The sequence below is a fragment of the Schistocerca cancellata genome, chromosome 9, assembly GCF_023864275.1.
Source record: "Schistocerca cancellata isolate TAMUIC-IGC-003103 chromosome 9, iqSchCanc2.1, whole genome shotgun sequence".
Lineage (NCBI taxonomy): Eukaryota > Metazoa > Arthropoda > Insecta > Orthoptera > Acrididae > Schistocerca > Schistocerca cancellata.
The window spans coordinates 156,291,038-156,343,777 of record NC_064634.1 but is presented as its reverse complement, the minus strand read 5'-3'; the positions used below and the strand labels follow the sequence as shown (position 1 = coordinate 156,343,777).

The 52,740-nt window shown below is 44.1% G+C and overlaps 1 long non-coding RNA gene across 2 annotated transcripts; it reads left to right on the top strand.

Annotated features, from left to right (window-relative positions):
• The first annotated feature begins 10,093 nt into the window (after positions 1-10,093).
• Positions 10,094-42,519, top strand: LOC126100450 (uncharacterized). Of its 2 annotated transcripts, none has more exons than XR_007522175.1 (3): positions 10,094-10,231; positions 25,267-25,517; positions 42,154-42,519. It is a non-coding gene; the product is annotated as an uncharacterized LOC126100450 (long non-coding RNA). The 2 variants fall into 2 exon arrangements; XR_007522174.1 differs by lacking the exon at positions 42,154-42,519 and adding an exon at positions 38,174-38,686.
• The last annotated feature ends 10,221 nt before the right edge of the window (positions 42,520-52,740 follow it).

Here is a 52,740-nt window from a genome sequence, read left to right as displayed (position 1 = left end):
ACATAGAAAGACTTGTCACAATGCGCACCTTCCACTCACAGGTATCTCGATAGCCAGAACATGTCAATTCCACTTTTAGTAAGAATGTTATGAGCGTCACAAGCCGCACAGTTGTACGAGTGGATGAATCCGCCCGGCGAATACTGCAGGTAAGCGTCTTCGAATAGTTGTGACCGTTGGCTGAGCTGCAGCTTGGGGGAAAAATATGGAAACGCATATTTGAACATAAATGCAGATACTAGAGAAGCCTGCAGGTTGCGCTGTTGTATTTGACGACGTACGACAGTTGTGCAGTATCCTCAATTCGTTGCAAGTGTCAGTTGTGTCTAGAACAGTGCCCTGTGTAGTTGTGAGTACATTATGTCGGAACTGAGTGAATCCGAACGTGGGCGCGTTGTAGGTGCTCGTATTGTAAGGTTCTCATATGTTTTCTGCTGCTTTAAATAATTCACCTTTACTGCACTGGGACGAAGATGAATGAGCGCACTGCGTGAGTAGTGAATAAGATCCTTGAGTCTTAGTTTTATCTGTGGCTGACTTGCTACTCAGTAAGTTGTGTAGCGATGGTACATTGTTATTTGAGGCGTAGTAGCGAAGAACCGAGTTTTTCAGAGAATGAGGTCTGTTACTTGTGAATCTGAGAGAAACTACACTCCTGGAAATTGAAATAAGAACACCGTGAATTCATTGTCCCAGGAAGGGGAAACTTTATTGACATATTCCTGGGGTCAGATACATCACATGATCACACTGACAGAACCACAGGCACATAGACACAGGCAACAGAGCATGCACAATGTCGGCACTAGTACAGTGTATATCCACCTTTCGCAGCAATGCAGGCTGCTATTCTCCCATGGAGACGATCGTAGAGATGCTGGATGTAGTCCTGTGGAACGGCTTGCCATGCCATTTCCACCTGGCGCCTCAGTTGGACCAGCGTTCGTGCTGGACGTGCAGACCGCGTGAGACGACGCTTCGTCCAGTCCAAAACATGCTCAATGGGGGACAGGTCCGGAGATCTTGCTGGCCAGGGTAGTTGACTTACACCTTCTAGAGCACGTTGGGTGGCACGGGATACATGCGGACGTGCATTGTCCTGTTGGAACAGCAAGTTCCCTTGCCGGTCTAGGAATGGTAGAACGATGGGTTCGATGACGGTTTGGATGTACCGTGCACTATTCAGTGTCCCCTCGACAATCACCAGTGGTGTACGGCCAGTGTAGGAGATCGCTCCCCACACCATGATGCCGGGTGTTGGCCCTGTGTGCCTCGGTCGTATGCAGTCCTGATTGTGGCGCTCACCTGCACGGCGCCAAACACGCATACGACCATCATTGGCACCAAGGCAGAAGCGACTCTCATCGCTGAAGACGACACGTCTCCATTCGTCCCTCCATTCACGCCTGTCGAGACACCACTGGAGGCGGGCTGCACGATGTTGGGGCGTGAGCGGAAGACGGCCTAACGGTGTGCGGGACCGTAGCCCAGCTTCATGGAGACGGTTGCGAATGGTCCTCGCCGATACCCCAGGAGCAACAGTGTCCCAAATTTGCTGGGAAGTGGCGGTGCGGTCCCCTACGGCACTGCGTAGGATCCTACGGTCTTGGCGTGCATCCGTGCGTCGCTGCGGTCCGGTCCCAGGTCGACGGGCACGTGCACCTTCCGCCGACCACTGGCGACAACATCGATGTACTGTGGAGACCTCACGCCCCACGTGTTGAGCAATTCGGCGGTACGTCCACCCGGCCTCCCGCATGCCCACTATACGCCCTCGCTCAAAGTCCGTCAACTCCACATACGGTTCACGTCCACGCTGTCGCGGCATGCTACCAGTGTTAAAGACTGCGATGGAGCTCCGTATGCCACGGCAAACTGGCTGACACTGACGGCGGCGGTGCACAAATGCTGCGCAGCTAGCGCCATTCGACGGCCACACTGCACACTGTTGCTCCTGGGGTATCGGCGAGGACCATTCGCAACCGTCTCCATGAAGCTGGGCTACGGTCCCGCACACCGTTAGGCCGTCTTCCGCTCACGCCCCAACATCGTGCAGCCCGCCTCCAGTGGTGTCTCGACAGGCGTGAATGGAGGGACGAATGGAGACGTGTCGTCTTCAGCGATGAGAGTCGCTTCTGCCTTGGTGCCAATGATGGTCGTATGCGTGTTTGGCGCCGTGCAGGTGAGCGCCACAATCAGGACTGCATACGACCGAGGCACACAGGGCCAACACCCGGCATCATGGTGTGGGGAGCGATCTCCTACACTGGCCGTACACCACTGGTGATCGTCGAGGGGACACTGAATAGTGCATGGTACATCCAAACCGTCATCGAACCCATCGTTCTACCATTCCTAGACCGGCAAGGGAACTTGCTGTTCCAACAGGACAATGCACGTCCGCACGTATCCCGTGCCACCCAACGTGCTCTAGAAGGTGTAAGTCAACTACCCTGGCCAGCAAGATCTCCGGATCTGTCCCCCATTGAGCATGTTTGGGACTGGATGAAGCGTCGTCTCACGCGGTCTGCACGTCCAGCACGAACGCTGGTCCAACTGAGGCGCCAGGTGGAAATGGCATGGCAAGCCGTTCCACAGGACTACATCCAGCATCTCTACGATCGTCTCCATGGGAGAATAGCAGCCTGCATTGCTGCGAAAGGTGGATATACACTGTACTAGTGCCGACATTGTGCATGCTCTGTTGCCTGTGTCTATGTGCCTGTGGTTCTGTCAGTGTGATCATGTGATGTATCTGACCCCAGGAATGTGTCAATAAAGTTTCCCCCTTCCTGGGACAATGAATTCACGGTGTTCTTATTTCAATTTCCAGGAGTGTAGTTTTCACTGAGTACGTAATTATTCTCCTTTGACATTTAGTTAGATTCATTTTCTTTGTTTCAAACTTCACATTACAAAGTTTAAAGTTTTATTTCACGGCACAGTTCACATGCGCATCTCAAAGCCAACCAACAATCAGTTTTTGATCAGGTGTTGGGTGCGACACTTAAAGTACACGCTACATGAGGAGAACATTTTTGAAATCAATATATTCAGTTTTCTCATATACAGATATGATAGCTTCCAATAAGGTAGATGGTAGCCCACTCGGCTAGCTGTGCGGTCTGCCGTGCTGCTTCCCGAGAGGGAATGCGTGTCGGTCCCCGGCATGAATCCGCCCAGCGGATTGGTGTCGAGGTCCGGTGTGCTGGCCAGCCTGTGGATGGTTTTTAAGGCAGTTTACCATCTGCCACCGCGAATGCGGGCTGGTTCCCCTTATTCTGCCTCAGTTACACTGTGTCGGCGATTGCTGCGCAAACACTGTCTCCAAGTATGCGTACACTATAATTACTCTACCACGCAAACATTTGGGGCTACACTCGTCTGGTATGAGATGTTCCCAAGGGATCCACTGGGGGCCGTACTGCATAATAACATTGGGTTTGGTGTGGGGCGACGGTGGGGTGGGTGGACTGCTGTGGCCTGTTGTGGGGTTGTGAACCACTGAGGGCTACGGCGGGACGAAGCCTCTAGGTCCCCGGTTTAATACACAATACACGTGGTAGATGGTTCTGGAACCAAGGAGCATTTAAGTATATGGTGTTTCAAGAAGTACCACATGGAAGATTTATACCGCATACAGGGAAAGTGGGAAAATATCATCTGCTAAGTTCAAACGTTCAAAAGTGTGTGAAATCTTATGGGACTTAACTGCTACGGTCATCAGTCCCTAAGCTTACACACTACTTAACCTAAATTATCCTAAGGACAAATACACACACCCATGCCCGAGGGAGGGCTCGAACCTCCGCCGACACCACCCGCACAGTCCATGACTGCAGCGCCTAGTGTAGTGTAACGACGTAAGTTTTTTATAAACGATTTTCTTTCGACATATGACCATGTGTAGACTTCGTCACCTACGTCAGTTACAACCCACTTCAAAATTATTTATATTATTTTTAAATTGTCTCAGAATGGTTCTTGAACGAAACTGTAAAACATCATTTGAGTCGTTTGCACAGAATTACGTCACTCGGGCCAATTGGTTTGCGTGAACTTTTTCAATTTTTGACGTCGTTTGTTTCTCCTCAGAAATTATATTGATACACTTTATCTTGATTTAATATATTAGAACCACATTAAATAAACTTTGAGATTCAAAGTCGCGATGAACACTGTCAAAATTCAATAATCTCGTCAAATATATTATTAATTCATCCACATAATTCTTCATAGATAAATCCTCAGAACACGAATTTAAACTTTTGTAGCATCCACTAGTTTATTATCTTCCTACATATAGACGTGAACCTGAGCCTTGACAAGACAGGACTAACATTTTCAATAAGATTAAACTTCCTATGATATCATTATTGTACAAAAAAATTACATATTTTAATTTATCAATTTTTAGAAGCACGACGCAACAACTCGGTTCCAGGATCTTCTGTTGCTCTTTGGCTGTCGACCCGCGACGTGTAGTGGCCAGCAATTTTCTCTCTGGTCCCGGCAGCGAAGATGCTGTCTCCGTTCGTTGCGCCGCCCTCTCCGTACATGAAACATAAAAAATAAATACAAAAACTTTAGATAATTCACAGCTATTACAAAAATATTACAAAAAATACATAAACAAACTAAATTAAACTTATATTCACCTGCCAACTGGGCTGACACTGGTGGATGGGTGACGCTTCAATTTCGCGTCCCACTGCACTAGACCGCTCGGCTAATCCCGAGCGGCATCCGTTAAGTTACAACGTGGACGAAAATGTGATTGATCTTGATGGACAGTCACTGAAAAGGCTTGTGACGAAAACTAAGAGGATGATAGCTGCAAAAGTCACTGCAGGACTGAATGTCGCACTCGCGAACTCTTGTCAGCAACCAAAGAACACCAAAGGAGCTCCAGAAGTAGCCAATTGCAGGGCGAGCTCGAACTCCAAAACCACTTGTGACTGATGAAAATGACCGTAATAGGAAAACGTGGTGCCGAAGCCATAAAACGTGGACTATGGAGCAATGGAAGAATCTCATTGGTCGAGTGAATCTTCGTAACACTGTTCCCAACTTCTGGCCGAGTTTAAGTCCCAAGAATGAAACACTGTGGGGTACGATGTTAGTTTAGGCAGTCATATCGTAGTATTCAATGGTCCCCATGGTTATTCTGCAAGTCGCGTTAATGCCAAGCATTATGTGACAAATTAGTTGATGAAGTCTACCTTGTGGTACAACATTTTGTTCCCCAGGGGTGCAGGTATGTATCAAGACGACGGCGCCCTGGTCCACAGAGCTCTCTTCGTCCAGAACAGGTGTTGTGAGCACAGGGCTTAAGTGTTGCAACTCCCCTGGCCGCCAGTCACCAGTATTATTGAGCCTTCCTGGTCTACTCTGGAAAGAAGGTTGCAAAATCTGTATCCACATCCATGATCGTTACCTATTCTTGCCACTGCTTTACCGAAAGAAGTTATAAGATTCCCTTGAAAACCACACTGAACCAGTATTTATCCATTACGAGACGACTGGGAGCTGCTTTGAATGCTAACAGTTTTCCCACGCTACATTAAGCATGGCAATGTGTTGTGTTTTTCGTGTTTCTATATTTTTGTCCGCCCCCTGCATGTGCAGCGCGGCTCTCTTTGATAGACAAACAGACACACACACACACACACACACACACACACACACACACACACACACACATTCACAGGCGCACGCGGGCTCCGCGAGATCAGTGTGGGCGGGAACAAGTGCCGCAGTATGATGCGCTGACCCATGGTGAGAAACGCCCCCGTCCTTGTGAGGCAAATTGAGGAGCTACTTCCCGCCCTTGCGAGGAAAACTGAGGAGCTACTTGACTGAGAAGTAGCGGCTCCGGTCATGAAAACTGTCAACGGCCGGGAGAGGGGTGTATTGAGCACTATCTCCTCATCTAGTGACGCCTCAAGGGCTGAGGATGACACGGCGGTCGGTCAGTACCGTTTGTGTCTTCCGAGACCTGTTAGGATGCAGTTTTGGTTTTAGTTTAGACATCCACTTGAAATTAATTTCTGTAATCAAGTTGTGTTGTTGTTGTTGTGTTGTTGTCTTCAGTCCTGAGACTGGTTTGATGCAGCTCTCCATGCTACTCTATCCTGTGCAAGCTTCTTCATCTCCCAGTACCTACTGCAACCTACATCCTTCTGAATCTGCTTAGTGTATTCATCTCTTGGTCTCCCCCTACGATTTTTACCCTCCACGCTGCCTTCCAATACTAAATTGGTGATCCCTTGATGCCTCAGAACATGTCCTACCAACCGATCCCTTCTTCTGGTCAAGTTGTGCCACAAACTTCTCTTCTCCCCAATCCTATTCAATACTTCCTCATTAGTTATGTGATCTACCCATCTAATCTTCAGCATTCTTCTGTAGCACCACATTTCGAAAGCTTCTATTCTCTTCTTGTCCAGACTATTTACCGTCCATGTTTCACTTCCATACATGGCTACACTCCATACAAATACTTTCAGAAATGACTTCCTGACATTTAAATCTATACTCGATGTTAACAAATTTCTCTTCTTCAGAAACGCTTTCCTTGCCATTGCCAGTCTACATTTCCACTTCGACCATCATCAGTTATTTTGCTCCCCAAATAGCAAAACTCCTTTACTACTTTAAGTGTCTCATTTCCTAATCTAACACCCTCAGCATCACCCGACTTAACTTGACTACATTCCATTATCGTAATCAAGTTATGGTCTCAAAAATGTGTGTGAAATCTTATGGGAGTTGACTGCTAAGGTCATCACTCCCTAAGCTTACACACTACTTAACCTAAATTATCCTAAGGACAAACACACACACCCATGCCCGAGGGAGGACTCGAACCTCCGCCGGGACCAGCCGCACAGTCCATGACTGCAGCGCCTAAGCCGGCCGCGGTGGTCTAGCGGTTCTAGGCGCTCAGTCCGGAACCGCGCGACTGCTACGGTCGCAGGTTCGAATCCTGCCTCGGGCATGGATGCGTGTGCTGTCCTTAGGTTAGTTAGGTTTAAGTAGTTCTAAGTTCTAGGGGACTGATGACCACAGATGCTAAGTCCCATAGTGCTCAGAGCCATTTGAATCATTTTTTTTTGCAGCGCCTAAGACCGCTCGGCGAATCCCGCGCGGCGAGTTATGGTCTCCCTCTACAATTTTTACCACTTGCATTTGCATCGAAACTGACAAATCGTCGATGCCTCATGGTGTATCCTAACAACTATTATATCTTTTAATCAAAATGTGCCACAAATTTCTTTTCAGCTCGATTCGATTCAGTACGTCTTCATTAATTACCCGACGTAAACATTTCTTCTGCAAAATACCACATTTGGAAAGCTTCTATTATCTTCTTGTTGGACTGCTTATCCCCTGCATCTCACATCTGTACGAGGATGCACGACAGACTAATACCTTGACAAAAGATTACCTAATAATTTATATTCCATATTATTTCTCTATTTCAGAAATACTTTTCTGGCTATTGGCAGTCTCTAATTCGGCCATGATTGCTTTCCGACTAGCACAACTTCATCAGCTCATATTTCTGTTTCAGAATCTAATCTAATTCCTTCGGCGTTACCTGACTTAATTCTACGTCACAATAAAGTACCTGGCAGAGGGTTCACTGAACCACCTTCAAGCTCTCTCTCTACCGTTCCACTCTCGAACGGCACGCGGGAAAAACGAGCACTTAAATTTTTCTGTGCGAGCCCTGATTTCTCTTATTTTATCGTGATGATAATTTCTCCCAATGTAGGTGGGTGCCAACAGAATGTTTTCGCAATCGGAGGAGAAAACTGGTGATTGAAATTTCATGAGAAGATCCCGTCGCAACGAAAAACGCCTTTGTTTTAATGATTGCCACTCCAATTCATGTATCATGTCTGCGACACTATCTCCCCTAATTCGCGATAATACAAAACGAGCTCTCCTTCTTTGTACTTTTACGTTGTCATCCGGCAGTCGCACCTGATGCGGATCCCACACCGCATAGTAATACTCCAGAATAGGGCGGACAAGCGTGGTGTAAGCAGTCTCTTTAGTAGACCTGTTGCACCTTCTAAGTGACCTGCCAATGATTCGCAGTCTTTGGTTTGCTCTACCCACAATATTATCTATGTGATCGAACCAATTTAGGTTATTTGTTACTGTAATCCTGAAGTATTTAGTTGAATTTACAGCCTTCAGATTTGTGTGACTTATCGCGTAGTCGAAATTTAGCTGATTTCTTTTAGTACTCATGTGAGTAACTTCACACTGTTCCTTATTCAGAGTCAACTGCCACTTTTCGCACGATAGAGATATCTTATCTAAATCATTTTGCAATTCGTTTTGATCATCTGGTGACTTTACACGACGGTAAACGACAGCATCATCTGCAAACAATCTAAGACGGCTACTCAGATTGTCTCCTATGTCGTTAATTAATTTCTGTAATCAAGTTATGGCCTCCCACTTGCATTTCCACCCAAACTGACAAATCGTCGATCCCTCAGGGTGTGTCCTAACAACTATTATTTCTTTTAATCAAAATTTGCCACAAATTTCTTTTCACGTCGATTCGATTCAGCACGTCTTCATTAATTACCCGACGTAAACATTTATTCTGCAAAATACCACATTTCGAAAACTTCTATTCTATTCTTGTTTGGACTGTTTATCCACTGCGTCTCACATCTGCACAAGGACGCACAGCAGACTAATACCTTGACAAAAGAGTACCTAACACTTTAATTTATATTCCATATTAATAAATTTCTCTTTTTCAGAAATACATCTGCATGTCATTTCCTTTCTACTTCGGCCATGATTGCCTATCGAGTAGCATAACTTCATCAACTCATATTTCTGTTTCGAAATCTAATCTAATACTTTCGGCGTTACCTGACTTAATTAGAGTACATTCCGTTAGTCCGTATTTTACTTTTGCTAATAATCATCTTATAATGTCTTCTCGAGAGAATTTGTGTTCCGTTCAACTCATCTTCCAAGTCCTTTGCTCTCTCAGAGAGAGTTAATGTCGTCGACAAACCTCAACGTTTCTACTTGATCGCCCTGAAATTTGATTCTCTTTCCTAATTTGAAACTAAAAAGCGGTAAATTGACGTCAATGTACTTTCCAAGCGCACTGTTTCTCGTTCTTAACACACATCTGTACAAAACGTAAGGATGGAGGTGGCCTTCGCATGATTTGAGACACCCAAGTAATATAGCTCGATGAAACTTGGAGGACGCAGACATGAAGAACTACTACAGTATAATGCAGAAGACAGCTGTAAGTAATACGCAATGAGGCGAACTGAAATGGCACTTTTATTCAAAGACATTGATTACACTCAAGTAACCGCGATTTGTGATGGTCCCCTTCACTTAACAAAAGCATGGAACACGGTTCTTAATAGGGTGTTTGATCACCACGGACGGCAACGTGCTCCCGTGCTGGCCACTAGGTTGCCAAAGAGTTCCTGTGACAGGATGTTCTACTCCTCCACAAGCGCCATTAACAACTGACTGCTGGATGGTCGTTGGTGCATGTGGACAGGCTGCAATACTTTTCTCCAACAGTTGCCATACATGATGGATGCTATTTCACTCGGGGGGAAACAGACAGGCCAGTCCATACGCCGAACATCCTCTCATTTCAAGATAACCTCCACCTGCGTAGTTCGATGCGGTCACGCATTGGTTCAAATGGTTCAAATGGCTCTGAGCACTATGGGACTTACCAGATGTGGTCATCAGTCCCCTAGAACTTAGAACTACTTAAACCTACCTAACCTAAGGACATCACACACATCCATGCCCGAGGCAGGATTCGAACCTGCGACCGTAGCAGTCGCGCGGTTCCGGACTGCGCGCCTAGAACCGCGAGACCATCGCGACCGGCGGTCACGCATTGGCATCAATAAAAATGAAGTCAGAGGCAGACTATTTTTCCTTCTTACTTAGACTGTGGACCACAAGAGATTTCTCGTGATAGATGATGCAACGCTACAAAAGAAACGCAGGAAGCCACAGTTTCCTGTAAGAATGATATGAACGCCTCGGCGCTCGCAGCTTAGCTGGCCATTGCCGTCGCAGTTTGAGGCTGCGTTCCTTCGCACAGTGTAACGCCTTGAGCCATGAAGACAGAGTGTACTGTTGCAATACTGTTGGTGTGTGCGTTGGCGATGGCCCAGACCTTTCAGGGTGGTGCCAGGCTGCGCAGGTTAGTCAGTCACCTCCAAGCTTCTTACGCAGCTAACTCCTACACACACACACACACATGTGCTCACGTGCTTACAAGGGAACCTCCCCATCGCACCCCCTCAGATTTAGTTGGTACAGTGGATAGGCCTTGAAAAACTGAACACAGATCAATCGAGAAAACAGGAAGAAGTTGTGTGGAACTATGGAAAAAATAAGCAAAATATACAAACTGAATAGTCCATGCGCAAGACAGGCAACGTCAATGATAGTGTGAGCTCATGATCGCCGTGGTCGCGTGGTTAGCGTGAGCAGCTGCGGAACCAGAGGGTTTTGGTTCAAGTCTCCCGTCGAGTGAAAAGTTTTTTTTATTTTCAGACAATTATCAAAGTTCAGGCACTCACACATAATCAACTTCGCTCTCCAAAATTCCAGGACATGTTCAGACTTGCTTGGACATACGCAGGATTTGACGGTCTACACACGGAAAAATTTGAAAACGTTAAAAACATATGTTTCGACAGAGCGACTGTGAAACTGCTGCATTCATTTGTTGCAGTTTATGTGACAAACTCTTACGTTTTCATCACTTTTTTGGGAGTGATTATCACATCTACAAGAAAACCTAAATCGGGCAAGGTAGAAGAATCTTTTTACCCATTCGGCAAGTGTACAAGTTAGGTGGGTCGACAACATATTTCTGTCATGTGACTCACATGCCGTCACCAGTGTCGTATAGAATATATCAGATGTGTTTTCCTGTGGAGGACTCTGTTGACCTGTGACCTTGCGATCAAATGTTTTCGGTTCCCATTGGAGAGGCACGTCCTTTCGTCTACTAATCGCACGGTAGTGCGGTGCGGTCGCAAAACACAGACACTAAACTTATTACAATGAACAGAGACGTCAATGAACGAACGGACAGATCATAACTTTGCGAAAATAAAGAAAGTAAACTTTTCACTCGAGGGAAGACTTGAACCAAGGACTTTTTGTTATGAGCTGCTCACGCTAACCACGGAACCACGGCGCTCCTGAGCTCACCCTAACCTTGATGTTGCTTATCTTGCGCATGGACTACTCAGTTTGTATATTTTGCTTATTTTTTTCACAGTTCCACACAACTTATTCCTGTTTTCTCGATTGATCTGTGTTCAGTTTTTCGAGGCCTATCCACTGAGCCAACTTATAACTAGATCTGAGGGGGGTGCGATGGGGAGGTTCCCTTGTTAGGCATTTGACAACACCACACACGTACACATACATGGGTATACGACCGATACAGGCAACAACCGCTTGTATCTTATGAGGATATCAACCAACATGTCTTAGAGCAGTGGTCGTCAAACTGCGGCTCTCGGGCCGCATGCGGCCCGAATCAAGTATTATGGCCCGCGTTCTCAGCCGTATTTTATAACAATATGCATCTGACAACTGACAGCCGAATCCAAAACGTCAACTAACGTTAATAGCTGTACTTTTCCTGCTTAATAACAAAAAAATACAAATTGGTTCAAATGGTTCTGAGCACTATGGAACTTAACTTCTGAGGTCATCAGTCCCTATAACTTAGAACTACTTAAACCTAACTAACTTAAGGACATCACACACATCCATGGCTGTGGCAGGATTCGAACCTGCCACCGTAGCGGTCGCGCGGTTCCAGACTGTAGCGCCTAAAACCGCTCGGCCACAGCGGTCAGCCAAATACTTACACAGCCAGTACGATTTTAAGATGTGCTTAATTTTAATCGATGTTGATGAATTCGTCCATGGGCTAAGTAAAGTTGGTCGCTTACCTCAGGGGTGTAGCGGTCAAGTAGCGCGGCCACTACTGTGTTACAGCGGGAAACTTATTGTTTTGTCTTCCAGTACCGACAACTCAAGTGTGCGAGCGTCTCGTAGCGCGTGTACGGTATGAATTTTGAGACGAAAGTAACACGGATTTGTGAATGCACGTTACAGAGACAGTCATCTTCAAATGCGATACTTGCTTGCAGCAAGGAACATTACATTAAAGATCTTATCATACAGTGCAATGAGTAGAAGTTCAAAATGTTCAAATGCATGTGAAATCTTATGGGACTTAACTGATAAGGTCATCAGTCCCTAAGCCTACACATTACTTAACCTAAATTATCCTAAGACAAACACAAACACCCATTCCCGAGGGAGGACTCGAACCTCCGCCGGGACCAGCCGCACTGCCCATGACTGCAGCGCCTTCGCTAATGAGTAGAAGAAAACTGACATTCATATCATATGTCACAGTGTCTCATACTGAATAATGCTTTAAAACACGAGTACAGTTACTTTTATTAACCAGTTAACCATCCGCTCACACAGATAACACAAAACTTAGTTACGCAAAGCTATGCTACGACTTTGTGGTCGCTGAGGGTGCAACAATCTGAAATAGAAAACAGCTGACACGAAGTGGTCTGAATGGTGCCGATTTTTAACGATCACTACATGGGGGACAGCTGCCGCCAACCTATCGCGCCCTTACCACAACTAATCTACTGGACGCTTGCAACTTACCAATTTGTTTGTCTTACCAAGTAATAATAAGTTTGGTATATATGCGGCCCGAGGTGTCTTCCCTATCTTAATACTGGCTCTTGAGCAAAAAGCTTTGACGACCACTGTCTTAGAGGAAGGGCTGGGGAAAACTGCTGAACATTATTTGATGCCAAGTACCCATTAAGACACTTTATTTACCAATAATAATGTATTTTACTCAACAGCAACGTTGATACCATGCTCAACTTACGAGACACAATATAGATAAAAACTTGAGGTTTGACCCTTAAGGGAAGGCATTAAACGTGAAATACAAGGAGCGAAACAGTTTAGATATTCTTTAAATTTTTTAAAAATTAAATTTCATCAAAAGATTAAATATTAACCATTTACAATGAAAAACATGCCGAGTGACACTATAACCTGGAGTAATAGAGCGGTCCCACATGAGGTCAGGACACAGACCCAGAAGACGACACAACAGACTCCAGACGTAGACTTCGGGACCCACCCGCCTCCTTGACAACAAGCCGAGGGAGGATAAGTACTGCACTACAACGTATAGAATACAGCTCTCTTCAGTAGTGAACAGGTAAAGTAAAACCAAAGCCTTTGCCCCGGCTCTAGAAGAAATCCAGTAACTAATATTAAGATTAAAACACAACTGAATGTTAACTCGCCTCGCAATGCTAGTTAAAGTTAACAGGTTTGAGCGAGGTACACACCTACCTGTCAAGGGTCAAAGTTATTATCATCTTAAGTGTAGAACAAACATCAATATATTCTTAATAAATGCAGAAGCAGTCTTCAAACTAGTATCTACAAGCCAAGGTGTACCAAATGCTTTTATTGGCTTAATGATCATATCAGAGGTTCTCAAGAACTTCAGTTGTCCTCAGGGAATTGCTTTCAGAGTTTTACAAGTAATTTAACAGAGGCAAGCATCATTTAAGAAGCACCATATAAAATATTCTGTTTATTTCTCCTAAAGGCTGTTGTGGTGTCTAATACGAAAAAAAACCTTACTGGCTGCAAGAAACAAGTCACTGCCACTAGAAGGAAGCGGTTTTCTTAACATCAACATTGCCACAAAATATGACTTAGAATTGGGCACAGGCTTCTAGCCTTTAAAATTAAATCACCAAAACAACAGTGTGCATCTTACTTGAGATGGGGTGCTCAAAAGTGTCTTAAAAACATTTACTCCAGACATAAGACAATTAAGCAAATTTTCCAATTTGAGCACGTGCCACAAGCCCTTTCAGAATCGAATTAAATCGAAAATCGGGAAGCGCAGCCCAAAAAGTTTCAAATGGTTCAAATGGCTCTGAGCACTATGGGACTTAACGTCTGAGGTCATCAGTCCCCTAGAACTTAGAACTACTTAAACCTAACTAACCTAAGGACATCACACACATCCATACCCGAGGCAGGATTCGAACCTGCGACCGTAGCAGCAGCGCGGTTCCGGACTGAAGCGACTAGAACCGCTCGGTCACAGCGGCCGGCCAAAAAGTTTGAAAACCCAAACGGAAGTCCAGCGCCAAGCTGCTTCAAGCAAAACGAACAGCAGTCAATGGAAATAAGTTTCTGGAAAACATACAAGTGACACACATCATAAATATAAGTGGAACCGGGCTCTTTCCTCGACCAAGGAACCAGAAGAAGGCTTTGAGTCGGTGCCCACAGAGCGAGATGGCGCGGTGGTCAGCACACTGAACTCGTTTCTGCACAACGACGCTTCAAACCCGCCTCTGGCCATCCAAACTTAGGTTTTCCGCTATTTCCTTAATTCTCAGCATGGAAAGCCTGGCGTGGTCCTTTTAAAAAGGACACGGGCGATTTCCTTCCCCATCGTTGACACAATCTGAACTTGTGCTCCGTCTGTAATGACCTTGATGCCGACGGGACGTTAAACCCAATTATCCTTCCTTTCTTGAATCGGTGCCCGGCAAAATCGTGTGGTGGAGGTGTTCCGGTCTCTTAGTGCAGAAGGGGGTAAAGACTGGTGGGCTTCTCCGAATCGCGCCCTGCGCGGAAAGACGCTGACCGTCAACGCTCACATCAGACCAATGGCGCGCCGCCAGTACTGCCCAATTACTCTCCAGGAAGCCCCTACGTTTCACCGGACACACCATTCACCAAAACTGCACGGTCCCAACCGCTCCCCTGCCTTCCTGCACAACACACTTCCTCCCTTCAATAAGAGAGAAGACCAAAGACTCTCTCTAACTGGCAAAGAACGTACTCAACTCGCCGTGTGCGAGCTATCGAACTTGGCGCACGGCTCAGCGACTTTGACACAAAAGACGCGAGATTGCTAGCCTTACTGAATCCATCCTGATCCAGCTCACGGAGGATATCGTGCGATCTCCACGTCCTGCCATTTGCAGTCGCGGCTGCAGCCTCTCTCACCAAGAGAGCCCTCTCCTGCAGAGCGTTTTCTACTCCGCCAGTAACCCATCAATCGCAATTATTTAAAGGAACACCCATTGTACAAAACAACTTCGAACGTCTAAGTACTCTACAAATGAGTTAATTTTTCACGCATACCAATGTTTATGACGTCGTATCTTCCGAACTGTGTTTCGTTCAATGACATAATCTGCCAGGTACATGCAGTGGTATGTACGAGTGTACATACTATTGGCAAAATTTGTTTGCAAATATGTTAGCAAAGATGTAATAAATTCCAATGTCGTAGTTGGTGCCGGAGCTATACTGCCTGAACAGCGAAAATGTAGTAAGCCATAAACATTTTTCCTTTTATTATTTGATGGTGGGCGTAAAAAAGAAAAAGTTTGAAATTAATTGTATAGTTTGTTGGAAGCCGAAATGCGCTCTGTGCTCTGATCGTAAAACAAAGGGTGAATACAGTCTGGGTAATTTGCGTGCAGCAGCACTCCGTCTTCAGGCCAAAGTGGCCCATCGGGACCATGCGACTGCCGTGTCATCCTCATTTGAGGATGCGGATAGGAGGGGTTTGTGGTCAGCACACCGCTCTCCCGGTCGTTATGATGGTTTTCTGTGACCGGAGCCGCTACTATTCGGCCGAGTAGCTCCTCAACTGGCATCACGCGGCTGAGAGCACCCTGAAAAATGGCAACAGCGCATGGTCACCCATCCAACTGGCGGCCACGCCCGACAGCGCTTAACTTTGGTGATCTCACGCGAACCGGTGTATCCACTGTAGCAAGGCCGTTGCCAACTTGTGTGCCGTGAACTTTAGTACTTGACTTATAGTGTTAAACCTTTAATGTAAGATTATGACAGAAATTTAAGTTTTTAAATTCTGTCAATAATTATATGAAATTTTTGTCGACTCTGGAAGTCGTTTCACAGGCAACCTTCAATTTGGAGCAGATGGCAGTTTTAGCTATTTATTAATGTATGCGGTGAATCAGGATTCCACCGAAAAACTTTCAGAGATGGTGATACCAAACAAAATGAGGGAAATAAGTCTGGTAAGCAGGCTGTCAAATGCATTTCTTAAGTGCTACGAGCACTAGTTCACCTTTAGCTCTGTGAAAGACGTCTCTTGTTGACTTAAATAATGAAAACTGAACCAGTTACTTATTTTCCCATGTTTAGCACAGCGCGTTTCGAGAATTTATGTTCATTTTTAAGTGCATATTTGTTTACATGAATATTTTGGCGACGGTGGTGTTCCTCTTTTGTGTCTTTTTGAGATTGCAAGGTCTAGTGCCTCCTCTGACACACAGAACATCATGCGCACGCAAACCATTACTTACACTATTTTTGAATATTCAAATGATCGCTACACTAAAAGTACACAATGCATCCAGCAAACGTGTATGGAAAAAAATTAAAAAATTACTTGATCGAGCCCTCTTACAAATGAAAAAAAAAGTGTGTGAATTCCTAACGGACCAAACTGTTGGGGTCATCGGCCCCTACACTTACACACTACATAAACTAACTTATGCTAAGAACAACACACACATCCATGCCCGAGGGAGGACTCGAACCCACGGCGGGAGGGGCCAGGCAATCCGTAAAATGGCGCCCTAGGCAGCGCGGCCACTCCGCGCGTCTACAAAAGAAAGGTGATGCTTTTACACTTTAGACTATTACTGGACAGATTAGTACACTTGTAAATGTCAGAAGCTGGAATTTTTGAACGAAACACTTGCATCAGAAGCTAATGCTTAGGGCAACTAACATGGCAGATGTCGGCTTCACGTTTGTGACGTCATCATAACTCCGCTTATTGGAGTCCCATTCTTGGGACTTAAGTTGCTAAGGATTTCTTAATCGGTTGTCATATTTCATCTCGGCGTGGAGCTCAACCGAGTGCGAACGAAGTAAAGACATTGATCAGCTAGTACAACGAAGTCCAATTAGAACAGAATATCGCAACGTATCAGTGTTCAACTTAAAGGGTCCTTATTTAAGCAAATCCCATTAAAAAATGCATACATAAACAAGACCCTCGCAGGTTCTATGCCGAATTGACACTGCAAGACGTCTTATAACGTTTTGTATAACAAAGCCGTCGTGAAAGATTCATTCTCATGTTCATCGCAACTTCCCATTTCAAGTATGGAAAATGAGGTTTGGCACATGGTCTCCTCTACTGCGCTGGCATGCCAGAAATCTATTTGAGAAATTCGCTATAGCTGTATGACAAGGCTCCTCTTACATTACGCCCTACAACTCGTCGAGTTTCCACATTTCACTCGCTGGTGTTTCGGAGTTTATTGACACGCGCCAGTGTTTTAAGAGTACACGAAAGAAAAAAATCGCAAGGAGTAAAGTCATATGATGTTGGTGCTCACTGTTGGCCGCCATTACGCGAAGTGAAGCGATCCGGAAACTGCTCATGGAGCAACTCAATTGTTTCGCGTGAAGTGTAATAAGTGGCACCATCTTGATGAAACCATAACTCCTGAAAGTCCCTCCCACTCAAACGAGGCCACGAAAACTCTCTTATTATCTCCTGGTACAAGTTTCCACTAACTGTCATAACTTTTCCTGTATTATCTTCAAAAAATAAGTGTCGGTGATACAGCCACACCAAACCGTCACTTGCTGTGAATGCATTTCCTCCTTCGCTTGAATCATGCACTGAACCCCCCCCCCCCCCCCCCCCCCGAAACAATTCTGTTTATTCAAAAATACCTTTTAGTGGATGTCACTAAAGATGATGTTCCTCGCAAAACCTGACCGCAGCTCGTGGTCTAGTGGCTAGGGTTGCTGTCTCTGGATCACGGGGTCCCGGGTTTCATTCCCGGTAGGGTTGGGGATTTTCTCTACTCTGGGACTGTGTCGTCGTAATCGTTTCATCACCGTTCGTGAAAGTGGCAAGATTGGACTGTGTAGAGATTGGGACTTTGTACGGGCGCTGATGACCGCGTAGTTGAGCGCCCCACAATCCAAACATCATCATCCTTGCAAAACCGTCGTCTTCGTGTCGTCGTCTCTGAAACCAGGCAACAAAACGTCACCTTCTTTCGGCTTCTCTCAGCTATTATGTTAATAAATCTTTGTAAGGGTGGCATTGGAGATCATACTAGAGAATTCGCCATACTGAAGAATATTCTACGCACAATTCTTGGAAACGGTAAAGAAATGGAAAAAAAAGAACGTGGCACCGCTCCTGTGTTCAGTCTTTTTGTGGAGTGTACCTTGGTCGGCGACTCTCTCTCTGTAAGGGAAAGAACAACAATGTTCGCAGTGCTAACAATCCATGATGCTCTGGCCGTCGTCGGCCTGTCCTTGCTGACACGTGTGTAACTGCAAACAAGCCCATTTCCTACAGAGGGTACGTGCAGTGAATGTTCGATTCTGCACGACCTAACGATTAATAAATGATCTGATCAAAAGTATCATGACACCCCTATGTAGTGCGCATTTGACCACTAGATGTCATGAGAGGCAGATCATTCAGTACAACAGTATGGGCGGAATATTTTGCTGTCAGCAGAGGAAGATTAACCGTAGAATGATTTGATCAGGAGAGGTCAGTGGGTTCGAGCGTGGACTAATCATTGGATGTCGTCAGAATAACAGTTCCATTAGGGACATTTGAACCCGTCTGTAGCCGCTGTTGGTGATATGACTGTGAAGTTGGAAGATGAAGGAACAACTACTGGTAAACCACGAACAGACAGACCTCATGTACTGACGAAAAGGGACCGTCGAGCATCACAGAATGCGATTTTAAAAAATCGAATGAAATTAGTGGAAGGAATCACTCGTGAATTCCAAATTGCTACCAGCAGTTCAGCTATCTAAATGACTGTGTTCGGGGAGTTCTTACAATGTCTAGCAGCTCTTCGTGAGTCATATATTTTTGTGGCCAACACTAAGCGAGGGTTGAGGTGGCCAGAGGATGACTGGACACTTGTGATTTAGAGTGATAAATCATGCTGGACCTTATGGTAATCCGATGGAAGGGTAAGGGTTTGGCGAATCCCTTGAGAACGTTACCTTCCAACAGTGAAGAAAAGATGAGGTGGCATTATGGTATTATGATGTTTCTTGTGGTTAGGGCGTGGTCCCCTTACTGCGCTTAAGTAATGTTATTAGAAGAGACAGGAAAAGTAGCCACTGGGGTAGGTAGCATTACTATTAAAGGAGTGAGACCATCTTAACCAACAGTGCACAAGTAGCTAATGTATTTAAGAACCATTTCTTAAGTTTAGGTGAAAAAATTGGTGAGAAGAGTTCAAAAGAAAAAGCCAAGCAGTACATGGAAGAGTCAGTTTTGAGAAATCCTAGTCAGATTAATTAATTAATTTTCATCTAACAACCTCTTGTGAAATAAAGAAAATCATTAAATCTTTGAAAAATAAGTATTCTGTTGGAGTAGAAGACAAGATATTAAAACAATGTGGAGCAGTTACAACTGATGTTCTGAGTCACATCTGTAATGCACAACTAACTCAAGGTATTTTCTCAAACAGGTTAAAATATGCCATTGTCAAGCCTCTGTACAAAAAAGGTGACACCACAGATGTCAATAATTACCGATCAATATCCTTGCTCATAGCATTTTCAAAACCTAATGTACTCAAGAGTGATTAGCCATCTCAGCAGTAATGGGGTTCTTAGTAAATCACAGTTTGGATTTCAAAAATGCTGTTCCACGGAGACAGCAATATACGAGTACAATTTCACTGCCCATACAATAGAGTCTTTAAATAGTAAAATGTCACCAAAGGAATTTTCTGTGACTTATCCAAAGCGTTTGATTGTGTGAACCTTGACATTATGTTACAGAAATTACAGTTCTATCGTATAAATAGAGCAGCATATGTGTGGTTCAAGTCGTACCTACAGAACAGGAACCAAAAAGTTTCTTTATATGGTTTAAGTGATTTAAGGAAGTTTCCCACTTCATGTAACTGGGGTGAAATTACATTAGGTGTTCCACAGGGTTCGATCATGGGTCCTCTTCTGTTCTTGATAAATGTGAATGACCTCCCTTTCTATCTGGAACAAGAAGCTAAACTGACACTGTTTGCTAATGGTACAAGCATAATTATTAATCCAGTAAAAGAAACTCCGATAGAAAATGACACAAATAATGTCTTTGGAAAAGTAATTGATTGGTTCTCTGCGAAAGGGCTTGCTCTCAACTTTGAAAGAACAGAGTACATTCAATTTTCTACTGCAAGGAGTATAGCTCCTTCAATAAATATAAGACTTTAACAGAAGTCAGTAGCCAGGGTAGAGTATACTAAGTTCTTGGGCGTACATTTAGATGAGAATCTTAATTAGAAAGTTCATATTTTGGATCTCCTAAAGCGACCATGTTTAGTAACTTTTGCCATCAAAATAATTGCTAATTTTGAGGATACAGAAATCAGCAAGCTAACATACTTTGCATACGTTCACTCTCTGATGTCACACGGAATAATATTTTGGGGTAACTCAACACTTAGGCAAAAAGTATTCGCTACTCAAAAGAAAAATGGTTAGAATAATGTGTGGGGCTCACATTGGCACATCTTGTAGACATCTCTTTAAAACGTTAGGAATTCCTACAACAGCCTCACAGTACATTTTCTCAGTAATAAAATTTGTTCTCGACAACATGGGCCAGTTTAAAAACAATAGTGACATTTATGTTTATAATACCAGAAGAAAGAAAGACTTACATTATCCTCTACGTAACCTATCTTTGGCACAGATAGGGGTAAATATACTGCTGTAAAACTTTCCTATAAACCAGATGAAATAAAATGTCTGACACACAGCAGTGACAATTTTAAAAATAAATTGAAATTAAATCTGCTTGACAACTCCTTCTCTAACATAGATGAATTCTTGGACAGGAATAAATAAAACTATGGGTATAATAATACATGCATTTTGTGCTGTTTAAGAGAATGGGGCAGGTAATAAAAATTTAAAAAAACCTCCATAGATGCTTGCATTTATTATGCACTTGACACGTTCCACATCATAACCATTACCATGAGATTGATCATTGGAACACTTAACTAACTAACTAACTAACTAACTAAGGGCTAAATGCGTAAGAATATGAACACGTTTCACCGCGTTGTGTTCTTGATCAATGGAACACTTAAGTAACTAATTAATCGCTAAATGCGTCAGAATATGAACACATTATACCTCATTGTGTTCTGTGTACATTTCGGAGACGATAAGTGTTTGCCTCAGTGTGGCAATACACCGTGTCGTAGTGCAGCAACGGTGTGGCAATGGCTTTTGGTCAATAAAATTTCTGAAAAATGATTCAAATGGCTCTGAGCACTATGGGACTTAACATCTGAGGTCATCAGTCCCCTAGAACTTAGAACTACATAAACTTAACTAACCTAAAGACATCACACACATCCAAGCCCGAGGCAGGATTCGAACCTGTGACAGGAGCAGTCGCACGGTTCCGGACTGAAGCGCCTAGAACCGCTCGGCCACCGCGCCCGGTAACATTTCTGAAATGAAGTGGCCTACTCAGTGTCCCGACCTGAGCCCAATGGCAAGACAGATGAAAGTCGTCTTCGCTACAGGCCCAGTGTCCAACATTCTCTGGTTTCGTCACTTGAGAAAGAATGGTCTGCTTTTCCTTCTCGTTGGATGTCTCACCAACAGAGCTGAACCGCCATAAAGGGTCGACACCCTTCACATAAATGTCCAAGAACAGGTGTGTGGATACTTTTGATTAGACAGTGTATGTCTGTCCTTTAGGGGATTTGTCGAGTGGAGCCGCTGAGATGCTGTATGGACCTGCTGAACGATCGACTCCACATTGACTTGGTCGTCATGGGGTCCCGACCATAGCGAGCAGCTATGTCGCAGAATGATAAACCGGAGTCTCCGAGGGTCACGATCCTGCCCTCTCGATTTTCGGCACACTGTGGTAACACGTTTATCCTTTCTATACCAGGCATAACGCGATTTTCTTACAAGAGACCAATATTCAAATACGATTTCTGAATGAAAGACTCACCACGTAATCATTCCTTATACACGCAATTTAGATGGCGTTACTGATTCGTATGGCATGCGTTTGCACTGGAGTGCTAATCTTGACGTTCATTGAAAGTCTTCTTCGCGATTTTGCAGTTTTAACGGCCACTGTTATACAGGATATGTTCAACGTATAACAATTTGATATATGACATCTGTGATCCATCGAGTGGGGAAACCAACACAAATTGATCTATAAAAAACACCTGAGTTACAGCGCATGCACGGTGCGCAAGGTTTTCAGTATTTTCTCGTTCTCAGCGCCCAAGCTATTGGTCGCAGAGGGAAAAAAAATAGCACCTCTTTTGTAGGAAATTCTGGGATACATTTGCGCTAGAAGTCGCGGTTTTTGAGTTATTCAAGAAACACGTGCCAAAGTGGCTTTCAAACGCACCGCCAGATTCACACTCGCCCCCACCGGTCAGGATTTTTAGTAAGTTGTTCATGACGCTCACTCCTACCATTGTATAAACATTTGCGTTCACACGAATTATTTCTCATATTCGACATTTATTGCTGTATATTTTCTGTGCTGCTAATACAGCCGTGTCTGTTCGTCCATTTATAAACTGTAAAACTGACGTATGTGTAAATTTTACTTCACGAAATAGCCGGTGGCCTGATAGCCCAGTCAGTGAAGACCAACACTTTGAATACGTAAAATAATTTGTGTAGTAGCATGTTTTAGTACAGTGGTAGAAGGGAGTACCACGAACAACATACTAGGAATCCTGCTCGGGTGAGGTGGTGCTGCATAGGGGGGGGGGGGGGGCGAAAAGGGTGTGTGAGGACATGGTTGCTTTGAAGGCCACGGGCCACGTTATCACGTTTTCTTGAGTAGATCGAAAACCGGGGCATCTAGCGAAACGTGTCCAAGTACGAAATTAAACTGCATTAAATTTCCTACAAAAAAAGTCCATTTCGTTTTTTCTCTAGGGCCAATGGTTTCCCCGCAGACAGCGAGGGCATACTGAAAATCACGTATGCCGCTTATGCACCGTTGCTTAGGTCGTCTCTGTTAGCCCTTTTGTGGTAGTTCCCCGAATTAATGGACCACAAGCGTCCTTTATTAACTGGTTCGTTTCCACTTCCTCTATACCACTGTAGCCGGCCACTGTGGCCGAGCGGTTCTAGGCGTTTCAGTCTGGAACCCCGCGACGCTACGTCGCTGGTTCGAATCGTGCCTCTGCCATAGTGTCCTTAGGTTAGTTAGGTTTAAGTAGTTCTACGTTCTAGGGGACTGATGACCTCAGCTGTTAAGTCCCATAGTGCTCAGAGCCATTTTAACCATATACCACTGTAGTACATTGTAAACAATTATTGCTTACGCTTTGAATAAAGATGGAAGCGGCCACTGTTATACAAACGAGTAAGCCACTGCCATAGTGTCTGTCGACGTATAAATGGACATTTCTGGCTAATATTTTCGAACATTAATACTAACCAGTATAACATCACGTACACAGCATTTTGCGAAGTGAAAAGGCGTTTTGAAAACCGAAAGTACACGAAGTACATTTAATACTAGTGCACAGTGACCTCAGTACGCGAAATAAGAAGGATCAGTCACAACAAAACACGACACGCTATGAGTGCAGGACACCATACAGATGCTCCTGCAAAACCGTATAATGTAAAATCCGCAGATGATGGCACAGGGGTGCATAAACATGTTTGAGTAACAAGAAAAAACAGTGCTCTGCATAAAAGTCGGAACCTATATTCAGTAACAGACCTACGTTAAATGAAAGTTGCACTAGAGGAGTACTGCGAAACATCCATTCATGTTTTCAGTTTTGGAAGACGGTTGTTGTTGTTGTTGTTGTTGTTGTTGTTGCGGTCTTCAGTCCTGAGACTGGTTTGATGCAGCTCTCCATGCTACTCTATCCTGTGCAAGCTTCTTCATCCCCCAGTACCAACTGCAGCCTACATCCTTCTGAATCTGCTTAGTGTATTCATCTCTTGGTCTCCCGCTACGATTTTTACCTTCCACGCTGCCCTCCAGTACTAAATCGGTGATCCCTCGATGTCTCAGAACATGTCCTACCAACCGATCCCTTCGTCTAGTCAAGTTGTGCCACAAGGAAGACGGTATCAGAAACGAATTTGTTCTTAGTTACTGGTACACATTATACAGGGTGTTTATAAATGAATATCAGGGTTTTAACGCTTTATAATACTTATTATATTAAGCTTACAGTTATAAATGATATGTCAAACGAAAGAGCAACTCAAACAGTTTTACCAAGAACCTTATAAATCTTCAGTGTGAGCACCATTTGTCACACGGCACACATCAAGTCTATAGTCGAGTTCTTCCCAAACGTTGATAAGTGTGTCTTCAGTTATTGTAGCAACAGCTGCTGGTAGCGGAGGCACGTACACACGATCCTTGATGAAGCCTCAAAGGAAAATATCGCATGGCGTTAGGTCGGGTGAACGTAGAGCTCATGCAAAGCAAGCCCTGTCATTGGGCCGCTTGCGGCCTATCCAGTGCTCGGATACAGTGAAGTAATTGAAGTAAGCGCGGAAACATTGCGCGCTCCACATGCGCACTGGTGCCAAACACAACTGTTTGATTAACTTCTCATGGTTGGAATCCACAGTCATATAATATTTCTTAAAAGACATCATAGTCTCCGTTGACTGTATAAAATATTCATTATTACTATTGCAATTTCAGCCTTATGGCAATTTTCAAGTAACACTGCAAAAGTCACGTTCTGTCAGAATATAAAACTATCTGACATGAGTACACGTCATCGTCAAAAGGCTGCATTTTGATGACGACATGTACTCATGTCAGATAGTTTTATATTCTGACAGAATGTAACTTTTGCATAAGGGCGAAATTGCAATAGTAACAATGAGTATTTTATACAGTCAACGGCGACTATGATGTCTTTTAAGAAACAACTGTTTGAGTTGCTCTTTCATTTGACATATCATTTATGACTGATAGTTTAATGTAATAAATATTATAAAGCGTTAAAACCCTGATATTCATTTATGAACACCCTGTGCGGTATTGCTATTAATATCTTTTTTTCTGTTCTGCTTGTCTGTTAGAGAACAGGTTGCTGCAGAAGTCCCAGCTGAGGAGGTGATCCTCGTGGATGATACAGACACAGTGCTGAACGCGCCCGTAGTGGCGCAGGACGTGGCTGCCAGCGAAGTCTCCCTCAGTGCGACAGCCGACCAGAGCAAGGGACGTAGACAGCGTGCCGGCCGGCCCTTTAACAGGCCGTGTACGGCCGGCTACAAGAGGTCACGCCGCGGTTGTGTACTTGCCCACTAGAACATTCGGTGCTGTTCCTCAGGTCTGTATCCTTAGTTCAGTTTGTATTGTACAGGGTGTTTCAAAAATGACCGGTATATTTGAAACGGCAATAAAAACTAAACGAGCAGCGATAGAAATACACCGTTTGTTGCAATATGCTTGGGACAACAGTACATTTTCAGGCGGACAAACTTTCGAAATTACAGTAGTTACAATTTTCAACAACAGATGGCGCTGCAAGTGATGTGAAAGAGACAGAAGACAACGCAGTCTGTGGGTGCGCCATTCTGTACGTCGTCTTTCTGCTGTAAGCGTGTGCTGTTCACAACGTGCAAGTGTTCTGTAGACAACATGGTTTATTCCTTAGAACAGAGGATTTTTCTGGTGTTGGAATTCCACCGCCTAGAACACAGTGTTGTTGCAACAAGACGAAGTTTTCAACGGAGGTTTAATGTAACCAAAGGACCGAAAAGCGATACAATAAAGGATCTGTTTGAAAAATTTCAACGGACTGGGAACGTGACGGATGAACGTGCTTGAAAGGTAGGGCGACCGCGTACGGCAACCACAGAGGGCAACGCGCAGCTAGTGCAGCAGGTGATCCAACAGCGGCCTCGGGTTTCCGTTCGCCGTGTTGCAGCTGCGCTCCATATGACGCCAACGTCCACGTATCGTCTCATGCGCCAGAGTTTACACCTCTATCCATACAAAATTCAAACGCGGCAACCCCTCAGCGCCGCTACCATTGCTGCACGAGAGACATTCGCTAACGATATAGTGCACAGGATTGATGACGGCGATATGCATGTGGGCAGCATTTGGTTTACTGACGAAGCTTATTTTTACCTGGACGGCTTCGTCAATAAGCAGAACTGGCGCATATGGGGAACCGAAAAGCCCCATGTTGCAGTCCCATCGTCCCTGCATCCTCAAAAAGTACTGGTCTGGGCCGCCATTTCTTCCAAAGGAATCGTTGGCCCATTTTTCAGATCCGAAACGATTACTGCATCACGCTATCTGGACATTCTTCGTGAATTTGTGGCGGTACAAACTGCCTTAGACGACACTGCGAACACCTCGTGGTTTATGCAAGATGGTGCCCGGCCACATCGCACGGCCGACGTCTTTCATTTCCTGAATGAATATTTCGATGATCGTGTGATTGCTTTGGGCTATCCGAAACATACAGGAGGCGGCGTGGATTGGCCTCCCTATTCGCCAGACATGAACCCCTGTGACTTCTTTCAGTGGGGACACTTGAATGACCAGGTGTACCGCCAGAATCCAGAAACAATTGAACAGCTGAAGCAGTACATCTCATCTGCATGTGAAGCCATTCTGCCACACACGTTGTCAAAGGTTTCGGGTAATTTCATTCAGAGACTACGCCATATTATTGCTACGCATGGTGGATATGTGGAAAATATCGTGCTATAGAGTTTCCCAGACCGCAGCGCCATCTGTTGTTGAAAATTGTAACTACTGTAATTTCGAAAGTTTGTCTGCCTGAAAATGTACTGTTGTCCCAAGCATATTGCAACAAACGGTGTATTTCTATCGCTGCTCGTTTAGTTTTTATTGCCGTTTCAAATATACCGGTCATTTTTGAAACACCCTGTATTTACTACTTATTTCTCGAAGTAAGAAAGAACTGCTAAGTAGTACGGTAGTACGGTAGAGCTGCTTTCAACAAAAGGCTGTTTGCAGTACACCGCAGTGCTGTACTAGGCTTGTTGTTGTTGGAGATGGTGTGGTGTGCGTACTGTAAGACCTTCGGTACACACATCATCAGATTATTTGACTTGTCGCTCTAACGAAATAGGCGAGTGTCAGCAATATGTCTCGTGGTCTTATCGTAGCGTGTTTATCTTCTGCCATTAGGTCAGACGATAGAAATGCCACTTGCACGCTTAGAGCAGCAGATTGACGGTGACCAACTTTAAACAGAACTTGATTAATTTTCACACACATTTATTAAAATAATAACAACATAAAATTACTTAACTTGGTTCTGGATGCTATTTACAATTGACAATCTGAAGTTCCTTTGGTCTTGGTACGTTAATCTTATTCTCACATATCTCTGATACTTGACAAAGTGTCTATACATTTTTCTTCATGGCTATGTACAGGAATATGACAATCTTATTAGGCGCAGACTGAAACTTGACTATAGACTAATGCAGACTGACTAATCGGAGGTCTGTACACTCGTTATAATACCTCGCGCGTTCATGTATCACTGCGCGAGCGTGATCCGCGAGGAGAAAAGGTTCTACGTTAGCAGCAATCTCATTGGCTGCGTTACATATTAATACGCGGATCGGCGGAAGCAGAATTCGGTCCGTCTCTAACACAGCGCCATCTCGTAGTGCGGAGATGGACGAGCGCTGCGCCTGCGCTCTTGTGCTTAGCGGGGCGCGCTCTAGTGCGAAAGTTGTGTACGCGCTGACTACGCGGAACTATGTACACAAGAGATGGTTTGTCCATTCTTTCATCTGACCTCTGAACTCAGTTTCCCAGATGGTAAAAAGGTGGACCTGTAGTTCAGCTTGGACTCTGAACAAATTTTGCTAAATAGTAAAGAAATTGTATCTAAAGAGAAACTTGCGTCTTTATCCTAGCGCTACAGCGCTATGAAAGCTGTCCAGCTAGACGCAGCAAATACCCGTCCCTGGAAAACGACAGTGACAGGGCGGAACACTTGCACGTGATTGAGTGTGAACTGAGTTATAGTAGAAAAGTTTTTTGTCGCTATCAGACGCACTTGACAACCAGATATGAAATTCTGATCCTTATGTTTCTGTGGAATTTCTTTTAGCGGATGCAGGATCACTACTGCAAGCCATGAGTTTTTAATGGCATTCTCCAATGGCTACAAAATGCGCAACTGACGAATCAATGAGAATATGCTATGGGAAAAGAAGAAAATGGATGGAGAAAATCGACACAGATCTCAGTCCGGATAGAGCAGGGGTATTCGTCCTTTTAGTTTACCTGAGACACACTGGGAGAAGACGAATATTTTTGGGCAGTACATAATATACCGGGTGATCAGAAAGTTAGTATCAATTTGAAAACTGAATAAATCACGGAATAATGTAGATAGAGAGGTACAAATTAACACACATGCTTGGAATGACATGGGGGTTTATTAGAACCAAAAAAATACAAAAGTTCAAAAAATGTCCGACACATGGCGCTTCATCTGATCAGAATAGCAATAATTAGCATAACAAAGTAAGACAAAGTGAAGATGATGATGTAACTCTTCAGACTTTCCTGGCGAGATCTTGACATATGGAATAATCGGGTCTGCTGCCGGATGTTTGTGTCCCACTGGCACAATATTTCGGCCACGTAACTCGTTGCCTTCTTCATGTGCTACCTGAGACTGCCGTATTGGAGGATCTTGTCCAGTGTTATGCCCAGAGGGCGCTGGGTGCTCTCTCTGCCGTCCGCGCCCGCCTGGCGCTGCCTGTAATGTGTTGTCTCTTCCCCGGTGCACCACACGCACGCGACGCGACGCGGTTCACGCGCACGCGGAAGCAACTTGTCGTGTTCCTGTAGCTGTTGGTTGTGCAGTGCTTTCTTCAGGAATAAAACACTGCACACCTAGGGACCGTTAGTGAGGGATTTTGCGAGTCAGGGCCCCCTTCGCATGGGACAAGCCCGCGCTCGCAGAGGCCAAGGCTAGCTTTCCTTCCTCTATGTGCAAATCTCTTCGCCAATGCCCCGCTCGTCCGAGGCTTCGAAGAAGAAGCAAGAACTCTACGCCAAGAGAGACACTAACTTGCATCACACTGGCAATGCAACGTCCAACCAAGCAGAGCAAGATCCAAATGAAAGCTTGAAGCTACTTACCGACTTGATGCCAACGACTATTATGTGTTCTACGCCAACAGAAGAACTTCCTGGACCTGCCAAGAGGAAAAAGACGGACGAGGCAACCCCGAACTCGTCAGCTAGCGAAAACCGACACAAGAAGTCCCGCCCCATCGCCGATGAGGAGGGATTCATTCCAGCCCCTCGGACGGCTCCTGCCCGCAAGATTACGAGTGCTGCTCCTATATCAACAAACAACTCTTTCGCGGCTATGGATGCCGAACCGATCGACCAAAGTGACACCTTGGCTGCCACGACCCAGACTTCTACAAAAGCACAGAAACCTCCTCCCATCATCATTGAATTGAAGGAGGCGTATAAGATACTATTGAAAACTATTAAGGTCCTTCTTTGCAACCCTTTTCAATTCAGAACAGCTGGTAAAGACCTCTATAAGCTTCAAACCGCAAATACTACGGATTTTATGAACGCCACAGAAGAAATCTCAAAAAGGCAATGGGGATTTTATATCTATTCGCCTGACAAGCCCATCAAAAAAGTCATTCCAGGGTTTCCCTTCAGTTTCTCGTGTGATGATCTGAGGGAAGAACTGGAAGCCATCGGAATTGTTCCTAGATCAATTTCCAGAGTGCAATCGCCTAGAACTCATAAAGACACCCCCCTCTTTATGGTAGTGCTCACCAACACACCAGATAACCGAAAATTACTGGCAATGAAGATCATAGCTAACACATATGTCACAATTGAGGAGCCTCGGGGCAAACGTGGCCCCACCATCTGCTATCGATGCCAAGGAATTGGCCATGTAGCCAGACTCTGTGCAATGCCCTTCAAGTGTGTGAAGTGCGGCAAAGAACACACTTCCAAAGATTGCCCTAAGGACAAAGACACTCCTGCCACATGTGTCCGTTGCAACAAAGCTCATTCTGCTTGCTACCTTGGCTGTGAAGTCATTAAAGCTTAAAAGACTAGACAAAAGGCAACCGCTCACCAGGGACTCACTTATGCTGCTATTGCAGCTGCTAGGAGAAATACAAATGTAGCAACAACCAACACCAATAATGCTTCATCCTCTAAGGCCAATGCCTCCACTGCAGGCATACAGAGAATCAACCTACACCACCATAGGCGTACTCAGTTTACTCCCCATCGCCCAGCTGCACCTCCTCCGACCATTGCTGCACCTCAGCAGCACATAATCAGTGCCGGACCGCCAACAACTCAGGCACAGCACAACACCTCTTACCAAGAGTTTAATCTGACCTCAGTCATGCAAGTCATGACGAAAGCTATCACTGATGCCCTTCAGGCTATCATGGCTACTATCCCGCAACAGATTTCTGCTGCAGTTCAAGTTGCCCTACAGGCCATTCCACAGCCAACCTCCATCACCCGATATGGCAGCTAGATTTGGGCTAACTGTGTGCACATGGAACGCCAATGGAATTCGCAATCAAGTAGGAGAGTTTCGTCAATTCCTCCAAGATGAAAGAATCGACGTGTGCCTGGTCACCGAGACACACTTGAAACCCGACATCCAAGTACGAGTCGCCAACTACAGCTGTTTCCGGACGGACCGGCCGACTGCTGGTGGAGGAACAGCAGTATATGTAAGAAACTCCTTGATGCATCACCAACTGCCATTTCCAGAATTAGCCACAGTAGAAGCCACATCAGTTGCAGTCCAGACATCAAGAGGCCGCATACAAGTCATTGCAGTGTACAGGCCACCCCGTGGCCATCTAGAAGAAGCAGACTTTGAGGTGCTACTGTCACAACAAGGAAATCTTTTTCTTGCTGGTGACCTTAATGCCAAAAACACCAACTGGAATAGCCGCATCACTAACAACAGCGGACGTCGTCTCCTGCGAGTTGCTGAAAGAAACCACGCCATCATCGTGGGACCATACGACCCCACTTGCTTTCCGAATAGAGGCCAGAGTGACGTGTTGGATATAGCCATCATTAAGGGATTTCCCAATGGTGCTACTGCCACTACCATAAGGGCCCTTACATCTGACCACGAACCTGTCATTTTTTATGTCGATCTCATCGGCATCAATAAACCGCCTAGACACTATCTTGATATTCGAGGAATCAGCTGGGAAATGTATCGTCAACTGCTTGAAAGAGACCTCCTGGATGCACCAGACCCGGGGACAGCAGGAGCAGAAGCCACTCTATTATACCTAACATCTAAAGCACTAGACGCTGCAACAGAAGCCACACCTCCGAGACGGCCTATACCACCAAAAACTCACCAACTGCCCCCACCTATCATAGCAGCCATCAGGGAAAAAAGCCGAGCATTCAGAGAATGGCAGGCAACGCGCAATCCAGCCACAAAGCGCCTAGTAAATGGACTACAACGAGAAATTAAGGCAGAAGTAGAAAAACACAGGAATCAAGTCTGGGCAGATAAGGTTGCACTGCTACAATTACAAGACCAATCGCCCTGGAAGATGACGAAGTCTCTACTAAGAAGCGCCCACTACATGTGGGCAACCATATAATCAGCGAACCAGATGCCAAAGCAAATGCTTTTGCAGATGTATTCGCAAAAAACTTCACACCGATGAATGACCATGCCGACGCTGACCACATTGGCCTAGTCAGTGAGAGACTTCCAAGATTCCTCACCAGTCGAGCCGAAGATGACCACATTCAACCGATCACGACAGCAGAAGTTACAAAACAGCTCGAAGAATTAAACGGAAAGAAGGCTGTAGGACCAGACCTCCTAACTAATGGGCTGTTGAAGCAATCACCACCTACTACAGTACTAATAATAACGGCCGCGTTCAATGAGATCCTGGCAACTGGCGACTTCCCCCTCACATGGAAACATGCAGAGGTCGTCGCCATACCGAAGGCAGGAAAGGACCCTCGATCACCTGCTAGCTACAGACCAATCAGTCTTTTACCTTGTAAGTAGGCTGTTTAGGTTTTCTTATTGGTAACGCCACGTAGCGCTCTGTATGAAAATCACTGGCTGTGCTGTGTGCAGTCTGTGGCTAGTTTGCATTGTTGTCTGCCATTGTAGTGTTGATCAGCGGCAGCTGGATGTGAACAGCGCGTAGCGTTGCTCAGTTGGAGGTGAGCCGCCAGCAGTGGTGGATGTGGGGAGAGAAATGGCGGAGTTTTGAAATTTGTAAAAAAGGATGTCATGAACTGCTATATATATTATGATTATTAAGGTAAATACATTGTTTGTTCTCTATTAAAATCTTTCATTTGCTAACTATGCCTATCAGTAGTTAGTGCCTTCCGTAGTTTGAATCTTTTATTTAGCTGGCAGTAGCCCGCTGTATTGCAGTAGTTCGAGTAACGAAGATTTTTGGTGAAGTAAGTGATTTGTGAAAGGTATAGGTTAATGTTAGTCAGGGCCATTCTTTTTTAGGGATTTCTGAAAGTCAGATTGCGTTGCGCTAAAAATATTGTGTGTCAGTTTAAGCACAGTCGTGTATAATTGTTCTAAGGGGACGTTTCAACCTGCCATATCGAAACTTTTTGAACGTTTATACATAAAGAGACTTCAACAGCATGTGGAAGCAGAACATCTGATACCAGACGTCCAGTTCGGCTTTCGCCAAGGCCTTTCCACCACCCAGCAGCTACTACGCCTAGTTGAGGAAGCATTCAGCGCCATGGAAAGGAAAGAATTCTTCGGGGCTGTATTTCTGGATGTTTCTCGTGCCTTTGATTGCGTGTGGCACGAGGGACTCCTCTATAAACTCCTAGATATAGGGGTCCCCGTGTCACACGCAACGCTCCTGAAGAGTTATCTAGAAAACCGAACTTTTCATGTCCGCACTCAAGATGGTATATCGTCCACCAGACCAATCAAAGCAGGAGTACCTCAGGGCAGTGTTCTGGGACCACTGTTATACATCTTGTATACATCCGACCTACCATCGACGGCCAGAACACACCTATCCTTATACGTCGATGATACAGCCATTTACTCCCGAAGTATGAATGCTGCACACCTCCAGGCAAGACGGCAACAATCATGTAATAAGCTGAGTGAATGGGCAACGAAATGGCGACTGTCTTTCAACGCCACAAAGACGCAGGCAATAGCAATCTGTAGAAGACCGCTTCCACCTAACATCCAGCCCATTGAGATAAGGGGCACCCCAGTTACGTGGTCAAAAACAGCAAAATACTTGGGCGTGACCCTTGATAGGCGATTGACATGGCAGCCTCATATAGAAAATATTCGAGAGAAAGCCAGGAGAAGAATGGTACAGCTCTATCCATTATTAAATCCAGCGTCAACACTACCATCAAGACTGGGGGTGATATTGTACCTCACACTGGTGCGACCAATCTTAGACTACGCTGCTGTCGTGTGGGGCAATGCTGCTCCAACCCACATACAACGGCTACAAAGAATTCAGAATCGTGCTCTGAAAAGAGCACGCCATCTTCCATACCGGTTCCCAACGAATGAGCTTCACCAACTCGCAGGGGTACCCTATTTGAAAGACCGATTTAGAACCAGTGCAAAAACCTTCTATGAAAACACGCAACAGTCAGATAACGAACTTGTACAACAACTTGGACACAGGGTGCACTACCTGGCTTCCACTAGATGGCCAGATGACCTACGTGAATAACGAGATTACACATCTTGTGTATATATTTTTTATACACTTTTAATAATTTTAATTTTTTAACAATTAATATTTTAGTTTAATTTAAATTTTTATTTTCTTATTTTATTTATTTTAACTCAATTTTATTTTATTTTAATTATTTTTTAACCTTATTTTATCGTATTTATCATCTATTTATTTATTATTATTATTTTATCAAAGGAGAATGAATGAGTGTGAGAATGTGTTAACTGTGTATGTATGTGTGAGTAGAATGTATATATTGTGTGAATGTGTGAGCGAATGGAAAAAAATAAAAAAATAAAATAAAATAAAAAATAAAAATAAAAAACAAAGAAAACAAAAATATAAAAAAACAAAAAATACAAAAAATTACCACACAGCTAACGTATTTTAAATCATTTAAAAGCAGAAAAAAATATGACAACCACATAGCTATTGTTTTAATGACAATTTTTATTATTGAAGGCGTAGCCGCATGGCCTGAACTTCCATTTTCAGACTGGGCAATCCTTGATGCCCCAATATATCCTGCAGCGCGGTGCTCCCTCTGGACAAGATCCTCCAATACGGCAGTCTCAGGTAGCACCTGAAGAAGGCAACGAGTTACGTGGTCGAAATATTGTGCCAGAGCGACACAAACATCCGGCAGCAGACCCAGTTATTCCACATGTAAAGATGATGTTCTTTACGGGAAATGCCCAATATGTCCACCATAACTCCTCAACAACAGCTGTAGTCGAGGAATAATGTTGTGAACAGCACTGTAAAGCATGTCCGGAGTTATGGTGAGGCATTGGCGTCGGATGTTGTCTTTCAGCATCCCTAGAGATGTCTGTCGATCACGATACACTTGCGACTTCAGGTAACCCCAAAGCCAATAATCGCACGGACTGAGGTATGCGGACCTGGGAGGCCAAGCATGACTAAAGTGGCGGCTGAGCATACCATCATCACTAAACGACGCGCGCAAGAGATCTTTCACGCGTCTAGCAGTATGGGGTGGAGCACCATCCTGCATTTTGATTCATATAAAACCCCATGTCATTCCAAGCATGTGTGTCAATTTTTACCTCTCTACCTACATTATTCCGTGGTTTATTAAGTTTTCAAATTTATACTGACTTTTTGATCACCCGGTACTTAAGGCAACAGTAACCGCTGGGGGAAAAAAGAGAGGGGGGAGGGCAAAGGGCGACGGTCGGAAGTATAGAGTTAACCCATTGAAGTAATTTGAATTTCATTAATGTATAATTCTTTATTCTAAAAAAAGATAAGATTGAATTAATTTGACATTTTATATATGGTATTTCGTTAATAATTCTGTATAAAACTATTTACAAATCACAAAATTAATTTGACATTAGACTTCGAATTTGGGAAACTAATGTTTCAATATCATGTTTGATGGAAGTGATTGCAAATTCTCAGGGTGTTTTGAAGGTGTACATCTAAGATTTTGGCTCCATTTTTACTCTTTGTGTGGTTTACTCTTGAAAATAATTGTTCATAAACGTACGTGTTTCCGAACAAATAAGGTACATATAAGAAATATTTGTCTCTGGGCAGGTATAATTTGTAAAGTCCAACAAAAGTAAATTATAAGCATATCGCATTGCAACTTTATGCATTCTACCTGAAAATATTCTGACAATGTATCTATATAGTTTGTAAAAGGTATCGTATAAATACAAATATTTTTATTATTTTTTCGAAAATCCATCAAATTCTTGCATCGAGTCGGAAAGTATGGCTGTGTACTTGATACCGGCTTTAGATTTGTGTTACAATTTATTATAACTTGATATAAACGGAATTTTATGAATTTTTTTCTTGATTATGTGACGGATGCTCACTTCTTGGGCTGCACTGTTATTTGCTTTGGGCCGCATGTGGCCCGCGGGTTGCAGATTGGACGCCCTTCAATTAGAGCATTGGAGGAGCAAGATGTCTCAGTAACTGCTGCTGCTTTGAGACGGGAGCCTCGGTGTATTGTGAATGCTTTGTTGTTTACGACACTGCACGTCTCCACGCCGAATAACAATGATTCGCAATCCGCTGCGCCTCGTCGTGGTGCTTGGGGCTGTGACGTGCATCGACCATCACAAGAATTGCTGTTACAGCTTGCGCAAAGTTAACTTGGCACCGGCACAAAAACACTTTCTCGACCTGAGCGCTGGACGAGTCCATCCAATTGTTCTGAAGGGACGACCGCTTCATTTGACTGTCGCTTGCCGACCTGCACACACTTTGAGCGTTATGGTTGCTTTCTCTTTAGTAAACAACAGCAGCATCGCACCACAACCTTCACACACCGTAGGGGCAGGGGCTGTTCTTCATAATAAGGCACGAGTAATCATTTGCAAGTCCATTAATTTTTTGTCTGAAGAGGCAAAAGAGGAAGCAAAGAATCTCGTTAACAGCTGCACTTGAGGAACAGGAACCGCCACCTATTCCAAGTAGCACAATAAAGAGAATAAAAAGGAGAGGAAAAAGATAACTACAGGTACAAGTGCTTTTAAAGGATTCACTATTTCGGAAAGGCGTGGAAGAAGAAGAAAACTTTATTTTTGGATCTTTGGGGACTGAAACATGATACCCACATGATACATGTTCTTTATTTCACATTATCAGTATTGTAGTAAGTGAATTTTTCCAAAGCAATATATTTTCATCCAGTTTTTGTTTTATGACATTTCCTTCTGTCACACACAGTGTGGTCATACTTGTTTGTCTCATGTTGATCCCTTTTTTTTTGGGAGTATTTCTTTTTCGGTATCCTAGTGAGAAACTACTCACTTTGTATGACCATATTTGTCGAATTACTGATCATATTGACATAGCTCGTTAGTACAATCATTTACAGACTTGCCAGTCGTAGCTTACAAGCTATGTGAGATCTGTACGAGGACTGTCCATTTATTGAAGTGGGATCTCCGCGAAATTGAAACCACAGTGGAAATAATATTTGCTGTATGTGCAACAGTTGGCTACACCTTCCAGCTACTTCCCTACATACCCACCGCTCCGACCTAGACATTTGTGGTAACGTTGTACCAACTTTCCAATACCATCGTCATAGAAGGCAGCCACTGGTGCTTTCTGCCAATTCTCTTCTCTGGTCTGTAGCTCGTTGTCTGTGCCGAAATGTTGTCTTCATAGCCAGCGGTTTATGTGAGCAGAGATGAAACTCAGAGGTGGCTAAGTCCAGGTGGGACATCAAACACTTCCCTTAAAAAACTTTGGAGGAGTGTCTTCATTGCCCCTGCTGTGAGCGGCCGAGAATTGTTATGAAGAAGGAAATGCATGACACTTACGTTATACAGGCTGCATCAAATTAGGCGAATTCCCTCAGCGTGCACTCATACCTGGCAGGAGACACTATTTTCAACGCATTTTTAAGTGCTCAGTGTGCCTTCAGAACTGATAAGACTGATGTGACATTGCCCAACACGTATCTACAAAACTTTTCAAGGGATTTTCACTGCGGTTTCCGCTTCGCGACCGATCGGATCTTAATAAACGAATAACTATCGATTTCGCGCATAGGCTTCAATTGTCGAACTGCACATCCCCTTCTGCGTGATGGTCGTTTTGAAGGGAGCCCTCGCCACTACTGTTGTATCTCCAAGAGCAAGTATGGGCACACATTACTTGGTTCTGGCGGATGGTATTGTCTGATTTTGGAGATGGTAGTTCTGTGCATTTCTTAAACCTCGTCATATCGTAGACAAGAACTTTCGTTTCACATAACACATGTCTCTATTGTAATTTTGGCAAAGCAGCTGAGCAGCCCACTGAATATTTTTGATCTCAGTCAACCACTGGAATGTAAAGACTTTTTCGCGATGTTTGCGATTATTTGCAATAGATGCGCTTACCAACGGTAAGGTTTCAATGCGTGATAACCGATATTTCTGTATTACATTACTGTCATCTCTCTTTCAGGACTGTATCCACACTGTAGCATCTTTTAATTAGCATGCAGTAAATAGTCTTGAATCCACCTCAATTAATTAATAGAACACTTTAGGCATTAAATAATTCCATAAAAACTGAACATCCTTAAATTACAGTGAGAATGTATATGTTATTAAATCGGACTTAACTCTGAAGTCCTAAACATGGGCTGCGACATCACAGTCTGTGCAGAGGGACAGCACTAAAGAACAAAACTCCTTTCGTCATTCCCTCTCGAATATTAATATTTATTTCTTTTTGCTTTCAGGAACTGAACAGAATCTGTGGACAAACTTGGTGAAGAAGTGTAATAACTGCGGTAATATTTTTGCTGCGATAAACATACTGACAAGTCGTCGTTCTATTTAAATGATGTAACGTCCTGGCAAACTAATACTTTGTGTTGGATCAGAATATGAACGCACACACTTCCTATTACTGTTCATAGTTGCGTCATCCATGCTCAAAGCTTCTGCTTATGATTAATCGTGTTGAGTATGCAAAGCATGTTCGCAAACAAAGGGTATGTTTCGTCGCTGACTAATCTTCATCAGGGTTCTGGCAGCAATAACAAAACAGACTCTTTCCTGATTTTCGTTTACTCTTGTAGCTGGATGGGTAAATCCAAGTAGCTTCCCTCCAGCCTGGGAATGTGGCATTAATTGTTTACATTTTGTTACGACATGTGTCTCCCTTTTAATCTCTCTGGAGCAACTGTTTTCCCTAAACACATGTTAAAGTCTGAAATAAAATGTTAGAAATTATTACGCATTAGGTCATGTTATTTCATCCCTTTCTACCAGTTTACAACTGCAATGAGCAGCAATAGTGCATAAGTGCTGCTTTTTCTTACGTATCCTTGGCGTCCTGTATATCACAAGCTAGTGTTAAGATCTAAAACCTGAGTGAAATTAATGTTGTTTGAGTGATGGAAGCTACACCAACATAACTACAGATTTACTAATATGTGACAACATATCAACACAAAGTTTCTCAGGTTGTTCAGAATATATACGACTGTTACCCGACGAAACGATTTATAGAGCTAACTGCAGAAGAAATTAACATTATCATGTGACAATATATTATCAGTACGATAGCAGGGTGAGTTCAAGCTAAGATAACGACCATATCTCAGTGTCACTTCTACTCTCAGGTTACACACTTGGGTGACTGATGTTCATGGTCAATCCCATTAATCTCCTTCCCCTCCTCCAGAGAATCACGGCACTTCTATGTGCTACATACACTACTGGCCATTAAAATTGCTACACCAAGAAGAAATGCAGATGATAAACGGGTATTCATTCGACAAATATATTATACTGGAACTGACATGTGATTACATTTTCACGCAATTTGGGTGCATAGATCCTCAGAAATCGGTACCCAGAACAACCACCTCTGGCCGTAATAACTGCCTTGATACGCCTGGGCATTGAGCCAAACAGAGCTTGGATGGCGTGTACAGGTACAGCTGCCCATGCAGCTTCAACCCTATACCACAGTTCATCAAGAGTAGTGACTGGCGTATTGTTACGAGCCAGTTGCTCGGCCACCATTGCCCAGACGTTTTCAATTGGTGAGAGATCTGGAGAATGTGCTGGCCAGGGCAGCAGTCGAACATTTTCTGTATCCAGAAAGGCCCGTACAGGACCTGAAACATGCGGTCGTGCATTATCCTGCTGAAATGTAGGGTTTCGCAGGGATCGAATGAAGGGTAGAGCCACGGGTCGTAACACATCTGAAATGTAACGTCCACTGTTCAAAGTGCCGTCAATGCGAACAAGAGGTGACCGAGTCGTGTAACCAATGGCACCCCATACCATCACGGCGGGTGATACGCCAGTATGGCGATGACGAATACACGCTTCCAATGTGCGTTCACCGCGATTTCGCCAAACACGGATGCGATAATCATGATGCTGTAAACAGAAACTGGATTCATCCGAAAAAATGACATTTTGCCATTCGTGCACCCGGTTCGTTGTTGAGTACACCAACGCAGGACCTCCTGTCTGTGATGCGGCGTCAAGGGTAACCGCAGCCATGGTCTCCGAGCTGATAGTCCATGCTGCTGCAAACGTCGTCGAACTGTTCGTGCAGGTGGTTGTTGTCTTGCAAAAGTCGCCATCTGTTGACTCAGGGATCGAGACGTGGCTGCACGATCCGTTACAGCCATGCGGATAAGATGCCTGTCATCTCCACTGCTGGTGATACGAGGCCGTTGAGATCCAATACAGCGTTCCGTATTACCCTCCTGAACACCCCGATTCCATATTCTGCTAACAGTCATTGGTTCTCGACCAACGCGAGCAGCAATGTCGCGATACGATAAACCGCAACCGCGATAGGCTACAATCCGACCTTTATCAAAGTCGGAAACGTGATGGTACACATTTCTTCTCCTTACACGAGGCATCACAACAACGTTTCACCAGGCAACGCCGGTCAACTGCTGTTTGCGTATGAGAAATCGGTTGAAAACTTTCCTTAAGTCAGCACGTTGTAGGTGTCGCCACCGGCGCCAACCTTGTGTGAATGCTTTGAAAAGCTAATCATTTGCATATCGCAACATCTTCTTCCTGTCGGTTAAATTTCGTGTCTGTAGCACTTCATCTTCGTGGTGTAGCAATTTTAATGACCAGTAGTATACAAAGTAAATCAGGGGAATCCCTATGCGTCTTAATTAGGCAATTGTGCGATATTATATTCATGTAGGTTGAAATGAGGTTTTTAATATTTTCTGTTACATAGTTTCGGCTACTTTTCAAGACTACAGAACTATACACTACCCCCATATGAAAGACATACACGTAGATCATCTTAAATAGGAAAATTCTTAGGAATCCTTGGTAGGATAGCGAATGTGACAAGTGAATTTTCTTCCTTGCACAAAATCTTTATTAATTTCTACATACACATTCACATTCAGAAAATAACCCTTTATTTATGTTTATTTGGTGTATTTTTAATAACACCCAACCTAATTTTAACTTATTATTTAAATCCACATTGGAATCTTCTTTCTCCATAAGAAATTCGACAGGTACAAAGAAAGTACATTCTTGAATTCCAATATGATTTTTATTTTTTTTTCCTGTGTGATATCTATTTTACGTCTCTAACAGTTAGTTCCGTTCCTTCCTGTCAATCTTCTAGCCGAGAGCATTCAGAGAGTTCAATTTTACTTTCTATTTCCAGCGTAAAGCCGTTGTTATAACACTCCACATGTTCCTGGGTGTACACAACCAACGCTTCTGCTGCTCGTCCTTGTGGAATTTCCGTATAGAACTACCATTAAATGTTATTATTTTGTTGCTTTTAAGCTCTGCAAATAGTTGTTCTGTTACTAGGTGCACTGCATCCAGCCCAGCACATTTAGATACAATGTGACAATCCTTTTTAAGCAGATCCAGGTAGAAATGGGTTTTATAAACAGATTTTTCGTGTGTCCCTTAATGTCGTTAACGTACTCCATTCCATCAATTTTGGCCAGGACCAACAAACGTCCACTTACCATTACCATTAACAGCAAATGCAGGTATTTTGTACTTCCCAATTGTTGTCAAATTTTGCAACAGACTGTGTATTTCGGTGGTTTTTGCACTGTGTGACGGCGAGCTGTCTCTCGTACTCTCCAGTGTTGGCTTCATTTCTGAGTCGCTCTCCATAACGTTCCTGGCGGGCGAAATTGTGCAGTAGCAGAGCTCGCGTGTTTGTTTCAAACTGAGACAAACTCAAGAAGCCGCACTTTTTACACGTATCCATGCAACGGTTGGACCGTGAAGTCATCAGACTGCTGCCTACACGGCCCCACTCGGGAACGACGGAGCACAGAGATCTGTCGCATGTGACATTGCTGCAATTGGCCGCTTGCCTCATCCCGCCGCACACGAGCGATTTGCCAAGCAATATCAACCAGTATTACGAGTGCCGCTGGGTCAAGAAGCTCTGCTATTAACAATGAACTGCTATATGCATCACCACTCGCAGTTGACCTCCGTATCCCCGGCGATACGTGCTAAAGGTAAAGTAAAAAAAAAAAATTGGGAATTATGATTTATTAAACTTGTTTTGACGTGCTTTCCTTGAGAAATGTAGATTACTTTACAAAACGTATTACATTCTTCACTGATGCTGAGTGGGCTGTGCCAATATGATTAGTTTTTCGTTTATTAGTCCTCTGTTCCTTTTTCATTCATTAGTCTTACGGTATTTACACAATTTGTTTTGTAATCTCGCCAGTGTTACGGCGTAAAGTCAAGCGCCGGAGCGCCAGTCGGGAACGATAGAGAAGAGATGGCTGTGAGAAGGCGTCAGCCAATTGCACGCTGACAGACCCCTCTCCAGCACGACAACGCGACATCAGCGGCCCCCATGTGAAGACGACATACGCGCCACGACCGACTGCCGACGCCCCAGTTGAATAATAGCTCCAAGAGTAGGGACTCGGATAGAAGCGTCAACGCTCGTTACTTCGCTTGTACACTCCATGCAGAACAGAGTTGGAATTGTTTAATATTGAAGAAGCTTGCTTATTTTGTATGTCGCCCTTTGCTTGCGACACATCTGTGTTATTGTCAAAGTATTGTCGTTTACTTTTTGTAATAAAATTCATTGATACGACTTGTTTGTTTTGATTATCTAGTGAACCGAGTACGTAGGATTCCTAGGCACTCAGTCTTGACTTAATACATAGAACTGTATATGTTACGATTAAATGTTTCCCTGAGACATTTAAATCTCTTTTTATTATTTACGATAATGATCGAAGCAGACGAAATGAATTAAAATTTGTGCTGCCGCTGGGACTCGAACCCGGGTATTCCTGCTTGCAAGGCAGAAATGCTAACCATTACACCACTTGAAACTTCCTGGCAGTTTAAAACTGTGTGCCCGACCGAGACTCGAACTCGGGACCTTTGCCTTTCGCGGGCAAGTGCTCTACTACCTGAGCTACCGAAGCACGACTCACGCCTGGTACACAGGCAAAGGTTCCGAGTTCGAGTCTCGGTCGGGCACACAGTTTTCATCTGCCAGGAAGTTTCATATCAGCGCACACTCCGCTGCAGAGTGAAAATCTCATTCTGGAAACATCCCCCAGGCTGTGGCTAAGCCTTGTCTCCGTTATATCCTTTCTTTCAGGAGTGCTAGTTCTGCAAGGTTCGCAGGAGAGCTTCTGTAAAGTTTGGAAGGTAGGAGACGAGATACTGGCAGAAGTAAAGCTGTGAGTACCGGCCGTGAGTCGTGCTCCGGTAGCTCAGGTGGTAGAGCACTTGCCCGCGAAAGGCAAATGTCCAGAGTTCGAGACTCGGTCGGGCACACAGTTTTAATCTGCCAGGAAGTTTCATATCAGCGCACACTCCGCTGCAGAGTGAAAATCTCATTCTGGAAACATCCCCCGGGCTGTGGCTAAGCCTTGTCTCCGTTATATCCTTTCTTTCAGGAGTGCTAGTTCTGCAAGGTTCGCAGGAGAGCTTCTGTAAAGTTTGGAAGGTAGGAGACGAGATACTGGCAGAAGTAACGCTGTGAGTACCGGCCGTGAGTCGTGCTCCGGTAGCTCAGGTGGTAGAGCACTTGCCCGCGAAAGGCAAATGTCCAGAGTTCGAGTCTCGGTCCGGCACACAGTTTTAATCTGCCAGGAAGTTTCATATCAGCACACACTCCGCTGTAGAGTGAAAATCTCATTCTGGAATCATTACACCACTTGTTTTTTCTTTCTTTTTTTTTTTTTTACTCTCATTTTGTTCTATCTTGCTCGTTGAATTTGTTCGTGGCTGACGTCCGACGACACCCATTCAGGTTGTTCGTTGATCTGTTCACTCAGTTTTTTTATTACAGAGGGTAGATAAACTCTCTGCCCGAACACACTGAACTACCGTGGCGGCTATCAGCACTGCTGCTGCTTTGTTCATTATCGTAGATAATCAAAAGAGACTTAAATGTCTCAGGGAAACATTTAATTATAAGATCTATAAGATCACCAATGGTACAAGGACGTCCCATTACGTCCAATGCTGGGGCGCTTGCCAGTATCGGAGAGCCTTGGCAGAAGTGACAATATTTAAGGGAAAAATGAATTGAAGTTTGTGTTGGAGAGAGTACTCAGCTAAGAAGTTCGTGCAGCAATGTTGACCATCGCACTGCGGTGGTGTAATGGTTAGCATTTGTGCCTAGCGAGCTAGCATAAATTTTAATTCACTTCATCTGCTTCGATCATTATCGTACACTGAACTGTTTTCAATAGCAGCACTATTGATTACTGTAACTCTTGTTGTAAACTGCATCAGGGACAGTTAGATGGTACGAAATTTTAACAGAGTATACCTATACAATAGCCTTGCCCTGAACATTTAAATTAAAATGTCTACTTACGTCATAGTCCGTCATTGTGTTTAGAAGTTAAAAACTGTAACATTTTGTGTTACTGTTTCATAAGTAACTCGAAATTATCAGATGGAGCCCAGTGTATCACGACTATTGGTATGAACTTTCCATCACTTCCACTACGTCTACAGCACGAGCCTCTAAATGCTAATTTCTGCAAAATCGGAGAGTGTATTTTGTATTACTTCTTAATACAGGTTGTTTCAAAAAGAATGACCTCATTTGAAATTACTGATAAAAACAAAGGATGAATTGCAAAACACTCACAAAAGCTTAAAGTTGTATGTGTACTATATCAAATGCTCCATGTATCCACGACTAGCAGAACGAACAACATCTAGACCAGGGGCGGGCAAACGTTGCACGCGGCTCATGAGCGCACAGCGCTGCACGTGTGCTGCTCGCGTGCAGTCGTCGAATGGGGCAGTGGCGACAGCTGGCAGGTTGCGGCCGTGTAGTGCCAGGCTAAGCTGCAGACGTTGATGCGAAGCGAGCACAATGTAGTGAACGTTGTATTTCAAGAAACGGAGAAGTAGAGATTTGCTATCTTTTAAAAAGTAATGGGAGAATCATTTTTTCTGTGTGCAAAAACGTGAAAATTCGAAATGTTTAATATGTGGCAGTATTCTCGCTGCTCAACGGAAGTTTAGTATTGAAGGCCATTATAATAAATTTCACAAGGACGAGTACAATTTATTGTCGGATTCTGAGCGGATGGAGAATTGACTGAGCTTAAGAAGAGCGATCTGACGATACCAGATGAATCTGTCGTAGTTGGCCGGCCGGAGTGGCCGAGCGGTTCTAGGCACTACAGTCTGGAACCGCGCGACCGCTATGGTCGCAGGTTCGAATCCTGCCTCGGGCATGGATGTGTGTGATGTCCTTAGGTTACTTAGGTTTAAGTAGTTCTAAGTTCTAGGGGACTGATGACCACGGCAGTTAAGTCCCATAGTGCTCAAAGTCATTTGAATTTGTCGTAGTTGCTGTTGTCACGAGAGATCTGCGATTTTCTCTCATCATGTCTCTCATCTAACTGATTTAACGTTTTATGGAGCACTGTTTTCAAGTTTTCAGTACGACAACAATAATAGCCCAGTGGTATGTGCAAGTTATAAGACTGCGCTTAACACAGCGAGAGCTGGAAAACCGTTTGCTGAATTAATAAGTCTCGGTTAAGAGCAAACATCAGTGATGAAAATTTACGTAACTGTTTGTGTTTGTCTGTATGTAGAAATTTTGTTCCAGATATTAAACGTATTGTAAACTCCACCTGTGATAATTAAATAAAACGTATCATAGGTAATGGGCACTCTTTCAAACCATGATTTCTTTCAAGCACTCCTACTAACCATATTCATTCACTCAATAAAGCAAGCTAGGAAACAAAACGCATTACAGAGGAAGGAGCGGATAGAAGGTATGGTGGGGATGGGAGATAAGCGGGTGGCCAGCTTGCCCCTGTGTGCACGCGGAACACCTGTTAACTGCACGTGTGCAAGTGCACCGCACATGTGCAGGATTCCTGCCCGCCCCTGATCTAGACGATAGCTACATTCGACATAAACTTTATCGCAATGTATCTGCTTTTACAGAAGTTATGGCGGCTGTTATTCTATTCTTCACTTCTTCTATGTCACAAGGTAAAGGGGAGATGAACACGCTTTCCTCCACATATCCCCACAAGAAAGAATCGCGTGGTGTTATCTCGGAGGCCGAGAATGCCAGGAATGTCTCGGGGACCCATGCGCCCTACCCATCACTGAGGCGGAGAAACTGACGCACGTTTTTGTCCCAGTGTGGTGGGGCTGGATCCTGTTGGAAAATAAAGTCAGTCTAGTCCTCTTGAAGTTGTGGAAAAATCCAGTTGTGCATCTTTTGAAGATAGTTCGACGCTGGATAAGGCGCACGGGACACCGACACACAGTCCTGCGTTCTTGGACTTCCAGATCGCCAGACATATAGAGCATTTGTAACAGCATAGCTAAAACTTTAAGATTTTGTGAGTATTTTGCAGTTCATCGCCTGTTTCTAGTATGTTTTTGTGAACAAATATGGAGTTTTGAAGACAGTTCATTTTTCTTGAAATACTCTGCATAAACGGCAACTCCGGCCACCACTTCTTTGAGTAGTTCGCTGTCCTTGAATAACTACAAATTCTAACGTGAAGTTCAGACTCTACTTGCGCGAAGCCAAAGGATACCAAAGTGCACAACCACACTTGATAACTAGAGAAACTAGTCGCAGCCGTATTGCCACACACCGTTGCTAAGCCGTTAGGCAGCCATATTGCGCACGAATTGCTCGCGATCCATCAGATTGCCTGGGACTTTCATGCTGTCAGCGATCAATAGCAGCGTTTTGCCTACACACGTGCGATCTACGAAGCGATGGGTCGCCCATGCGATGCACCGCTCCGATTTGTCGCTCGTTTGTGGGGCTTCTAAGGTCTCGTAGACGGCGATGTGTTATTTTGTAATGATGTTGTATGGGCGCTGTTCGCTTTACTTGTAGGTATACGGAACCTCATCATCAGTGAGTGACTTCAGTTAGATGTAGAACGTCTATAGAAACTCGCCGTACGGAACAAGAGATGGTGATGTAACGTATTAGGGTGATGTCTTGCAGAAGTAATGCACACTGTATTGCACAATCAACAACTTCTCAACTTATATATATATATATATATATATATATATATATATATATATATATATATATATACTCCTGGAAATGGAAAAAAGAACACATTGACACCGGTGTGTCAGACCCACCATACTTGCTCCTGACACTGCGAGAGGGCTGTACAAGCAATGATCACACGCACGGCACAGCGGACACACCAGGAACCGCGGTGTTGGCCGTCGAATGGCGCTAGCTGCGCAGCATTTGTGCACCGCCGCCGTCAGTGTCAGCCAGTTTGCCGTGGCATACGGAGCTCCATCGCAGTCTTTAACACTGGTAGCATGCTGCGACAGCGTGGACGTGAACCGTATGTGCAGTTGACGGACTTTGAGCGAGGGCGTATAGTGGGCATGCGGGAGGCCGGGTGGACGTACCGCCGAATTGCTCAACACGTGGGGCGTGAGGTCTCCACAGTACATCGATGTTGTCGCCAGTGGTCGGCGGAAGGTTCACGTGCCCGTCGACCTGGGACCGGACCGCAGCGACGCACGGATGCACGCCAAGACCGTAGGATCCTACGCAGTGCCGTAGGGGACCGCACCGCCACGTCCCAGCAAATTAGGGACACTGTTGCTCCTGGGGTATCGGCGAGGACCATTCGCAACCGTCTCCATGAAGCTGGGCTACGGTCCCGCACATCGTTAGGCCGTCTTCCGCTCACGCCCCAACATCGTGCAGTCCGCCTCCAGTGGTGTCGCGACAGGCGTGAATGGAGGAACGAATGGAGACGTGTCGTCTTCAGCGATGAGAGTCGATTCTGCCTTGGTGCCAATGATGGTCGTATGCGTGTTTGGCGCCGTGCAGGTGAGCGCCACAATCAGGACTGCATACGACCGAGGCACACAGGGCCAACACCCGGCATCATGGTGTGGGGAGCGATCTCCTACACTGGCCGTACACCACTGGTGATCGTCGAGGGGACACTGAATAGTGCACGGTACATCCAAACCGTCATCGAACCCATCGTTCTACCATTCCTAGACCGGCAAGGGAACTTGCTGTTCCAACAGGACAATGCACGTCCGCATGTATACCGTGCCACCCAACGTTCTCTAGAAGGTGTAAGTCAACTACCCTGGCCAGCAAGATCTCCGGATCTGTCCCCCATTGAGCATGTTTGGGACTGGATGAAGCGTCGTCTCACGCGGTCTGCACGTCCAGCACGAACGCTGGTCCAACTGAAGCGCCAGGTGGAAATGGCATGGCAAGCCGTTCCACAGGACTACATCCAGCATCTCTACGATCGTCTCCATGGGAGAATAGCAGCCTGCATTGCTGCGAAAGGTGGATATACACTGTACTAGTGCCGACATTGTGCATGCTCTGTTGCCTGTGTCTATGTGCCTGTGGTTCTGTCAGTGTGATCATGTGATGTATCTGACCCCAGGAATGTGTCAATAAAGTTTCCCCTTCCTGGGACAATGAATTCACGGTGTTCTTATTTCAATTTCCAGGAGTGTATATGATGGGAGAACGCATTAGTAGACTCTTGTTACATCCTCGCGACTTGAACCGTATGTCTGTGCATACACAACATTCCGAAAAACACACCGATCGAAGAACGCATTGGTACAACACTGGCCTCATGATTAAAATTTTCCGTGGTTTCCCTAAACTGCCTGAGACAAATGCCAGCATGTTAACTTTAAAAGGGCCTGCCCGATTTCTCTTCCAATATTTTCCCAATATGAGCTTGTCCTTAGGCTCTAATGACCTCGTCGTCGACGGGTAGTTAAGAACTTCTCTCTTCTGTCCAGGAAACGCATGTCCTTTGATGTAACATGGAATGCATCACCAAGTAGTTAACACGCATCAAAATATTACGAAGGCTCTCACACAAACTGATTGCGTCATCGCCCCTCTAGGTTTTAATATAATATTCCCTTTTTTACATAATTGGCTTAGAGAATTTTAAAAATTAGGAAAATTGCTGTAATTCTGCTTCAAAAGATAAGCTAGATATCTATCCGTTAATTTACGTTAGACAGAAAGATAAATGAAATGTCTGCAACACAACGTCCAACAGAGCTCTCTGCATTTTTCTTGACAAAAACTTTTAATTTCATAGGCGTATCTGTCTCTTAACATTCTAACACTACGACACAGTGCTTAATACATTAATCCTGTAATCATAATTTAACTGTGATATAATTTCTTGCATATGTACGTTTCATTACTTTGTTAATGTTTTCATATAATTAAATGCCAAACAATTAATTCAAACGAACTAATTAAAGAAGAACATTCTAATTATTATGTAGTAAAAACGCTAGCCTAGTCAGGGAAGTTTGCCAAAGAATACGTTTGAAGTAAGTATTGCCGTGTCATCAAGGGAAATTAATGTTCAAGAAGAGTACTTTGGGTCCAAACTTGTTAGTGGAGCGGCGAAAAAGAAGTGTCTGTTGCCATACGTTGTCGACGAATAATGCCTTGCATCGCACCAACAACAATTCATCAAAGTAATATCCGACCAGTTTCATCTTTCAGATTTTACAAGGCTAGCCAGCGTAGTAGCTTCTCTGAAATGAATAGCAAAATGTTTTATGCAGCAACTGTTAGTGTAAGTGAACTTCACGTCAATCATTTACCTAATCATTTACCTAACAGGCTCCTATCCTACCAAAATTATTGATTCCGAGAATACCACCAATGAAAGAACAGGAAACCGTTGAAAGTGATGAGCTTATTTAATTTTGGTAACTAAGATAAAGAAGAGCAATTTACAAAGCTGTGTAGTACTGTCACAATGCCCAACAGTAAAAGAGTAAAAGCATAACTTAAATTAATAGTCACAAAATATTACTTCAGAGTAATACATTTTGTGCCTTTTGTGTGCCCTGCAAACTCTGCACACGTCTGCAAATCACATAACAGTGTAGTGTAAAGTGAAACGTTATGAACTCTCCAGAAATAACTTACTATAATAGAAAACAACGATTTATGAACATTTGCATTTCTAAAATCAGTAACAGTTAGGATTACAGTGAGTAACGCAAAGCTATTCATTACAGAAGCTATTCTGCAAACAATTAACTTTAACATGCATGTGCTCAGTACAAATGATTCTGCTGGTTTTCTGACTGAAATTTTAATTCATGGTATTAACTGTGTTTTTACATCTGAATTCGAGTCCGTGCCTTTGGTTCCGTTCTCACCTGATTACAAATCAATGATTAGTTCTTAATTGCAGTTTATAAACAATGAATAATCATAGAGTAACTTTGGTCACACAGTGAGTTGGCGGCGGTTCTTAAGTAATTTGGAACCTTAAATTGTAACAGATTCAGTTCATTTATTCCAAATACTTCTAATTATTTCTTATTTTTACCTTTTTTGTCAAAATTTCTTTCAATTGTTGTGCGAAGGTAGTCGTGCGATAACCCTTTGGTATCTGCACTTACGCAGATTTTTATTTTTCTTCGCAATAGATGCCTTTCCCAAACAACAGGAGTATTTGTTGTGACTGCGTAGGCTTTCCCGGCGTAATAAGCCTTGAAAGTCTCTTCGGGTTTGCTGCCAGGGGGTATTTGGTGCACGTGTGATTTAAAATCCTAATTAACCGGAACTGTACGTCAGTTACTTCACCGTTATTTCATATGGTCTGCTTATTGTTGAAATCCGCAAAAATAGGATAAAAAATGTTTTTGAAATTAACGTATACGGATGGACGTGAATGTACAATCATTAGTTCTATCTCCAATTTTATTGTGTAAATTCACTTTTGTTGTACACCTTGTTATAAAATTGTATTCTGTTTTCACATTTGTAAATATTATTTTGGTTGTAATTATAATATGGTCTGAAAATATTGCTATGTATGGAACGTAATTCAACTGACCACTTAGGGATGTTCTCTATCTATACAGGTAGTCCCAGAAGGAATGTCCAATATTCAGGGATATGACAGAAACAATCATTCGAAGCAAAAATGTCTAGTAAACATGAGCTCTAAAATGCATGCCTTAAGAGTCTCGAACACTTATTCATCTTAGATACTGTGAAACAAATTTGTCCTATTGCTAACACTTTGCTTTCCATATTTTGAGAGGTGGTAGTATAGACCAAAACAAAAAAAAGTAATATAGACCAAAACGAAAAAAAATCAAATAAACATGGGCTCTCAATTGCTTACCTTAGAAGAGCTATGAGCACTTGCTCATATTCGTTACTATAAAACACATCTTATCAACGGAACAAGTGCTCATAGCTGTTGAGATATACATTTTAGAGCCCACGTTTAGTACATCATTTTTCATTGTTATGACACATACTACCTCCTCCCTCATTAGGAAACGTAGTGAGTTTGCAGTAAAAGAGATCCGTTTCACAGCAGTGAAGCTGAAGTACTCATAGCTCCTAAGGTATGCATTTTACAGCCATGTTTACAAGACTTTTTTGTTGCGAATGATCGTCCCTGTGATACCCCTGAATACGGATCTTTCCGCCTGACACCCGGTGTAAAATGTTTTTAAGATTGGAGATATTATGTTGTTGTAGCAGAAAACTACGAATTGCCGTGTCGGAAGGAGGAAGCGAGTGAGAATGTTCCACACGCGATATGTGTACGTTTCTATTCGTTTGGGAGGCGTTGTGTTAAAAGAATTTGCATTGTACTGTCAGCATATTCGGAAGTGGTTCCACTGATAACCTTGTGGTTGTATTTCACAAAGCTACGACCGTGTGGAGGGTGTGGAATATTTTCATTGGCAGTAAGACAACGTAGGAGTTATCCCTAAATGTCTCTATTTCCAACTGGGAACATAAGTCAGCTCATACCCCATCGCCCCGCAAAGGTCGAGAAGAAAAGAAAATCTCAAATTAGAACCCATGCAAGCAACGTAACTAAATAAAGATATAAACCTAGACCCTGTCCTCCAGTTGGCAGTTGGATGAAAAGAGAAAAGTACAGGGTGACAATTATTGAACTATATGAAATAAAACCGTCACAACTTCTGAACGGTTTGCGTTAGGACGTACAAACTGCACGTTTGGCCGCGGGGAATCATGGGAATTGGTATGGTTTGGTTTAGCGACGAAACCCACGTTCATTTGGATGGGTTCGTCAGTAAGCAAAACTGGCGCATTTGAGGGACTGACAATCCACATTTTGCGATCGAAAAGTATTTTCATTCCCAACGCGTGTCTGTGTGCTGTGCGATGTCCACACACGGAATAACCGGTACGATATTCCTTGACGACACGGTGACTACCGAATGGTACGTGAAGGTTTTGGAAGATAATTTCATCGCCATTATCCAAAGTGACCCTGGTTCCGACAAGAAGTCCAAGCAAGACGGAGCTCGACCCCATCGAAGCAGGAGAACGTTTGGTGTACCAAAAAATGGCTCTGAGCACTATGGGACAACATCTGAGGTCATCAGTTCCCTAGAACTTAGAACTACTTATACCTAACTAACCTAAAGTCATCACACATCCACGCCCGAGGCAGGATTCGAACCGGCGACCGTAGCGGTCGCACGGTTCCAGACTGAAGCGCCTAGAACCGCTCGGGCACTGCGGCCGGCGTTTGGTGTACTGGAGCTGAACTTTGGGGACCACATTCTGGCTCTGGGGTACCCAGAGGGCTCTGGCATGGGTCTCGATTGGCTTCCATATTGTCCTGATCTGAATATATGCGACTGCTTTCTGTAGGGCTATATTAAAGACAAAATGTACAGCAATAATCCCAAAACCACTGCTGAGCTAAACACAGCCATTCAGGAGGTCATCGACAACAACGATGTTCCGACACTTCAGCAGGTC